The sequence below is a fragment of the Arachis stenosperma genome, chromosome 6, assembly GCF_014773155.1.
Source record: "Arachis stenosperma cultivar V10309 chromosome 6, arast.V10309.gnm1.PFL2, whole genome shotgun sequence".
Classification (NCBI taxonomy): Eukaryota; Viridiplantae; Streptophyta; class Magnoliopsida; order Fabales; family Fabaceae; genus Arachis; species Arachis stenosperma.
The window spans coordinates 142,495,953-142,568,041 of record NC_080382.1 but is presented as its reverse complement, the minus strand read 5'-3'; the positions used below and the strand labels follow the sequence as shown (position 1 = coordinate 142,568,041).

General features: G+C 30.3%; 7 protein-coding genes and 1 long non-coding RNA gene across 8 annotated transcripts in view; 2 read left to right on the top strand and 6 right to left on the bottom strand.

The window, feature by feature from the left end:
* LOC130935738 (NADH dehydrogenase [ubiquinone] iron-sulfur protein 7, mitochondrial) overlaps positions 1-1,702 on the bottom strand; it is a 2,908-nt gene extending 1,206 nt beyond the window's left edge. Inside the window, exon 1 of the mRNA XM_057865621.1 lies at positions 1,201-1,702. Coding sequence (XP_057721604.1) covers positions 1,201-1,607 — 407 coding nt within the window. The 5' untranslated portion in view covers positions 1,608-1,702. The remainder of the gene's footprint in view (positions 1-1,200) is intronic.
* A 15,125-nt stretch (positions 1,703-16,827) lies between these two features.
* Positions 16,828-18,030, bottom strand: LOC130934880 (F-box protein At5g07610-like). The gene has a single exon (XM_057864404.1). It carries the CDS (start codon positions 18,028-18,030, stop codon positions 16,828-16,830), a length of 1,203 nt encoding a protein of 400 aa, XP_057720387.1.
* Positions 18,031-23,307: 5,277 nt separating this feature from the next.
* LOC130936440 (uncharacterized) lies at positions 23,308-25,634 on the top strand. Its single transcript, XR_009068109.1, has 4 exons — positions 23,308-23,712; positions 23,914-24,032; positions 24,761-24,909; positions 25,359-25,634. It is a non-coding gene; the product is annotated as an uncharacterized LOC130936440 (long non-coding RNA).
* A 115-nt stretch (positions 25,635-25,749) lies between these two features.
* LOC130934879 (berberine bridge enzyme-like 17) lies at positions 25,750-36,760 on the bottom strand. Its single transcript, XM_057864403.1, has 2 exons — positions 35,163-36,760; positions 25,750-27,013 (listed from the first exon to the last, which is right to left on the bottom strand). The coding sequence occupies exons 1-2, from the start codon at positions 36,758-36,760 to the stop codon at positions 25,846-25,848; spliced, it is 2,766 nt and encodes a 921-aa protein (XP_057720386.1). The 3' UTR covers positions 25,750-25,845.
* A 3,989-nt stretch (positions 36,761-40,749) lies between these two features.
* LOC130934878 (F-box protein At5g07610-like) lies at positions 40,750-41,982 on the bottom strand. The gene has a single exon (XM_057864402.1). It carries the CDS (start codon positions 41,980-41,982, stop codon positions 40,750-40,752), a length of 1,233 nt encoding a protein of 410 aa, XP_057720385.1.
* A 2,902-nt stretch (positions 41,983-44,884) lies between these two features.
* LOC130935502 (uncharacterized) lies at positions 44,885-50,362 on the top strand. Its single transcript, XM_057865269.1, has 6 exons — positions 44,885-45,473; positions 46,979-47,302; positions 48,207-48,259; positions 48,797-48,963; positions 49,053-49,204; positions 49,480-50,362. Exons 1-6 carry the CDS (start codon positions 44,990-44,992, stop codon positions 49,863-49,865), a joined length of 1,566 nt encoding a protein of 521 aa, XP_057721252.1. The 5' UTR covers positions 44,885-44,989; the 3' UTR covers positions 49,866-50,362.
* Positions 50,363-51,010: 648 nt separating this feature from the next.
* On the bottom strand, positions 51,011-52,147 carry LOC130934876 (F-box protein At5g07610-like). The gene has a single exon (XM_057864401.1). The coding sequence runs from the start codon at positions 52,145-52,147 to the stop codon at positions 51,011-51,013; it is 1,137 nt and encodes a 378-aa protein (XP_057720384.1).
* Positions 52,148-56,944: 4,797 nt separating this feature from the next.
* On the bottom strand, positions 56,945-58,084 carry LOC130934875 (F-box/kelch-repeat protein At3g06240-like). Its single transcript, XM_057864400.1, has one exon. The coding sequence runs from the start codon at positions 58,082-58,084 to the stop codon at positions 56,945-56,947; it is 1,140 nt and encodes a 379-aa protein (XP_057720383.1).
* Positions 58,085-72,089: the final 14,005 nt, after the last annotated feature.

The following is a 72,089-nucleotide window of genomic DNA, read 5'->3' as shown; positions in this document are numbered from 1 at the left end:
ATATAGTGAAACAACATAAATTTACCATCATCAATACTAAGCATGTTATACTTATATGAGAAATCAGAGTTTCTTCAACTGCACAACATCCTCTAATTGCACGTGAAAGAAGTGAAACATTTTTCACATATATTCAGCTCATACAAGGAACGAGATATGAAAGTAACCTCCCACGTAATTCAAAATTATACGGTTGAAAAACAAGTCATTGGTATTAGTATGTAATAGATATTTCAAAAAATCAAGAGAAGCAAATAAACTTTCCTCAACCTGATTTGGAGGACAGGAAAATAATTCCAAAATGCAGAGTTATGTTAAGTAACCACACATGCCCAGCACAAACCTAAGATAAATCAAGACACGCCTCACAAAATTTGAAGAACATAAAATAATATGACCCAAATTTTAAAATCCCGAAAAGAGAAGGAAGAAAAGGAGTAGCAGCTTAGCACAAACTTCTCTCAAACCAAACCAATTGTTTTCTACAGGAGATACATACTTAGCATCAACAAGCTCTAAGTTTCAAGTTCAATAATGCTAGAAAATCCTAGACAAATCAACTCAAAGAAAATCCAAACACCACAACTGAACCCTTGATTGAAAAATTACATAAAAAAACAAAGTCGAATCCCGAAGCAAAAACAAAGAACACGAGTAGGGGCTGAAATGTTTGTTGAGGGGCTTAACCCCATAAAAACAACTTAATACAAACCAAAGGAATTTTTCTTCTAGAAGAAAATACCTAACCAGGCAACAACCCAGCTCAAATATTCAAATTCAATAATATCTGAAAACTAGTAAAAGGAGAAAAAAAAAACAATTTCAACTTCCCAGGACAAAAAACCCAATATATACCTAAAAATTCAACAAAAATCTAAACAACTGAAACCTAATTACCAAAAAATAAATCCTTAATATAAGATTTAGAGAACTAGGAATAATTATTTTATAAAAAAATACTAATATCGGAAAACTATTCTTCTACAAAGAGATACCTAACTACGCATCAACGAGCTCGAAAAAATTCAATTCCAATAATATCGGAAAAGAAAAAAAAATCAAATACATTCAAACAAACCACATGTTCCCAGCAGAGAAAAAAAGAACCCTAGACATGGAGAGAGAAAAATCGAAACACCAGAAATGAACCCTAATGACAAAAAAAAGGGGGAAAACACAGAGAAATGGAATTATTATTACTTGCGAAGAGCGGGTGCCATCTTATTGGTGAGAGTTCCAGCAACAATCATACAATCAGATTGGCGAGGACTTGGCCTGAAGATAATCCCAAACCTATCAAGATCGTATCTGGAGGCACCGGTGTGCATCATCTCAACGGCGCAGCACGCCAGTCCGAACGTCATCGGCCAGATCGATCCCCTCCGGGCCCAGTTCATGAGGTCATCCACCTTCGAGATCACGAACTCCGCCGTCTTCGAGATTCCTGGCGGGCTTGAGGTCGATGGCGGTGACGGGCGCGGGTAGGAGGCTGGGGTGGTGGTGTTGGTGGCGGCGTAGAGAGATGGGAGGGTGGTGTGCAGAGAGAGTGCGCGGTGTGGTGACAGGAGTTGAGGGAGGCGCGTGGCGGTTCGGTTCATGAGAGCCATTGTTGTGTTGTTTGTGGCGGTTTGGTTTAGGGAACGTTTTGGACACAAGCCCTTCTCTTTTAAAGCCTTCTCTTTCAGCTTTGTGTTCGTGTTCGTCTCGTGTTTATATTTTTTGCGTTGTTAACGAAAACTCTCCACGTCGGTTGTTCAATAAAATGAAAATGACAACTATTTAATTTAAGAATAAAAAACGATAAATTAAAGTACTGCTGTAAATGTAATTAACTAATTATGTATTTTATGAAATAAAAACTTATATTTACACCTAAATCCTAAATTATTTTCATGTGCTCCTTGTTCTTACACGACTACAAATATACATGGCATTAAATAAGCACATCTATACTTGCATTAAGCATGGAACCAGATGGATACGTTGATTGTAATATATTTATAAACAAATTTTATTTGTACCGTTATTATATATTTGTTTAGGTATTATTAAATTAATAAAAATATTTTTGTAAAATTCTTAAAATATTTTTACTTATCTTTCTTCTGAACCAAAACTCTAACCTAATTTTAACACAACACACTCTCTCACATACACTTACCAAAATTCTAGTCGCCCTTATCTCTTATCCAACACCAGAACAAAAGAACAACAACAAACAAAACAACAACAAAGCTTTGTCCCATTAAGTGGGGTCGGCTACATAAATCAAACGACGTTATTGTGCTCTATCATGTATCATGTCTACAGAGAGACCGTTTACATGTAGATCTCGTTTGACCACCTCATGGATGGTCTTCTTAGGTCTTCCTCTGCCTTTCACCATTTGTCTATCTTCCATCTCATCCACCCTCCTAACTGGATGTTCTATCGGTCTTCTTCTCACATGTCCAAACCACCTGAGACGCGATTCAACCATCTTTTCCACAATGGGTGCTACTCCAACTATCTCCCTTATATCTTCATTCCTTATTTTATCCAATCGCGTATGACTACTCATCCATCTCAACATCTTCATCTCTGCCACACTCAGCTTATGTTCGTGCTCCCCTTTAGCCGCCCAACATTCCGTACCATACAGCATAACCGGTCTTATAGCGGTGCGATAGAATTTACCTTTAAGTTTTAGAGGCATTTTTTTGTCGCATATAAAATCAGATGCACTCTACCATTTTGACCAACCTGCTTGGATCCTATGATTTACATCCTGTTCAATCTCTCCATTATCATGTATGATGCACCCAAGATACTTAAAACTTTTAACTTTTCGTAAGATGTTTTCTCCAATCTTCACCTCTATATTGGAGTTTTCCCTTCTCAAACTGAACTTACATTTCATATATTCCATCTTGCTACGACTTATGCGCAGACCATACACTTCTAAAGCTTCTCTCCATAACTCCAACTTCTTATTTAGGTCTTCCCTTGACTCTCCCATAAGGACGATATCATCGGCAAAACGCATGCACCATGGCACAGGCTCTTGGATGTGCTCTGTGAGTACTTCAAAGACTAATGTGGAAAGGTATGAACTTAAGGATGATCCCTGGTGCAATCCTATACCAATAGGAAATTCCTCTATCACACCACATTAAGTCTTCACACTAGTTGTGGCCCCATCATACATGTCTTTAATTACCCGAATATATGCGATCCTTACTCTCCTTTTTTTTAAAACCTTCCATAAGACAACAACAGAAAGGAAAAAATAAAAAAGAGAAAACGGAGAGGGAAGAGAAGAGGAAGGAAGGGAGGTGGCGCTGGTGGGCGTCACTGCCACCAACGCTATCGTCGTGTCGTCGCGAGGAAGGCCAGAATCGAGGGAAAGAGAGCCGCGCGAGGAGAATAAGGCACCACCGTCCCGTGGAGCCCGCGTTGCCGTCGTCATTGTCGCTGTCCATGGAGGTTCACGAACAGAGAGAAAACGCGCCGTTCTACCCAAAGCCACCGTGGGAAGGGTCGTCGTCGGCAAGCCCAGCCACCATCGCCGTCGTTCGTGCCGCCAGATCTGTCGCCGTCACTGGGAGAGAAACAGAGCGCACGTGGAGAGAGAAGGGATCTCAGGGAGGTTCCGCTGCGGTTGAAACTCCGCTGCTGCTGCCATGGCCGTTGCGCCTCTGCCGCCAAGAAACGCCTAGCCGCCGCTGTCAAAGCCAGCCTCGTCGTTGTTGTCGTAGTTGCAGATTTGGTGCTTTGAAGAGAGAGGAGTTCCCGGAGAGAGAGAAACGCCAAGGAGGAGGGACCATCTGTTGTTGCGCTGTTCCTGTTGCCGTTCGGATGTACCTAAACCAAGCCATTGTCCTTGCCGCAGGAGTTGTTGGTGCTGCAGGAGCTGAACGGTTCTTGTCATTATCCCAGTCCAACCTTTTTCCTTGATTCTGCTCTAGCTTTCATGTCCTATTATGCCACCATTTAGTCTGTGTTGTCCTTGTTTTAATTCGACTTTAGTTTTGCCTGTTTTAGATTCTCAAAACTATCGCCAGCTCCATCTTGTCGCTACTCCGGTCCAAATTCTGTGCTCATTCGTTTTATTTTACTTCAATTCTCCTCACCTTGACTTTGGCACTCCGGGTTTGGTATCTTCGGTCCTTTGAGACCATATTGTGAGTAGGCTTTACATTTATAATTGTTTGGCTTTACCTCTATAATTATTTTGATATACAGTACTTTGAACTTAGTTATACTTACAAAGATTATTATCAAAAGATTTTAAATTGGTTTTTCTAATTAATTTATTAGAACTAAATATTTCTCCTTGTTAAGCTCATTTTAATATGCACATGAGACTATATATTTTTATGAGACTGTATGTATGTTTGAAGAAGTTTTATATTATTTTAAAGCATTTGATTTTACTCGAACATGTATTTTTGAAGCATTGAAATTTTGTTGGTACTCACTTATCTTGGAATTGTGAAATATGTTTGAAATGCCTTAAAATTGAGAAAATATGATTGAATATGATTTGGATGAGAAAGTATTATCTGATTTGATTTGATTCGATACCTTATATATTTAAAGATCAAAGATTGGTTGTATTTAAAATTATATGTTTTGAATTGGTTTAGGAGACTCGTATTAGAAAACCGTAGTTAACGGTGGTTATGACGTTAACCTAGATGCATCTGGCTCAAACCTCAGCCAACAGGAGCATTGCTAGCCTAACGTGTAGGCCACACGTTGGATCGGTTATCTGTACGGACACAAGAGAGAAAATGGCTACCCATAGAGATGGAGTAGCCCAAGTGTAGACTTTTGATTTGATTTCTGTATGAGAACTCCCTTATTGGTTCACTTATTATTATTATTATCAACTATCATTTTTTAATTAAAAATTACTTTGATGATCATGTTTGTATAGTCTCAAGTTGATTATAGATATATTGTCTAGTCACTGAGTTCTAAAATTCACCCCATTTTTCTAAAATATTTTCCAGAAACAAATATTTGACTATGTGAGACTTTCTATTCAAGAATAACGGTTTGCAATGAGTACCTATTCTTTGTCGAATTCTTAGAAGTATATGCTTCATATGTCACAGGCAGGATCCAACCATTCTTAGTTATTTTAAAATTTTTGTAAAAATATATAACAATTTATTTTAGAACTAGTAAAATATTTGTAACTTGCTTATTCAACTTATATTTGAGTATGTTAGACTTGCTATAAGATTATGAGCGCCAGTCATGACTCGTTTTGGGTCGTGACAATTTTTTATTAGTTTTTAAATATATTTAATAAAATTTTAATAATAAAAATAAAAATACTAAAAAAATAAAAAATTTAAAAAACTATAATTTACATAATTTTAAAAAGACCTTTCTTTAAAAAATATATATTTTTACATAATAATCATAATTTTAAAAAGGCCTTTCTTTAAAAAAATATATATTTTTACATAATAAATAAATAAAAAATATTTTTATTTTATTGTAACCTAAACATAATTAATATATAAAAATATATTTTAACATGAGATATTTAAATATTAAATTATTTTTATTTTTCTAAAAAATCTTTTTAAAAAATAATTCAAAAATTTTTTTTAAAACTCACCCAAACAAATCACACATGTATATATATATATTGTTTAATTCATTTTTAATACATTTTTATATTTTATCATATACTTTTTATTTATATTAATAATTAATTTTAATAGTTAATTTTAATATACAGCTAATATGATTGATATTAATAATAACTAACAACTAATTATTGTATTATTTTGTTTCCAAATTTGCATAAATCGTGTAGAAGGAAGATTTTTTCTACACATGTAGAAGATACGTGTAAGGAGATAAGGCTGTTATGGTGACATAATCGTCTAATCATAGATTGCAGAATATGATATGTGACTTCATTGAAAGAGGACAAATCCTGAGTTTGTTGCAGAAGTGAAACGGGTGAGTAGTGGTGATTAGTAGGGTCATTTTGCTGTGTAAGTAAAAATAATTAAATTAGAATTATTATGATAATATAATAAGCCTGTAATTAGTGGTTGGGTTTTTTACTTTGTGTTCCAAGTTTCATATATGTTTGTACCTATTCCTGTCCAGTAATTTGAGCCGAGGTATAACTCCTTTTATTGAGGTATAACTCCTTCTTCTGTGTATATGGAGTTTTCTGTCCTAAGAGCACAGACGCCGAGCTATACTTCAACCATCGAGGAACACCGGAGGAGGTTGGGACCTGCAAAGAGACTCCAATACTCAAATCAGAAAGAGTTTTTAGCTTTCTTTGAAAGAGAAAATAAAAGGGAGAGTTCTCTATGTACTTATCCTACTATGTTTACTTGGTTCTTTATATAAGATTTGTATATGACTTGATTGTGGTATGTTCTCCTCATTCCGAGATATGAGGCATGGATACGGTCCGAGAATCTCGTAGAGAATCATTTGGTGGCTTCTTTAAAAAGATCTTTTTAGGGTTATCAGCAAGTAACCGTTCTCTTTTTAAATTTGCTGTACATGGCCGAGTTATAGCACACGCGACCAACTTATATAGATGGATCACAAATTGCTTTGTTTTGAATTTGCAAGTGGTCGAGTTATAGTTTACGTGGCTGACTTATAACGACAGATCAGACCTAATCTTTGAATTATAACTTGTATCCATCAACTTACAATGACTTAATCAGTACCAATATGAGTTAGTCCCGAAATAAAGGAGGTTGAAAATTTGTGTCATAGATCGAACATACAGGGATATAGGAAGTGCAATATAAGATTGGCCTGATAACTGGTGATTTAATACAAAAGATGGAACAAACAGTTTACGTACGTCCTCAATAACAAATTCAAGCGATGATTTTTAGCCAAAAAAACAACTAGTACTACAGTACTTTCTTCAACAAATTTGACTTTTACCAACAAATTCAAAGAGCAACAACTAAAATCTTTTCACATGAATTTTTCAACAACATAACAACAGCTTCAAGGTTCTCTACTCAGTCATTATTCTCAGCAATAAAAAATAAATTCAATCCGTCATATTTTCAGTAATAACATCAACTTTCAGCAACAAAAATGAAGCTGTGTAGATGAATTACAGTGATAAAATCCAATAACAAATATCAGAAAAATTTGTTGGAACTAACCACATCGAGGACCGACTGCTGTTGGCGAGGCTCCACGCAAGCAGACGACATTGACATCCTGCTTCGGGACGTGCGGCTTCTAGGGAATACGACCAAACGAAAGGCATGCGACTGAGTGCTTAAGGTGACAGACAAAGAGTAACGACGACGACAACAACCCCAGGACTTACTGTTTTTGTCGTCGACGACGATGTGCGCAGGGAATGATCAAGCTGACTGCAACACCGTGACGTGACAAACAACGGCGACCACCTTCTGCCATACGCCCGATCAAGACACCTTAAGTTCGACTACGACAATGGCACAGATGAAGAATTAGGGCTTATTCAGGGAGTGACGACACAAAGACAATGACGGATGGCCTGATTGGTGCGAGACAAAATGGAAGCAAACGTTCGCCAAATCCCGACGACGAGTGAACTTCAGTTCCAAAACAATTCCAGTCGTGGAAGAGGTCAGAGACCTAGATAGAGACAGTGGCACGTCGAGGCTTTACGACAAAAGTCGGTGATCACTTAATAGATTAGGACATTTTAGGAATGCTGTGGGAGAGAGGGTGTTGGAGAATGACACCGTTTGACAATTTCTAATCCACTACAATATGTGTTTTCTTTTTTTTTAGTAAACCAATAGTTGTGTTCTTTTTGTTTAATTTTTTCTTAAGATTTTTTAATAATTTCTACGTCCAGACCCAAAACAAGAAAAAAATTATACACTTAATTATCTTTTCTTCAATCTTAATGATGATTATACACACTTTAAGCCTACTTTTTAGTGGGGCATTGTTACAAAATTTGTTTCTTTCCAATAGATCAATGCACTACACGTCTTTTTTGTTATAAACCTATACGTGTCATCTATACATGTAGATATTGTTTTTTATCTAAATTAAATACACCATATACAAATATTATTAGGTGAAAATTCATCTATAATCGATTTTAATTGAAATTATTTTTTGATAGCTGACACGTATTATTATATGAGTTAAAAAAAATAATTTATTTTATACAAATAATTTAAAAAAAAATCAATTTAAATTGAACCAAACTCTTATTTTTATTCCCTTCTTCTTTGTTTCGTACTTAAAATTCGTTCTCTTCCAATCCCTTTTTTAGAATTAATATCAAACTTTCAATTAGCTATGTTTCTCTTATTTATATTTCTTAATCAAATTTATTATTTCAAATGTAATTTCTTAATTTATGTTTTTATTCACTCCTCTATGAATGATAAAAATTATTTAATAAATTCATGTCATCACACTATTTTGATGTTCAGGATGAAATTAATTAGATATTAGACAATAATTTTAAGAATTCTATTATTCACATCTTTATCTAGAGTCAATACAGAGATTGATTAAAAAATATATTTATTTAAAATAATATGAACACGTTTATTTAAATTTTAAAAATTTTAAAATAATAAGAATATGTTTATTTAAAATATTAAAATTTTAAATTTTATTTAAAATAATACAAATATGTTTATTTAAAATAAAAAATTAAAATAATAAGAGTACATTTATTTAATGAATTTTAAGTTAAAAATAATACAAGTGTATTTATTTTTTAATTAAGAATTAATGATTTCAAATTGTTATTTTTTTAATTGAATAAATATAATTAATCATATGAGTACAATAATACAAATATATATAAATTTATAAAATTAAATTTAATCATTAATTTAAATTAGATCTATTTAAATTTTAAATTATTAAATAATACAAATTTTATAATTTAAAATTCAAATTATTTAAATAAAATTAAATTGATTGGAAAATAAAAATATACCAATATAATTTAAATCATATTAAAACGTAAGCAAATTTGCTGAGTTTATAAACAAAATTTACCTAAATAAACAAATTCAGTCAATGTGATAGGTAAATTTTGTGTAAATTTTATGAAAATACTATAAAAAATTAAACCCTAAAAAATAACGTTATTTTAATAAATTTGATTAAGAAATATAAATAAGAGGAACATACCTAACAAAGTTTGATATTAGTTTTGAGAAAGGAATCGGAAGAGAACGAATTTTAAGTGCGAAACGAAGAAGACAATAAAAGTAATTGTTTGGTCCAATCTAAATTGTAGTTTTTTAAAGTTATTTTTATAAAATAAACTAATTTTTTTAAAAATTATATAGTAATACGTGTCAGCCATCCAAAAACAACTTCATTTAAAGTCAGACATAAAATTGTATTTAATATGTGATATATGAATATAAATATTATATTTTAAGATATTAAATTAGTATATTTTATATTTTTTATCGTATTTTTTAAAAGCAAAAACATAAAAATATTGAGTGAAGATACAACTTTTTTCTTTTATTATTATTATTATTATTAAATTTTTATAATTATATTTTATTTTAAATTTTATGTGAAAAATAAAGATAAATTAATTTTTTTATTATTTATTGTATCTTATATTAAATTTATTAAATTATGTCTTTATTTTTTATGTTATGTTCTTAGTATTTTATTTTGTTCAGTTATCAAAATTAAACATAATTTATTAGTACAATTTTTTCGAAATTTTTAAATAAGAATGAAAAGATTATACTATTTGAGCTATAAGCCTATAACAAATTTTTATAAACGATAAATTTGCTATCAACAGAAAAAAATTTTGATTTTCTTCCGAAAAAATGGCTAACTCTACCTAGAATGTTAACAAAATTATTTAAAAAAATAAAATGAATATGTATTAATAAATTTTATATCATAAAAATATTCAAATATTAAAAAATTACTTTAAATTTTCAAATTACCTTTATCACTACCGTAACTTCAATTATTCACATGATTTGATATTGTTCTTTCTCCCTTTTTTTTAATGCAATTTTACATTAAAATTGAAATTAGAGTTAAAAAAAAAAAATCAATTTCTCCGTTTTTTGCTAACTACAAAAGAAACAAAAAAAAGATTGAGTGTGTTTTTTAATGTTTTAAATCTGCGGGTTACAAAACTTAGAAGTGCTTGAAACTTCTAAATCTAAGGTTCATAAAAGTATTGAGGAGAGCAAACGAATAAAGAAGTTTTAATGCCATGCCTAAATATAGTGCACAAGAACAACTATACTAAGAGCATGATAGCTCTAGCGTTTAGTAAAGAGACAAAAATTAAAAGACTGATATTAAAAGATAGAGATTTAGAGATAGAGATTGAAATAAATTTTAGTATTTTATTTGGTGTAAAGTAGAAGATAGAAATTGAAACAAGAATGAAACTCTAATTTAATTTGTATAAAAGGTAAAATTGGAATTAATTAAAATAAGAGTATTTTAGGTATATAATGTTATTAAAGTTTCAGTCTCTGTCTCTAAAAATTTCAATCCTTTGTATCTCCACTTTTTGAAGGTATTGAAATAGTGACAAAAATTTTAGTACTAATATCTGAACTAACAAACATGATATTGAGTCTTAATCTCCAAATTTCTATCCCAATACCTTAAAAGTTAAAACAAACGCCACCTTATTTTACTCATTTTTATTCTACTGTTATGTGTATTGAGTGTGAGGAACAGAGTATGTGCAGCACACCAATGTGGAAATGGCTAATTTTTTTTTTATATTGATTAAATATATGTGTAATACATTGATATTGGAAAATTAGGTATTTTTTTATATGGTGTTTTATTCAAATCGGACGGTCCAATTTGTTTAAAGAAAAAAATAAACTAAAAAATTGGAGGGTCCGATTTGTTTGAAGAGAAAAATAAACTACAAATCAGATGATCCGATTTGTATTTTTTATTTTTTTTGTTTTTTTATTTTTTTAAATAAAAATCGGACGGTCCAATTTTAACATTAAATTTTTTTGTTTATTTTCAAAAACACAAATCGGACCATCTGATTTGTGATTGTTGATTTAAAAAATGAAATAAATCGGAGGGACCGATTTGTTCACACCATAGCAATAGTAAAACTCATCTCTTCTCCCATCATTATGAGATACACTCCTCTCTCCTCCACACAAAAAATAATAAGCGTGTGGGAATCAATGTTATTTTTTTCTTTCCATTCTCTAATTTAGACCTTTTTTTTTTTCATTTGAATGCTAATCATTTGAATAATGATTATGTTCCTTCTAGTTTCTTAGAAAAGGTAGACAGATAGGATGGTGAGAAACGAGGGTGTAAATAGTGATGGTGACAGAGAAATGGTTCCTCTCATTTTTTTAATAAAAAATGTAAAATATGTTATCATTAATTTTTTTTTCATTTTTTTGGGGTTATACTTATAAAATATATGATGAGAGATCACACTTTATATTTTTAAGTGAAAAAAAATTTAAAAAATCTAATTTTATAGTAATAATAATGATGATAAAGGTAGTTTAAAAATTTAAAATAGTTTTGTAGTGTTTATAAAATTTTGTCATACAAAATTCATTTTATGTGAATTATAAAATTAATTTTGTTTTTTATAAATAACTAGTGTCCGTACCTTGTACGGAATAATACATAAAATTATATTAAAAATTTTATTAAAAAAATTAAATAATATATATAATAATTATTATTATAAATATTTTATAAAGTTATAATTAAAATCAAACTCTCAAAATTTTTAATATTAAAATATTAAAAATAATTAGTATTTGTCTTAATCAATTTGAGTTTGTTAAGTGATCATCTCTCTCGTCCGCTTAAACAACTATTAGGAGTTAGAATCTCGCCTTGTGTATATAGCAATCCATTGGCTAGCGATAAACCCTTAATAAATAGAGTATCAATACGTGGTTAGACTTAGCTGGAGTTTTTGAATACGCAGGTACCCGACCCGTCCATACCCAGATGAAAAGGGTAATAACTTGACCCGAGTCGAGGCAGATTTTGCTCAAGACAGGGTATGGACAGGTTTAGAGTGTACTCGCTCCGAATATATACTTATAAACACTTTTTAGGAATTAGAATTTGCCTCACATTACACATGATTCATAGCTTCGGTCTATACTTTATAGCCATGCAAGATAAACTAAATCATCATCACCTAAAATCTTCTTCTTCTCGACTTCTTCACAAAAAAACCACATAACTCCTGTCATGTTGTTGCTGAGTCCATGGTTGCTTACCTATTCACAACTCCCATCTTTCTTCACAGCCAGAGACGAACCCACGTTTAATATAGAGGGGGCATTTGCCCCCACAAATTAAAAAAAAAAAGTAATACTTATATACATATATACCACTTATTATATTATATTTGTCTCAAAATAAAATATAAATAGTTCTTTTGTATTTTATGTTAAAAAATATTTTGTTAAACTTAACACATAATAATAATTATATTGTTAAATTTGATTTAGTATGAAAAATAAATAAATACACTAAAAAATTAGTGATAATTAATTATATTATATTAGTTAATTAATTAATAATTAAATTAAAACTTAGTTTTCTAATTAAATACAACTTAAATTATTAGTGATTTTTTAAAAGTTGTTTAAGATAAAAAAATATATTATCTATATATTAATATACTATAATTATTTTGGTTAAAAAATTTATTTATATTATAAAAATTATAATAAGTAGATTTGACAAATAAGTAAATAATTGTTTAAAAAATATATATAAAAAATAATATTTAATCATGTTAAAAATAAAAAAGTCTTTATAAATATTTTTTTGTTATTTTAAATATTATACTATGTGTATGAAATTATATTTTTATTATTTTAAATATTATAATAATGATTGTGTGTATATTTCTAGTTCTTATCAATATGTATTAGATAGTTCTAATTTTAAATTTTGAATATATCTAAACCAATTTAGATTGATCAAGTGATCAACTTAGTCGTCTGCTTAAATAAGTATTGAGGGTTCGAATTCTGTCTCGTATGTATAGCAACTCGTTGCCGGCCAATTGTAGATTCTTAAATGGAATTCAAATTCATGACGGATTAGTCCTTAACTTGTTGAATATCGTGGGAAGCAAAAAAATATCTATACCTAAATTTTGTTATATTTTTGTCCCCATTACTAAATTTTTCTGGGTCCGTCATTGTTCACAGCTTATGTCATCATCGCTGCTCATCCCGTTACCGACGTTGTTAAGCCCGTCGCCACCATTCTCCCGCCGAGTTTCTTATAAATTTTCCTCTCTCTCTCTCTCTCTCTCTCTCTCTCTCTCTCATTATGAGTCTGTTAAGTTCTTCTCTTCTTCTTCTACAAACTCATCACTTAGTCACCTTCGCTATGCCCGGATATTGCCGTTGCAGTTTTATCTGAGTCTGTCACTGAATAAAATAGAATTTTTATTCAAGTTAAAAATAGACATGCATGAGATCATTTTTTAATGTAATTTCTAAATTTTCTCATCCAAATTTGATCTATGTGATTTAGTATTTTAGTATGGGATCATCGTAATTTTGTTGTGACACTAATGTGATAAAAGTTTCGGTAATTTCATAACTAATATATGAGATAGACCAGATTATTAAAGTAATAAGAGAAATAACATTCAGATTTACACGTAAAATTTATAAGAGGTTATCTCAGAAAAAAATATATTTATAACCCAAGTAGAAGATTGTTAGGAAATTATTATTTCTTAATATATTTATGAATAATACATATATTAATTATAATCGTAAATTAAGTAATTTCACATTAAATAACTTATATAATAGTGATCTCATTTATTGTCATAAATGTTAAATTAAATAAGTTATTATTACTTTTGATTTGGATAAATGAGATTAAAATCATAGATACTATTTTATTTGAGTTTTAGGGTTTAATGAGTGTCACACTCAAATATAAATAATGACTTTAGAATTTTGGTCTCCAACACATCAAACTCGCCTTCATAGTTCTTTTCTCACAGTAAAATTGTGATTCAGCCCTATAAAAAATACAGAAGATTTTGGTTGACGAAGATCAAAGAACCACAAGAGCCAAGCTCTCTGATCTCAATCATACTCTCGAATGAAGAGACGTTTCCGTGCTCTTAGTTATATTTTTTTAATGATTTAACATGAATGATCTTGAGGTTGATAAATCCTAAAATTTTCAACTAAAATAAAAATAAAAATTTTATTCAATCAAATGATAATAAATAATTTTATTGAATTAAATTATATTAATGTGATTATTGGATGATAAAGAATGCATGAAAAATAAATAAATAATATTTTAAGAGTATAGAAATATTAAATTGTCATTTCAATTTACTTTTTTAATCAACGATAATAAATATCTTAAATTAATTAAATTTTTATAAAATTTATACATCTAAAACTATTTCATTTTTTCAAAAATCTTTTGAAAATAAAATGGTTCAATGAGAGGTTAACTATTGAGAATTGAATATAATATTTTTAAATTCGTATTTTCAATAAAAAGATGTACTTAGTTCTATTCATCCTAAATAATTCTATATTCACTATTACTTATCCATCTAAATAATTCTAATATTGATAGAATATTATTTTTAGATGCAAAAATTTAAAATATATTCATTCTATTTTAAAAATTAATATTCATATTTAACTTTGAATTCCAACTAATATGACAAAAAATATTATATTTTTTAGTTAAAAAATTAAAGTAAAATATCTATAAATATAATTTTGTGCTTTAGCTTTAGATTTTTCAAAAAAAGTTGGTAAGTTAATGGAATCAAATCATATTTCTATAACATATATAAGAATGTATATTACACATAAATAAAAAAAAATTGGATATAGTAAGAACAAATACATAAATTAAAATAAAATTTAGAAAAATAAGAACCAATAAAATATTGAAGGAAAGAAATATAAATAGAAGAGAAATAAAATTATTAGATGGAAGAGAAATAATATAATAAATTTTATATGTATATAAAAGAAGAATAAAAATAAGATATACAGTACTTTATTTAATTTAGCAAGATTTATGAGAATAAATTATTTATTTCAGACTTTATAAATGTATAAATTAATTAACTAATATAACAAATTATAATTAATGTAGTAAAAGTAATTAAGTAATATATATTATAATAAATCATATTAATATTTAAATATCTAATCAAATCAATTAGCTGATATAATTAAGTCATGGTAATAAATTGTATTGAATGAGTTTAAATAATTAAATCTGGAAACACTCTTCGGAGCATGCCACGTCAGCTTCATCATTAAGTGCAGACGTCCGATTTTTATATAATAGAATAGATTTTATTAGCATTCTAAACATTTATAAATAGAATTGGTAGTTTTTTTTTCTTCTTGAGCTTTTACCAATTACATATGTGTGAATCATAATTTTTTTAAATAAAGAATGTATAAAATTTGGAATTATTATATGGAGATTTGTTAAGCATTACTAAATTGGTCAAATTTAAAAATATTATTTCTAAATTTTATGACATTTTGTTTTCAATTATCCATTGAATGTATGCTAAGTAATTATTTTTTTTACATGTATTTTAAGTTTATTATTATAAGATATTTAAGGATTATACCAAAGAAAATTGGTTGATTAGTTGTTCTTATAATTGGTGGATATGATAACTGGATATGTAAGTGCAATATTAATTTTATTTAAATATTCAAAAATATTAAATATTTCTAATTGGTACATATATCATTATCAAATAAAATTAATTTACTTAGTATCATTGTCTTGTTGTATGTTAATGTATCTTCCAAATAAAAAATAAAAATATATATTGGTCTACTTAAATGTTAAAATGATTTGTTTGAATTTAAATAACATATTATTTGATTATTCAAAATATTAATGTGAGTTTGTATGATATTTGTCGCTGCATAAATTTGTTTATCAGGTTTAATGGGCATAACTATACCGATTTTTACTAAGAATTTAGGCTTAGTTTAAACACATTTTGGTTATTTTGACCAATTCACTTCAATCTTATGATTTACACTTTTCTCAATTATTTCTCTATTTCCTTAAACCATGCACTTAAGATATTTAAATTTCCTTATTTCTCATATATTATGTCATTTTTCGTAAGGGTGGCAACAGGCGAGTAGGGGGGATTTTTACTCTATCCGACTCCGTTCTACCGTACAACAAGTCGCATAGAATTCGTCCCACTTCTACTTGTGAGTAGTAAACTGTTGAATCCTAACCCGCTCTTACGGGTATCCGCCCCACCTCTACCCGCCTCTATAATTATTAAAATCTAATAAATAAAATTAAATTTCAAAATTTATATAACTATCATCCTATACATAACATAAATTAAAGTAAAAATTTAAATATAATATAATATTATTAATTATTTACTAATTATTTTACATATATTATACATATTATATATTAAAATTATATATATATTATATATATAATGGGGCAGGTAGGAGCGGATATTATCTAAACTCGACCCCGGCCCTCCATACTTGTACAACTTATCTTTACAAATATAATTTTGAATCTAAATCTTCTCTTACTATAGTCCTGCATCAACAAAATATTCATCTATCTCACTATTTTTAGTCTTCGCACTAGCTAATTGGAACTTTATCATGCATGTTGTGAAGAATGGAAAATATTTGTTGACAAACAATTTCCTTTACTTAAAAAAAATGAAGAACAATGGAAATAAATAATAAAATTAAAATTTATTAAATATCAAATATTGCACATCATCAAATCAAAGAAAGCAAAAGCTAAAAAGATCTATGTCTAAACACAAGCTAAGCTCTCAATGAACCCAAAGGCTCTGTACCAACCCTTGAATCCAGGGGAACAATGATGGAGGAAATTTTCTTTGATTCTTGTAAAGTCCAACACATCTTCACAGGTATTATCCTTTAACCGCAGAGCAATAACTTTGTTCGGTATCTGCAACAACAAAGCCATTTCATCTTCATCATCTTCAATGAGATGGAGTATACTGCATGCGTACCCTAAATTGAAGTAGTTTCTAAGAATTATTATCTGATAAACAGTTCGAAGATTTATACATCGTCGAAGATCAACGCTATGCATCAGAACCCACCGTGATGAATAATCATCTTCCTTCAACCGGCAGATGCTTATACGGTACTTAGAGTCAAATCCAACCAAATTCATGTAACCACACGCAGGTGCAAGAACGCATCGATATCCGTAACCAGCAGCGTCATCTCGATGATGTTGTTGCGGCAGGGGAGGCATGTCATCCTTCACAAGCTCTTCGTTCAGATCAAAACGTAGTGTCGTTTTACTTTCCCTGTCAATCCAGTAAACTGAATCCTTGAAATAAACACCACGTGCAAAATGCATGTTGACGGGAGCCGAGAAGGAAGAGCCGCAGTGCTTCCAGAAGGCACCGGATTCCGAAGAGTAAATCATGGTTCGGTAACCGTCTTCTTTTGAATACTCGCGATGATAAATGCAGATCAACTTATAACCAAGAAATCGCAGGGGATCAAAAGCCAGAGAATAGTAATACGCGAAACGTGATTCATCGAACGATGGAAAGGGAGAAGACAAGGGTTTTTTGTGTCCGGTGGTGGGGTTATAGATGAACGTGTCGTCCTTCGATTGGATAAGCATCAAGCCATTGCAAGATTGTGATATATGTGAACGACGCAGATCGAGGATTTTGGGGCAGAACGAAGCTGTTTTCTGATCCAAGTAGAAGAAGTTTAATTCCCGATGTGGAGAGTTGATGGGGGGATTTAAGAACAAACAGGAGGTTCTTCGTTTTATGGTGGTGTGGCAGTGGCGGAAGTAAGGGGCGGAGATGAGAGAGCGCCACCGCTTTGAGACACGTTTGAAGGTTTTGACATCTTTCAGAGGAAGACGAACAAGGATTTGAGTTAGTAAATAATCGTTTCCTTCAATTGCTTCAATTGTGGAACGGATTAACTTTGTCTTGCGTTGTTCTCCACTTTGGTTCATATTTGAAATTTGAAGGTTTCTTGTTTTAAAGGAAAAGTATCATAGACAATCGAGAATATTAAATAATAGAGCAAATTATACTATTAAATCAGAGGGGAGGAGAAATTATATGATTCAACCAAAGCAAAAAACGTAACATGGATCAATCAGAAGCGTGTTTTTATGTAATTTCAATCAAACTAATTCAAATTAGAAACCAACAGTAATTTGAAGTTGATCAATTTAAAATATACAGCCAAAATTCGTACGTAATTCAAACCTACTTAATTCAAATTATGTATGAAGGGCAATTCGAATTGAATTATAAAAAATGCAATTCGAATTACATTAAAAAAATAAAATTATCTGGTATATTAAATCAACTCAATATTAATAAGGTTTTTTATTTTTATTATAAAATATAAAAAAATTAATTCTAAAAAAAGTCATGTTATTTTTTAGGATTTAATTTTTTTATTGTGTTTTCATAAAGTTTGCACAAAATTCACTTATCACATTAACTAAATTGATTTATTTACGTAAAATTTGTTTATGGACTCAGCAATATTGTTTACGTTTTAATACGATTTGAATTGTATTAGTATATATTTATTTTTAATCAAATTAATTTTATTTAAATAATTAAATTTTTAAATTATAAAATTTGTATTAGTTTATAATTTAAATTTTAAATAGATATAATTTAAATTAATAATTTATAAAATTGTATGTATTCGTATTATTATACTCATATGATTAATTATATTTATTCGATTTTAAAAAAAATAATAGTTGTTTAAATTACAAACTAATACAAATTTTATAATTTAAAAATCTAATTATTTAAATAAAATTAAATTAATTAAAAATAAAAATATACTAATACAATTCAAATCGTATTAAAACTTAAACAAGTTTGTTGAGTCTATAAACAAATTTTACGTAAATAAATAAGTTTAGTCAATGTGATAGGTGAATTTTGTGCAAACCTTATGAAAACACAATAAAAAAATTAAATCCTAAAGAATAACATGATTTTTTTTAGAATTATTTTTTTATATTTTATAACAGAAACAAAAAATTTGATTAACATTGAGCTGGTCCTACGAATTTTGGCTGTATATTTCGAATTAGTTTGATTCGAATTACTTAAAAACACACTTTTTAGAATTAATTAATTTCTTTCCGGTTTAATAGTGTGATTTGCCTTTAGACAATATGAATAATTGATATGTTAGAATGTTCAATTCAACAGGTATGCTAATAATTATTCTAATGTTTGGGTTTAAGAAATATTTTGGGTGGAGTATTTTTTTATTTTGTTGGGTCAACTCTAGAATCCACTATTCATAAAAGTTATTGTCCACCTAACAAAATCTTATTTCAAATTAAAATTTTAGGAATCATATCATAATTTAGCTTAAAACAAAATTAATTATAACTATTAAAACTTTTTATTAAATTTAAAATTTAAATTCAAAAATAAAATAATTAATTATTTGTAATTTTTATTTAATATTTTTAATTATTATATTATTATTAGATTTTTTTTAATTAAGATAGGAACTTTATTGATATGAAAAATTTGGGTCCAAATATAGGTCTCATGTATAAGTAATTTTTTATTATTATATTATCTATGCTAATAAAAAATATAATAATATTTAATTTGAATTAATATAATTATTTATTTGATTAAATAAAATTAATAATTAAATAAATTTTTGATAAAAACTATAGCATTTTTCACTTCATAATCTCATAAAGTCAAAAGATTGATATTTAGCAATATTCATTGACGAATAGATAATATATAATATAAAATGCACAGTTAAATTAAATGAAGGTCTAAATTATACAATTTTATCAAAATAAAAAATATTAACATATTTTTATTAGATTCAAATGAGCTCTATTCGAATTAGACAAATCAACACTAATTTAAATTTGGCCAATTCAAATTATGTATACATGTAGTTTTAAAGTAGTTCGAATGACGGTGATTCGAATTATGCATACAAAGGATGTCGCTAGTAATTTGAATGAGTCTAATAAATTGAAATTGAATTTAGACTATTAAATTTAATGTGAAATCAACTTATATAAATAGTCACAAAAAAAACCTATATAAATATTAATTTTTATTATAAAAAAGAGTATTTAATTTATCAATTTTTATATGTTATTTTTAAGTTAATAAATAAATAAATATTAATTTTTATTATAATAGTAAAAAATTATAGCATACTAAAATAGGATACTAGAAAAAATATTATATAATATAAAAAAATATACTAGAAAAAGTATCAAAAATTATGATAACAAATTTAAAAAGATAATATTATAATTTAATATTATATTTTTTAATAATTATCTATCTAAAAGTTATTTTAACTAATATTATTTAAATAATATTTATTTTATTAAAATTAATTTTAACTCTTATTAATAAATTGAATTAAAAATAACATATAAAAATGTACTGATATTTATTAAATTTTAATAACATATAAATATTTAACAACTTTTTAAATACTTTTTTAATAACATATTTGTTAAATATTCTGTTTATAAAGTATTTAAATATTATTTTTATAAAGTAATTAAAGTATATAAAAATATACTCCTATTATAAAAAGAGTATTTAAAAGGTTTAATTACTCTGTTGGTTCCTATAGTTTCACAAAATTTTTAATTAGGTCCGTTTACTTTTTTTTTTCTTTTAATTGGGTCTTTGTACCAATTTTTTTTCAATTAGATCCCTCTTGATAGTAATTGGCTTAATTATACAGGGACCAACTAAAAAAAATTGGTACAGGACTCAAATAAAATAAAAAAAGTGTAAGGACCCAATTAAAAAAACAATTTGGTGCATGACTCAATTAAAAGAAAAAAAAAAGTATAGAGACTTAATTAAAAATTTCGCAAAATCATAGGAACCAACAGAGTAATTAAATCTATTTAAAAAGTTGTTAAATTTTTATATGTTATTAAAATTTAATAATATGAGCACATTTTTATATGTTATTTTTAATTCAATTTACTAATAGGAGTTAAAATTAATTTATGTTTGACAATTTTAAACTCAACTTAATTTTAATAAAATAAATATTGTTTGGATAATATTAGTTAAAATCACTTTTAGATAAATAATTACTAAAAAAACATGATATTAAATTATAATATTATCTTTTTAAATTTTTTATAATAATTTTTTATACTTTTTCTAGTACTTTTTTATATTATATAATATTTTTTTAAGTATCCTATTTTAGTATGCTATAATTTTTTATTATTATAATAAAAATTAATATTTATTTATTTATTAACTTAAAAATAACATATAAAAGTTGATAAGTTAAATACTTTTTTTATATAGGTTGATTTCACATTAAATTTAATAGTCTAAATTTAATTTATAGATAAAACTCAATATGCTGTTAAATCAAAACAGACTCATTCCAATGACCAGGGATGTTCCTTACATGCATAATTCGAATCATTCTGATTCGAACTACCTAAGATTAGAATTACCAGTGTCACTACTAATTTAAATTGGACCAATTCGAATTAGGACTAAATCCCCATTTTGGTTCCTGAGATTACTTATTTTGGTCACCGAAATTTAAAATTACATATACTGTTCCTCCAGATTTAAGTTTGGGTCCCTCGACTCTTTTCGGTGATGATTAGACAAATGGAGTGCTGAGATGACACCTTCCTGTCATGTTGGACGCTGTCACGGCTAGCTGACATGGCGAGAGTTGTATTTGTATCCAATTGAGTCCCTGAAATCCTAATTATCTTATTATTTATCTGAGTTATAATGACAAAGTTTTAATAAGGGGGACTAAATTGGATACAAATACAACCCTCGGCACATTAACTAGCCGTTACAGCGTCAAACGTGATAGGAAGGGTGTCATCTCAGCACTCAATTTGCCTAATCATCACCGAAAAGAGTCGCGTGACCATATTGGTGCCCAAACTTAAAACTTGAATCTGGGGACTAGGTAATTTTGAATTTCGAATACCAAAATGAGTAATCGTGTCTCAGGACCAAAATGTGGATTTAGTCTTCAAATTATTATTAATTTATCTAATTCGAACGACATTTTGAAAAATTCAGGTAATATTTTTTAATTTGGTAAAATTGTATAATTTGGGCCTCCAATTAGTTTAATTATGCATTTTGTCCTAATATCAAGTATAGGTGTTTAGACAAATTGTATAATTTAATATAATTTGAACTGAATTAAAATTGTACTTATTAAAATTTATTTAGATTTTATTTTTAACAAACTATATAGATTGAATCAGATTTTGTATCTATTTTTTAAAATGAACCAATTTAATTCAAACCACACAATATAGTCTAATATTATTATTTTATTATTATATTTCAAATTTTATTTATAATATATTTAATTTGTTATATATTTTTATCTTATTCATATAGTACTATTATTTAATGAACATCTTATGAATTCAAAATGAGATTTATTTATTATTTATTTTAATAACCAACTTATAACTTTATTTTTATTATTATGTTATTGTTAATTTTTTAGAATTCTATTAAAACTTATTATATTATTGTTGGTTATTTATATTTTAAAGTTGACACTTGTTATATATATAATATTGCAAATCCTACTCAATCTAAATTAAAATTTTTTATTTGAAATTGGACCAAATTGTCTAAAAAATATTATCTAATATAAACTGTACTGCAAGTAAAATTAATATTTGAATTAGATAAATTTTTAACACAAAATCAATTTAAACCGCACCACAAACACTTAGTTAGTACGAAATAATTATATTTTTTCTAAGAATCCAATAAAAACAAATATATATTCCATCTTTCAAACTTTTTATTAATCCTTATAATACAATTTGATTATCAAACTTCTAACTTATTATTATTTTTATAATAAACTATAAATGATTTAAAAAACTTATTTATTTGTTTATTTGAATTATTTAGTTAACTTTGTTTAATTCATTCATTATAATCTTAAAATTCAAATTCATTATCATAGTTGATGAATTTTTTATTAGAATTAAGTATTTTTTTGTTTCCAAAATCTAAGATAAAAATTAAAATCGTTTCCAACATTTTTTTTTATTAAAATTATTCCCAACATTATAAAACATTATAAAATCGTCATTTTCTATTTCAATTATATTTTTTTTATCACATTACCCTTTATTATTAATAAAAATAATATTAAATAAATAAATAAAACCCCACCCTACCTACTCCCCAGCATCTCTTCCCCCCTCCTCTTCACAGATATATTTGAGCACCATAAGGGCATCGGAAACCCTCAGAATGCCGCCAAACTCTAAATCAAGATCGTATATACATGTGCATTTGGCCTCGATCACTTCCATCCCTAAACTAAAGGTCCATTTGTGACCTGAATCGAGACTTGCGTGCATGGCATAGAAAATGAACAACGCGAGCTCGAAAGTGTTCCGCAGAAGCGCGGCGGAGATGATGGTGGAAGAATCAGTCAGCGAAAACGACGCCACCTCCGTTTCTTGAAGAGTTCTGTGCGATTATGGGCAACAGGGCAAGGCATCATTGACGTCTTTGGCAGAGGCGACGACTCGGAGAAGGAGCTGGTGGTGATCGAGCTGGCTGGCATCCTGAGAAATTTCATTGTGGCTTTCACTGAGCGAATCTCTGGAGAGGTACTTGGAAGTGAATCTCATTGTGAACAAATTAATTATTATTTTTTCTGTCTTTTCTTCTATTGTTGCTGTTGGTAATGTTGGTGGATTGTGAGAAGGATTGAAAAAATAAAACCATAGCATATTAAGAATGTTATCTTGTTAATTAATGTAGTCTAGTTATTGTTAATTTAATTCGTTGTCTTTGATTTTCATGAATAGCAAGTCGTGCAATTGAGTTGAAGAATCATTCTTTACTACATGGAAAAGTGATAAGGGTCATGTGATCTCGTTGCGATCCTGATGCGAGAAAAAGCGGCAGAGGGAATGTTTTTGTCAAGGTATATGTCAATTTATCTGCAGCTTTGATACACCATACTTAATCATATGCCAGGATCAATATCATTTCTAAAGTGAATTCTTTTGTTTTTCTTGTACTGCGGAAGAACTTAGCTGAATCCATAGATAATGCGGGATTACATGAACATTGCTGTCTGTGTTAGAAGCTTTATCGTGCAGAATCGCATATGAACATTGCTTGTTATTATTAGTGTTGAATTCTGATTTTGTTCTTTATTCAATTTGTGATGAATTGACTTTGTGGCTTTGTGAGAAGGTGTCCTGCAGTTTTGGGTTCTGATTTTATGGTTTTTAATTTGGGGGGTTTTTGCTTCTGAATGTGTATTGTTTCTAACTTTTAGGGTTATAGGTTCTGTTTTGGGTTCTCATTTGCCAAAAATAGATTAAGCCAGGGGATTTATGTTTGGTACTTCAATTGCATTGGGGATATTGGTGCAAAATTGATATATTTGTCTCAATTCATTTTTAATTTTACAATTTAGGTTCATGATTCTCACTTTATTATTTGAAGCAACACCGTTTTCCCCTTTTGCACTTGAAATTAAGCTGATTGGCATGATTTTGTGAATTTAGCATTCAACTTTAATGAGAATAATAAAAAACCAACTTGTTATGGAATTGTTGGTATGTAGATCCATAACGTCTTCACTGCATGCTGACAAATTATTAGTACTTATCATAATATGTTATTCTGCTTCTATGCTTTTAGGGTTCATCAAATTTCTGGGACCTTACTACATGCTGCTTATAACAAAAAGAAGGCAAAATTGGTGCAATCTGTGGTCACACAGTATATGCTGTCTCAAAGACTCAGATGATTCCGCTGCCTGATATCATCAATTCTAAACTTGAAAACAGGTCTTTACAATTCCACATGCTATCAAACTAAGTCTCTCTTTTTTTCTACTTTTTTTTCTAATTTTACTTTCGTCTTTAGTTATCCTGCTGATTATATCCCTCTAACCAATGTTTACATTATTTTTATTCTCCTCTGTTCATATTTCTTTTAATTTGAACAAAAACCTCATGTAAAAATTTCTTGATACATTCTTCATATTTGATCCAAATATATATAAAATAACTTATATAAAATAACTTATAAAACAGTGGCACAGATTTGTTGAGGAGAAATTATTTGATTGGAAATTTGTCAATGATGAAATAGAACATGATTGTGTTGTGCTAGGTGTTTTTATTTTTCCCTTGTGCCATCATTGAATTTAAACGCAGCATTTTTGCCTCGTTTTCTGTTATTCTGGAATGTCACATTTTGATTAATTATATGATTTTTCTCATTGGTATTTTAGATACAAGAAGCTGCTGTGCACAGTCGACCTTACAAAGGATTTTTTTTCAGCTACTCAAATCACATTATGCGTAGTCTTCAAAGAAACATGTGTGATAATGAGACACGCCATGTCCTTTATGAGACCATGTTTGTGTGAAATGAATTCTTGACACGAGGAATTAGGAATCTCTTCTAGAATACTCTTTCTTTTTATTTATTTTAATTTTAGATTTAATTTGTAATCCTCTCTATATTCATTGATATATGGAAATTAGTAGTTTAGACATGTTTCATTTTTTTGCTCTATTGTTGAATGATTGTTCAATTGAATAGTTGGATCCATTGTTTTATGTACTAATAAAAGTGTTACACAATCCTTCTCCTTTTCTTAATAAGAGTGCAGAACAATGTAAATAAATCAATAAATCATAAAATTAAAATCTATTAAATAAAAAGTGTTACACAAGATGAAATCAAAAGTAAAGCAAAAGCTAAAAGATCTATGTTTAAAGACAAGCTAAGCTCTCAACGTACTCAAAGGCTCTGTACCATCCCATAACTCCTGGAAAAGAATAATAACGACGGAAATTTTCTTGTATTTTGAAGTCAAAGTCAATCACATCATAACGGGTATGATCCTTTAATCGCAGAGCAATAACTTTTCCATCTACCTGCACAAACAAAGCCATCTCATCATCTTCACCATCTTTAATGAGATGGATTATGCTGTAGTTTCCAGCAGGATCTGTATTCAAAACACGTTTAAGATTTGTACGTCGAAGATCAACGCTGTGCATAAGAACCCATGACTTTGATGAAGAATAATCATCTTCCTTCAACCGGAACACGCGCATACAGAATTCAAAGTCAGCTCCAACTAAATTCATGTAACCGCATGCAGGTGCAAGAATGTATCCATATCCATCATAAGCTCGTTTTAAGGGAAGTTTCACGTCACTAGAGCCACCAACATTAATATTTTGAGGCGCCGGAGGCAAAGGAGGCATGTCATCCTTCACGTACTCTGTTTTCAGATCAAAACGCAGCGTCGTTTTGCTTTTGTTACCGATCCAGTAAACTGAGTCCTTGAAATAAACACCATGTGCAAAATCCATGTCTAAGGGAGCCGAGAAGGAAGAACCGCAGTGCTCCCAGGTACCGGATTCCGAGGAATAAATCATGGTTTGGTAGCCATCTTTCTTTGAAGATTTGCCAGGGAAAATGCAGATCAGCTTATAACCGAGAAATCGCAAGGGATCAAAAGCCAGAGAGTACTCCGGGGAAGCTGATTCATCAAACGATGGAAAGGGCGAGAGCAAGGGTTTCTTGTCTCCAGTGGTGGGATTATAGATAAACGTGTCATTGAATCGGCGGAGAAGCATCAAGCCGTTGCAAGATTGTAACATAGATGAGCAATTATCGGGAACTTTGGGACAGAATATGCGCCGGCGGCGGCACGGTCTACGAATCTTCTTATTGAAGTAGAAAAATGTTAATTCACGATGTTGAGGATTGACGACGTCGGGATCAAGGATCAAACCGGAGAATCTTGTTCCTTGGAAGGTGGCGCGGCGGCGAGAGAAGTAAGGGTCAGAGATGAGAGAGAGCCACCGCTTGGAGACACCTTTGAAGGTTATGACATCTCTGAGGGGGAGACGAACAAGGATTTCAGTGAGTAAGCCATCGATTCCTTCAATTACTTCCATTGAAGAAGAAATTAACTCTTTCTGGTTCATGGTTGTTCTTGACTCAGCTTTCAGTGTTAGATGAGTGTGTTACTGTTTATATATATCTCAATCCCAAATAAGATATGCAGCTAAGCAAGATAAGTAGATAACTTTCTAATTTTTATCTAGTGAATTTAAAAGATAGTTATATATATTTTTTAATATCTTAGAGATTTTAAGATATTCAAGTTCCAACAATCTCATTACTCATTAGTTAGTTAATTTTAAAAATTAAAAATCTAAAGTTGAATCATATAATTCCGTTGTTAACTTGGTTTTTTTTTTGTGACTACTGTTTTTTTGGTACCTTCGAGCTCTTTGGCAAGATCCAACCCCACGAGCCGCCGTTCACGGAGGATCCGCCGCGGCTCAAGGCCCCCAATTTCTATTACACTCAGGAAGACATCTTGTACGAAGAGACGCAGACGAAGGACGGTGTTTCTTGGTGGGTTCACCGGCCATAAGTGATCTTCGGATTCTCACCTTACAGCTTGATGAACATGGTGGGAGCCCCGTGCGTGTACGCGGCGATTTGCAAGCACGAGAGGGTTCCGTTGAGATTCCCTGGAACCAAATCGGCGTGGGAGGATTACACGACGGTGTCGGATGCGGATTTGATCGCGGAGCAGCATATATGGGCGGCGGTGGATGCGTACGCGAGGAACGAGGCATTCAATTGCAGCAACCCCTAACAGCACTCCGCCAACACTTCCTTTGCCGTGAGTTGGTCCTGGGTAGGTGAGTTTCATCTTCCTTCGGCCCTGTTATTTCTTTTTCAATTTCATTGCATTTTATCTTGAATTGTTGAAAGTTGAGGTTGTTGCTGAAATAATGATTCAGCTAATTTTGTTTTGCTGGAAATCATATTTGGAGAATTGGAGTTTAAGTTTTTGTTGCTGAAAGTTATTATACGTGAATTTGTTGTTAAGAATTTTCAATATGCTGAATTTGTTGGTAGAAGTAGAATTTGTTGCCGTAAGTAGAATTTGATGCTGAACATATCACGGTAAATTTTTTTGTTGCTGGAAGTAGAATTTGTTGCTGTAAGTCTTTCGTTTTTTCTTTTGTTAGAATCTTAAAAATCATGTTGCATGTGGTTTTTTAGAATTGTCGAAGCTGAATACTAGGGATTTGGAATGGTGTTTCTTCATTGTGCACGGTATTCAGCTTACAGATTTTCATTGTGCAAATTTACAACTTTAATCATATTATAGATTTTCATTGCATATGAATCTAGCATGCTAAAAGGATTTTCGTAACAACTCTGCATAATAAGTTAGCTTACAGATTCAGATTGAAGCTGAATTTATAGCTGCTGCTGCAAACTGAGGAATTGGATAGACATCTTAGCAATTTCTGAGATGCTTGTTTTTGCTTTTTTGTTCACTTTTTAGCTGTGGGAAAATTCAAAATTGACTCTTCAACCCAAGACACTGGTAATTAGGGGAGATGTCAATAAGCTGCAAGGTTTGATTGGCTTCTTGCTTTGCATTCACTCAACTAACTGTAACCATACCTTATCTGCTGCATCCACTGCTTTGATAGCAACGTAGGGTTCCAACAATATTCAATTTGGCCTAACTTTCATTAGTTTATAAGTCCTTTAGATTAATAATTCTCAGTTTCTCACATTAAAAGTTTTAAAAAGAAAATTCAGTCCAATTAGTGCTCTAAAGAAATTCTACCATTGAAAAGACCAACTGAAATTCTTCCTATGTTAGGCTGTACACAATCCCCCAGAACAGTGCCTTTATATTGTATAATAATGCCTTTATCATTCACTTAAATGATGGAAAACACAAGCCAAACTGATATATAGTTTGATAGAGACACCTAAACCACAACACTGCTCATCACCGGTGGCTTCGCTGGTGCGATTTCTAAGACCACTGTTGCACCCCTCGAACGGGTCAAGATTCTCTGGCAGGTCCTTCTTCTTTGCTCATGTTATTTATGATTGAGGATATGAACATCATAGCCTTTATATGTGCTGTGTTGATAAAGAATTGGGGAGTATTTTGTTGAGAAATCATGAAACAGAACTAAGAATAAAATTGAGAATGAACTATGAATTAAAACCCTGACGTGAGAAGCTTTGTTGAATAAATGCAATAAGTGATTCTATTAATGGTTTTGAACTATGGTAAGTATGTGTGACTTAGAAGTTAGACTTTACTACTAAGAGCACAATGGCAGGGGAGAGAAGTAAAGTTTGTAAAGAAAAAATGTTTGTCATGGTGCTATGGCTTAACTATGTAACTGCACTTGTCTAGTGTCTCAGTTTGATTTTGCCACTCCATTGGTAATGGTGGCTCTTGCTGGATACTTAAAGTTCTTGATTTTTCATCCCTGTATGTAACTTACATTGCATCAAGTTCCTTTGAGAGTCTAATAGTTCCTTTTAATTTGTCAAGGAGAGTTTTCTATTCTTATGCTTGCTCATTGTTTTGTAAATGGGTTTATGTATGTTCCTCTTTAACAATTTTTTTTTTTAATTATAATTTTGCATCTGTTTTTTAAATCTGCAGACAAGGACAGCAGGATTTCATAATCTGCGTGTGTATCAATCATTGAAAAGGTTATCAAAGCATGAAGGATTTCTAGGACTATACAAGTAAGACTCAGATTGCCACAATATGAATTATTTATGTTGCTCATTCTCATTGTATGTCTTGTTTTTGCTTTTATAACAACTAGTATATGAGATCTGATATTTTGTTATTGAATTTTACTTGGTTATTTTTTCTTCAATGCTCTGTTTTCTTAGCTTAAAGGACAAATTCCATATTGTTCTTCTATTTGATTACATATTTCATATAACATGATGCAGCTCTCTTCTTGTGAATCGCTTGTCCGGGGAAATTCCAAAGCATGTAGGAAATATTACTACTCTCACATACCTGTATGTTTTGAGCTTTAAGTCTATTCATTCATATAGTGTGCTTTTTTCAATATTCACTGAAATGGTAGTTTTGAAACATTAATTAGGATGGTGGAAGCAAACAATTTTTCTGGAGTTGTTCCACCTGAACTTGGGAAGCTGATCAACTTGCAGACCTTGTAAGACCTTTGTTCCATTCATACTTTTTAATGATATATGATTTTTTTTTATTTTAATTATTTCTTAAAATCTGTTTCTGAAATATTACCATTGAAGGGTACTGTCATCAAATCAGTTGACCGGAACTTACCATCGGCACTTTAAACTTTTTCCACCATACTCAACAGAAAATGGAAGACACTGCTCCTATTTCTGAAGATCTCCTCCTATCAAAGATCTTCCAAGTACTTCTCCTCCTCCTTGTCCTAATAATAGTAAGCCTAATAGAAATAGCCAAATCCTAACATGTGTTAATTTTTAAATAAAAGGTGTTGAGGTAGATAAAGCATCTGAAGTAACATGGTTAGAGGAGACTCAACTGCCGGAGAACTTGATGGTTAAGAGAGGGCAGTACATAGGCCCTACTATAAGAAGACTTTGACCGCGGAGATAAATATAACTAGTTTGTAAAAAGTTAATTTTTTTTTTTTTTGCACTGTTAGAGCTTGTAATCATTTGCACTGTTATTTGAACTCGAGATTTATTTTGTATTTGAATATTAGTTTTTTAATGTATAAAATAATTATAGCAAAAATTATATGTCACTAATTATTGTTTGATTTGTCTAAATTTTTAAAAATATTATTTGTACACTAAAATTAGTTATTAATGTATTTGTGTATAAATATATGTGTGATTTAATTTGTTTTTAATATGTATTTATATTCCAACATATTTTTTATACTTTGATGATTAATTTTGATATACACTTAACATAATTGTTAAATTTTCTACTGTCATACACAATCCTTCTCCTTTTTTTAATAAAAATGCAGCACAATGTAAATAAATAATAAAATTAAAATCTATTAAATATCAAGTGTTACAACATGAAATCAAAGTAAAGCAAAAGCTAAAAGATCTATGTTTAAAGACAAGCTAAGCTCTCAACGTACTCGAAGGCTCTGTACCATCCCATAACTCCTGGAAAAGAATAATAATGGCGGGGATTTTTTTTATTTTGAAGTCAAAGTCAAACACATCATAACGGGTATGATCTTTTAATCGCAGAGCAATAACTTTTCCATCTATCTGCACAAACAAAGCCATCTCATCATCTTCACCATCTTTAATGAAATGGAGTATGCTGTAGTTTCCAGCAAGACTTGTATTCAAAGTACGTTTAAGATTTGTACGTCGAAGATCGATGCTGTGCATAAGAACCTACGACCTTGACGAAGAATAATCATCTTCCTTCAACCGGAACACGCACATACAGAATTTAAAGTCAACTCTAACAAAATTTATGTAACCGCATGTAGGTGCAAGAATGTATCCATATCCATTATAAGCTAGTTTTAAGAGAAGTTTCACGACATCCAAGTAACTAGAGCCACCAACATTAAGATCTTGAGGCGCCGGGGGCAAAGGAGGCATGTCATCCACTCTGTTTTCAGATCAAAACGCAGCGTCGTTTTGCTTTTGTTACCGTTCCAGTAAATTGAGTCTTTGAAATAAACACCATGTGCAAGATCCATGTCTAAGGGAGCCGAGAAGGAAGAACCGCAGTGCTTCCAGGCACCGGATTCCGAGGAGTAAATCATGGTTTGGTCGTCGTCTTTCTTTGAAGACTTGTCACCAAAAATGCAGATCAGCTTATAACCGAGAAATCGCAAGGGATCAAAAGTCAGAGAGTACACCGGCCAAGGTGATTTATCAAACGATGGAAAGGGCGAGAGCAAGGGTTTCTTGTCTCCTGTTGTGGGATTATAGATAAACATGTCACTGAATTGGCGGAGAAACATCAAGCCGTTGCAAGATTGTAACATATATGAAAAATTATCGGAGACTTTGGGACAGAATATTGTTGGGAATAATACACCATTTTTCCTTGAAAAAATACTTTTCACAGAAAAATAAAATAAACACAATCACAACACAATTTAACGTGGAAATTTCAATTACTGGAGAAAAAACCACGACCGTTGCCAAATGACAACCAGAAAATATCACTATGTGAAAATTGTTACAACACATAGACTTCTTTCTCTCTAACACCGGCACCCTAGTACACCCACACTCTCTCAAAACAAATATTTAACTACACCTCACAACACTCTCTAATCAAAGAGTATAGAGGAAAAGAAAAGTCAGATACAAGCTTTAAGTGTTTTCGACTGGTGCAAAAATATAGAGAACTTAGCCTCATATTTATAGCATAGGCCACCCACTCCATTTGCTATCCTAAGCAATGTGGGACTAATTCAACCAAATCCTAACAAATATGCGCCGGGGGCGGCACGGTCTACGAATTTTCTTATTGAAATAGAAGAATGTTAATTCACGATGTTGAGGATTGACGACGTCGGGATCTAGGATCAAACCGGAAAATCTTGTTCCTTGGACGGTGGCGCGGCAGCGAGAGAAGTAAGGGTTAGAAATGAGAGAGAGCTACTGCTTGGAGACACGTTTGAAGGTTATGACATCTCCGAGGGGGAGACGAACAAGAATTTCAATAAGTAAGGCGTCACTTCCTTCAATTACTTCCATTGAAGAAGAGATTAACTCTGTTGTGGCTCGTTCTTCACTTAGCTTTCAGTGTTCGACGATTGTGTTACTGTTTAAGTAGATAATTTTTTAATTTTTATATAATAAATTTAAAAGAGAGTTATATATATATTTTTAATATCTTAGAAATTTTAAGATATTCAAGTTCAAAATTTGAAAAGGTTGAACAATCTCATTACTCATTAGTTATTTAATTTTAAAAATTAAAAATCTAAAGTTGAATCATATAATTCCGTTGTTAACTTGGTTCTCTCTTTTTGGTGACTACTGTTTTTTTTGGTGACTTGTTAATTTGGTTCTGAATCCTTTTATTTCTAACTCACTAATGGCTTTGTCGAAGGTTTTTTTCTGTTAAAAAAATGTTGCAAGTTAATAAAAACATTTAGAGCCCGTTTGGAAGTAGCAGAAGCTACTTTTTTTTATTTTTGAATTATAAAAAGTCACAATCTATGTGTTTGGCACTATTTTAAAAAAAGCTTTTAACTTTTCGAAAAGTTAATTTGCAGTTTTTTGAAGAAGTAGAAATATATGACTTCTTGCTTTTCGAGAAGTCATTCTACCATTTACTTTAAAAAAATTAATTTTAAAACAAAAAAAATCTACTTTCCTTCTTGACTCTGAAAAATACTGACCCTTCATCACCATTTTCACACAAGGTCTGCTAGAAGCACTGGCCTTCCACCATCATTCTCATGCAATGTTCAAAGTCTCACCATTTTTATGTAATAAAACATCTGATGAAAGTATTGATCTTCCACCACATTTTTAGACAATATTACATCTCAACAACTTACTGCATATATTCCTTCTAAATATTTTTTTATCATTTTATCACTATTTTTTATTATTAAATTTGTATTCAAGTGTGGTATGAAATTTCAGTTTTAATTTTATTTTTTTTTATATGTAATTTTATAGCTTATTATTATTTTCATAGTTAATTATAACAAGTTCTTGATCTCAATAAAGGAGAAGAGAGTTCTAACAATAGTAAAAATAAAAAATAAAAAACAGCAATAAAATATACATTGACACACATTTTATATTTATTTTTTATTTTCACCTACCATATCATACACAATATTAGTGATTAGGTTATGTAAAATCAACATTCAATATTGGAAAATATTTGTTATCATGGTTATTTTAATATTCATTCTTTTTTATAAAAAAAATTTATTTTTTGCGTTATTTATCCAAACGCTACAACTTTAAAATAAGTACTTTATAACTAAAAAACCAAACACAAAATAACTTATTTATAAGCTACTTTTAATAAAAGTCCTTATGTTTTAAGCTCCTTTTCCAAAAGAACTTATTTAAGTTATTTACCCAAACTGGGCCTTAATCATAAGAAGCCACTTACATAAAGACGCATAAAATATTTTTTTAAAAATATTTTTAAATAATTAAAATTTAATACATATAATTTATTAAATTATGTTATTTTTATTAAAATTAGATGAGATAAATTAATTTGGTGTGATTTTACTAGGTCTAGGCCAGGTAAGGGTCTCAAAAATAAACCCGGTTATTATTTCGGGTCGGGTTCAGGCCATGGCATCCGAAATCAGCCCGATGGCCCGGTCATCATACACAATTAATATTTTGTATATTAGTGACGGATGATGGCTATTCTTATGTGGAATTTAAGTATTGTAAATCTTAATATTTTGTGTTATTAGTTATTATAAGACTATAAGTTAATATTTTATGTTTAAAATGCATAAGATTTTAGACTAATTATTGCATAATATTGTGTTATTTGTATTGATTTAAATATTTAGTGTTATTAGACAATATTAATATTGATTATGGTTATGCTTTAGTTTTAGAGAAGAGTTGGTTCTTATTATATTTTTTTAAGTAAATTTTATCATGTCAAATAATGGTTGGACTCTTGAAAATTTGGATATTTTCACATGCTAACTTATAAGAAGGTATCAAGATAATGTAATGTTAATGGCCCGGTTTTTACCCGGTATAATCGTGGTCTGAAAGTATATAGGTTTCATCGGATCTAGGGTTAGATTCGGGTCTAATAAATAGGCCCAGTATATATTTCGGGCCGGATCTGGATCACATCAAACTCGATTTCACCCCGCCCATGCACACTCCTAATTTTAACCCTTTTTTTTTTTGTCTCTGTGCTGTTATAGAGTTAGAATTTTAGGTTTTCAAAATTAAAAAATATATATAATAAGAATATTTTAGTAATTTTTTATAATAATATTATTGTAGTCATTTTTTATAAAATAAATATTAATTTAGATCGATTTAAAGTTTAATTTACCGATTTTTTAACAAAATTAATTTGTTTGATTTAATTTTAACAAAAATAATATAATTTAATCGATTATATATATTAAATTTTAATTAATAAAAAAACATCTTTAAAAAAAGACGTTTTAAGCGTCTTAATTGGAGTAGCCTCCAAATATCAATCCAAGTAAAATATTAATCTAATTGGAATTAAAATTTATGAGGTGGTATACTCTGTTCATATCTAAAAAAGTTCTCAGGGTCAACTCTGGTTTTAACCTGCATCAATGTATCAAAATTCTGTCTAAAAAACTTGGCTCCATAAATTCGAGCGGCATCAACGTTGGTTGTTCCATTGCTTGAATTGGCTCCAATATCTCTATCCCTGTAGTTAAAGAAAGCCTCCCTTGGCGATTTGGAAACAAAAGGAGTCATAAACTCATACATAGACCTTGATACATTCAAGTTACGATTAGTGACATATTCTCCATCTTGTAACCAAATTATGTAGTACAAAATCTTGAACAAAGTCCCTGCTCTATGAGGAAACGGAGTAGCTGAGGTTGGAATCTCCCACATTCTTCCACCATATGGGTTCCATTGCATAATAATTATCTCACTCTCAATGAACTTCTTCCATATAGATTGCAATCCCTCTTTCGAAATAACGTTCTTCACATAATCTGACTTGCTCTTGAAATAATACTGAGCAGGGTATTTTGCTTCGAATAGCAACGTTTCTGCTGGAGTTCCGATTGGTTGTTCTGCATAGAAAAGTGTGCTGTTTACCCAAGGCAATTCAAAGCAATCACTTTTGGTTAATCCCAGTTCAGGAAAACTTTTTTTCATCAATCTCAAAAGTCTATCGATTCGTCCCAAGAACTCGCCGATGAAGGTAACTTGAACCGTCTTGTGATGCACCTCGTGTTGGAGTCTGATGAAAAGATCCCTGTGGAGCTTCGGTGCAACTTGTTGCCATTTGTAAACAATGTCTATGACGCCTTGTTCCAAGGTCCTATTCACCTTGAACACCGTCACCAATGGAGGAACCGCCACCAGCTTGATCGTCCATGAGAGAATCACACCGAAACTGGCACCTCCACCTCCTCTTATGGCCCAGAACAGATCCTCCCCCATTAATTTTCTGTCAAGGATATCACCATTTACGTCGACGATTTTTGCGTCAATGATGTTGTCCACGGAGAGACCATATTTTCTCATGAGGTTGCCGTAGCCACCGCCGCTGAAGTGGCCGCCGGTGCCTAGAGAAGGACAGACTCCGGCAGCAACGGCATGAACGTGGCTGTTCTGTGCGACTCTGTAATAAAGCTGGCCAAGTGTTGCACCAGCCTCAACCAAAGCGGTGCCGTTTTGGATGTTGACGTCAATGGATTTAAGATTATACATGTCGAGAAGAAGGAAGGGAACATCTGATACGAAGGAGAATCCTTCGAAGTCATGGCCGCCGCTTCGGATTCTGAGCTGAAAGTTGCTGGCTTTGGAGCATATAACCGCTGCCTGAACGTGAGATTCATGGAAAGCGGTTATAATGGCGACGGGTTTGGGTGTGTTTGGTCTGTTGAACCTCTTGTTGTGGATGTGGAGGTTGAGGATGTCGGAGAAGGATGAGTTGTCGCTAGTGTAGAGTGCTCCGGTGACGCTAATTGGAGCTGATGGATTTGTCCATGTGTTGTTTGAGAGGCAAGCGAGAAAGTAAGCATCTAAATTTGCATGTGAAAGGAAAGATTGAAGAAGAAGAACAATAGTGAGTGCTAGCTGAGTTGAAAGGAGAAGAAACAACAACGACGATGACGATGTTGCCATTGTTGTTATGAAATGAAAGTGGTGTTTGTTACTTGCCATGTTGTTAGCGTTGCATTCGGCATATATAATGTTAGAGAAAATGAAAAAAATGTGTACTAAAATTAGTTATTAAAACCGTTTAATAATGTATTTGTGTATAAATATATGGGTATGATTTAATTTATTTTTAATATATATTTGTATTCTAACGTATATTTTATATTAATAGTTGATTTTAGTGATTAATTTTAGAATACACGTAATATAGTAAAAGAAAATAAACAAATCATAATCTAACAAGAGTCTAATCAACAATAGACCAACACATATATTTAAATAATACAATTAAATATTCTTTAAAAATGGTTCATTATTTAATTTAAAAAAAACTAAAAAAATAAATAATTTTTTATAAAAAATAAATAATTTTCTATAAAAATAAGTATTTAAATTAATTAAATAATATTATTTAAATTAAAATATTAAATAAAGATTAAAAATTAAAAAACAAGTAATATTTTTTATTTTTAAAATATATTTTATATTAACTAATAATTATTAATTAATAATTATTTAAAATTAGTTGACTAAAATTTAAAAATTATTTATCTAAATTTTTTTAAATTAAAAAATTATTTATATATTATTAAAATTAATTACTAAAATTAATTATTAATATATTTATTTATAAATATATATAATTTAATTAATTTTAATTTATATTTATATTTTAATATATATTTTATATTAATAATTAATTTTAATAATTAATTTTATTATATATATATCATTAAATAAATTAGTGTAGACTTTTTCCTTTTGTTTCTTTCCTTTGGACTTACCTGTCGTGTTGTCGTAGACTCGTAGTCCATTGTTCAGATTTTTTGGTGGTCAATTAGTCATAAAAGGCTAAAACTTTTACATATGAATAATTTAGATGTGAAATATTAAAATATTTGTTCATTTTAGTGTTTTATATGGTTATGGTGATAGTACAAAATGTCAATGATGTTTTGTAATAAAAAAAAAATTTAATTATGAAAGAACAAAATATTACTGATATTTTGTAATAAACAATATTATTTTAATTACTAAAACACAAAATGTCATTGATATTTTATTAAAAAAATATTATTTTAATTGAAAAAATATAAAACATCAGTGACATTTTGTAGATGGCCATAATAGTATTTAACACACAATTTGATTCATCATAAAGAATTTCACTCATATTAATACAATATTAAAAAGAAAAAGTTCGTCATAAAACATGAAACTTTATCTAGAGTTTATTTTATATGACATTATTTTTAGATAAATAATATATATTATTATTTGGTTTAAAAAATTAATTTATTTTATATAAAATAATTTAATTAAAAAACTAATTGATATATCTATGATGTTAAAATTTTTATTATATTTTATTTTAAAAATAAATTGATAAATTTAAATTGAAAAATTATAGTTAATTTGGACCAGTTCAATATTAATAAAATTTTTTATTTTTATTATAAAATATAAAAAAATATGTTATTTTTTAGGATTTAATTTTTTTATTGTGTTTTTATAAAGTTTGTACAAAATTCACCTATCACATTGATTAAACTTATTTATTTACGTAAAGTTTGTCTATAAACTCAGCAAATTTGTTTAAGTTTTAATATGATTTGAATTGTATTAGTATATTTTTATTTTTAATTAATTTAATTTTATTTAAATAATTAAAATTTTAAATTATAAAATTTGTATTAATTTGTAATTTTTAAAATTTAAATAGATATAATTTAAATTAATAATTTATAAAATTGTATGTATTAGTATTATTGTACTCATATGATTAATTATATTTATTCAACTTTTAAAAAAAATAACCGTTGTTAATTTTTAACTAACAAATAAATACATTTATATTATTTTAAATTAAAATTTTTTAAATAAATGTACTCTTATTATTTTAATTTTTTAATTTAAATAAACATATTAGTATTATTTTAAATAAAATTTAAAATTAATATAAGTAGATTTATTTAAAATTTTAAATTTTAATATTTTAAATAAACATACTCTTATTATTTTAAAAATTTTTTAATTTAAATAAACATACTCATATTATTTTAAATAAGTATATTATTTTAATTTGAAAATAATATGGATGTATTTAAATAAAAAAATTAACAAGCGTTATTTTTTTTAAATCGAATAAATATAATTAATTATATGCGTACAATAATACGAATACATACAATTTTATAAATAATTAATTTAAATTATATCTATTTAAATTTTAAATTATAAATTAATACAAATTTTATAATTTAAATTTTTAATTATTTAAATAAAATTAAATTGATTAAAAAATAAAATATACTAATACAATTCAAATCGTATAACGTAAACAAGTTTGTGCAAACTTTAGGTAACTAAATAAATTTAGTCAACGTGATCAATAAATTTTGTGCAAACTTTATAAAAATACAATAAAAAAAATTAAATCCTAAAAAATAACATAATTTTTTGTCTGATAATTAAATTTTTTTATATTTTATAATAGAAAAAAAACATGATTAACATTTAGCTGGTCCAATATATTAGATAATTTTATTTTTTTATGTTTTTAATTATACTTTTGATTATAAAAATTAAATAGTAAACAATTAACTACAATTTTTCAATTTAAATTAGTCAAATTATTTTTAAAATAAAATACGGTAAAAATTTAACATCATAACTATATCAATTGTTTTTTAATTAAATTATTTATATAAAATAAACCAATTTTTTTAAATTAAATAATAATACATGTCATTCATCTAAAAATAATTTTATATAAAGTTGACTACAAATAAATTGTTGCCGTCATAAAAATATCTAGTCGCGATTAAGAATTTTCCCTTAATGCATTATGTCTTTGACTCGTACAATGGGAATTCTTAACAATTGAATAGTAGTTTAATTAATTTTTTTATTTTATGCTTTTATTTTTTCTTTTATTTAACTAAACTTTTTTGTAATTAATCTTTAAATTATTGAACCAACTTACTTAAATTTAATTATTAAAATAATTTAGTTATATAATATTACGTATTTTAAATATGACAAATTTATAGTGTTATTCAATTAAATGTATATATTCAAATAATATTTCAAATGATAAATTTAAAAATTAATTTTTTATGATATGATCATCTATAAATTATATTTTTTAACAATTTAATAATATCCAAACAAATTCTATAAATAAAAGAAGCTTATAATTAACTTGGATAAGATAAAACTAGAAATAGAATGAAAATTAATATACCAAATATATTTCAACTGGTTGGGTTTGAAAAGTTAACACTATATATCCAGAATGAGTACTAAAAATATTTTTTCAAATAAAATAATCAAATGTCAATGAATTTAAGTTGGTCGAGTGATTACTATATTACTTCACTCATTTATTAAATAAATGTTGAATGTCTAAATATTACTTGTACATATAACAATTTATTAACTAATAATAAATTCTTAAATAAAATTTAAATTTATAATAAATTAATTTTTTACTAATATTAAGCTGAACAATACTGTAAGACAAAAACATACTCAAATACTTATATCATTTTTAATAAAAATTAGTTATGATTAACATTATTCTAAGTCTAAAAATGTTATTTACACACTAAAATAATTATTAAAATCAGTCATCAATATATTTATGTATAAATACAAGTTAAATTTAATTTATTTTTAACGTGTATTTATATTTTAACATATATTTTAAATTGATAACTAATTTTAATTTGAACATAATATAATCGTTCCAAATTTTATTATTTAATTTCATAAAAAAATTTGAATGTATAATATTACTCAAACTTTATATTGCCAGTGCACAATCCTTCTCTTTTTTTTTTTTTTGAAAAAAATGCGGCATAATGTAAATAAATCATAAAATTAAAATTGATTAAATATCAGCCATTCACGTGATGAAATCAAAGTAAAGCAAAGACTAAAATCTATGTCTAAACACAAGCTAAGCTCTCAACGTATTCAAAGGCTCTGTACCACCCCATAACTCCTGGAAAACTACAATAATGGCGGGGATTTCTTTTTATTTTTATGTCAAACACATCATAATATGTATGATCCTTTAACCGCAGAGTAATAACTTTGTCCGGTCTCTGCAATAACAAAGCCATCTCATTTTCCCCATCTTCAATGAGATGAATTATACTGTATTCATACCCTTCAAAAGAGTAGTTTTCAATAAGATTTACATGAAAAACAGTTTCAAGATTTGTGCGTCGAAGATCAACGCTATACATAAGAACCCACGACCTTGACGAAGAAGAAGAAGAAGAATCTTCCTTCAACTGGAACACGCTTATACAGAATTCATAGTCAAATATAACCAAATTCATGTAACCGCACGCAGGTGCAAGAATGTATCCATATCTATTATTATCAAATCCTGAGTAAATTCTCATGAAATTCAAGTAACTAGGATCAGCGACATTATGATCAGGAGGTTGCGGTGGTAAAGGAGGCATGTCATCCTTCACGCACTCTTTGTTCAGATCAAAACGCAAAGTCGTTTTGGTGTTGATGCTGATCCAGTAAACTGAGTTCTTGAAATAAACACCATGTGTAAAATCCATGTCGTAGGGAGCCGAGAAGGAAGAACCGCAGTGCTTCCAAGCACCAGATTCCGAGGAGTAAATCATGGTTTGGTAGAAGTCTTCCTTTGAAGACTTAAAAATGCAGATAAGCTTATAACCAAAAAATCGCAAGGGATCAAAAGCCAAAGAGTAAAACGCGAAAGATGATTCATCAAAGGATGGAAAGGGCGGCGGCAAGAGTTTCTTGGCTCCGGTGGTGGGGTTATACATAAACACGTCTTTCCCTGGATGGAAGAGCATTATCAAGCCGTTACAAGATTGTAATATCCGTGAAGAATTATCGGGAATTTTGGGACGAAATCTGCGAATTTTTTTATCCAAGTAGAAGAATGTTAATTCAGGGTCTACAGGATTGATGCCGGGATTTAGGAACACACCGGAGACTGTTGTTCTTTGGACGGTGGTGCGGATGCGAGAGAAGTAAGGGGCGGAGATGAGTGAGAGCCACCGCTTGGAGACACGTTTAAAAGTTATGACATCTCTGAGAGGCACACGAACAAGAATTTCAGTGAGTAAGTAATTGTTTCCTTCAATTGCTTCCGCTAAAGAAGAAATTAATTCTTTGTCGTCGCTCATATTGTTCTTCAGTTAGCTTTGAATCTTCCGCGCGTGTTACTGCTCATATATATATATCTCACAATTAGGATAATTATCTAAGATAACTTTTAAATTTTTATACAATTAATGAATTTAAATGTTAGTTTTTTTTTATTTCAAATTCAGAATTTAAAAAGATACCAAAATCTCGTTAGTTTATTAATTTCAACATTAAAAATCCTAGATTTATTATTTAACCATATATATCGCTTCGTTCTTAATGCTACTAGGTTCTGATTCGGTTTCTCCCTAATGGCTTTGTCAAAGAGTTTTTTTTTTTTTTTCTCTTTTAAAAGGATTACAATTTTTTAAAAATATTTATTCTAAATTTAGAAAAACTTTTTGAAAAAGGATTACAATTTTTTAAAAACTTCATACATTAATTAATATCTAAATTTAATTATTACATTAACGTTTATTATAATATTTTTTAATTTTAAAAACTATTTTACCAAACGCATTTATTGTTGTTTATACTTATTAATTTTTTTTTACTTAATTTACTGAATATAAATACTATAACTTTTAAAAAATTATCCTTTGAAAGCTAATTTTTAAAGTAAATAATCATGTTTGGCCATCAAAATTTAAACATTGCAAAAATTAAACATAAAAAAATAAAATTAATATTATACTTATAAAAAATAAGTATCTTTTGACAAAAATAAACTATTTTACTCAAATTTAATTTAATTAAAATAAAATAATTTATAAAAATATAAGTTTTATCAAATTAAATCTTAGTCGTATTATATTATTGAATATCATATATATATCATCTATAAATATAGTTTAAATTTATATTCAGTAATAAATATATATAAAATTAAATTTAACTTAAATTTTTTTAATTAAAAATTTTTAGAAAATAATAAAATATTTATGAAATGAATAATAACAACAATGTAATAAAAATGTATTTTAAATAGAAAAAAAAATGAAATAAAATGACTATAAGTAAAGTTTATAATTAGGTGCACTACAAGAAAAACGTTGATTATCATTGGATTAATCAATTAAATTCGCTGCTAAATAGATTACTATGGTCTTGTAGTTAACTATATAAACGACGCCGAAAATTCTTTATTATCGAATTTTTTTTGTCTGACGCTAATTGTCGACAAATTTTTCGTCGGTGTTTTCAATGGATTGTCGAATCTCGCCATTTGACCATTTCGCTTGAAATGATGCCAAAATTTACTGTCGGATTCATCCGCCAGTAGATTTTTTATGTTTTTTTTGACATAATTTAACCACAACTAACAGTCAAATCAAATTAAAACTCTTGTTAACAAAATTATTATCGAAAATCAACAAATTATTTTATTAAAAATAAATAGTATGAATACAATAAAGGCACAAAATCCTAACCCCTACAAATCTTGATAATTGTTGTCGTCATCAACTTCGTGCTCCCCTTATTGAGGCAGCAGGGTAGGTGCTGCCGCCAGTGCCCCACTAGCAGCCTCGCCGTTGGAACCAGCAGATGTGCACTAAAGACAACGGCGGCAGCGTTGCCTCCAATGCGCATCAGCTGGCTATACTCCTCCATCTCCTGTCTCAACTGATCGAGTTGCTCCAGTTTTTCTGTCAGGTTCGAGCTGATGACATCACATGCAAGAATCTCTCGATACCTCTGCTCAGGCTGCTCCTGCTTTTGCTGAAGCTCCTGTGTTAGTTTCTGCACCTCCTCCCTTAGGTCGACTACTTCCTGGGGATCAACAGGGCTGGTGGTAGAAGTAGAGGCAAAGGAAGATACCAACGCATAGGAGCGGAGGCCACTGACAAAGAACGAGATCAACCCGAAGCCGCGATTCTTGTGGATTCAGAGGCGGTCTCGCGCCAAATCCTATTGGGATCCACAACTGAGGTCTCGAAGTCAGATTCGTCGGCTCCATTAGGTGGCTGAGATTGTTGGGTTGCGGCTTTCAATTTCTGATGATACTCCTCCTGCGTCACACATGTTAGTTGTGATTAGGATAATAGTTAAGTAATTGAATTTTAAACGAAATAAAGTTGAAATTTATGATTACTTTAAACTTACATAACGGATCGTCGATCGCTCGTCAGCAAATCTCTCCTTATTTGTCTTCAAAGTATAGGTATAATTGAAGGTCTCTGTTAGTATCACCTCACGATTCAAGTACTTAGACTAAAAATTAATATATCAACTAAATAATAAAATAAACGAACAAATTAAATAATAACATATAAATATATATGAAGCAGAAATCTTAATTCTAATTTCAAATAATTTTAATTTTTCAATTTTACTGAAAATCTTATAAAAATTTTGACAGTCTCCCCTGAAATTCGAATTTATCCACACTTGAAGGGTTCCATCTAAACCAAATATCTATTATTACTTTCATAGTCAAGTATTTTCTAAACAATTTCAGCAGAAATTAGTAAACAATTCTTTATTGGGTTTAGATGGGATAAAAGTCTAAAAAATAGGTCCGACCAATATTTAAAGTCGAGTCCAGTTCAAGATAAATTCAATTTCTTTCGGTTCATATACACTTCTGATTACTGTTATGATTAACCTGCCTTTTTTTTATATAAATAAGATAATAATAAAAAATTTTATTTTAGTCAAGATAATAAATAATAAAATATTTTATTTTATAAATTATATACAATGAAAGTTTAAAAAACTAATTTGGACACCAAAATATGTCCATATCTTATTTATATCATAGAAGATATATAGATAGATTAATAAGTCTTATGCATAATTTAATAATTAATACATATTTTACAATTAAAAAAAAAAAAGAAAAAATAAAGTGGGTCCGAATTCAAAAATTCGGCCGTTAACAAAATGCATATTCCCTCTCGTTTTTCAGCTCGCCCCTCCACTCGCTTGCTCACTCACTCCCACACGCTCTCTCCATTTCACACTAACATAACAAAGCTAGGGTTCCCCTTTTCCTCTGAAATTGAAAATCAACCCTTCAAAAATTCCTCTTTCTCTTTCGCTACCATGAAACCCCTCCCTCTTAATCTTCACCACACCATGCTAACGGAATCCATGACCCGTTTTCTAACCCAATACCGAAACGGCGTCGTTCAGTTCAACGACTTCACCTCAATCTTCTCCCGAACCCTTCACTCCCTCCCAAACCCACCCCTTCACCTTCTCTGGTTCTACTCCGCCCTCGAATTCCACAACCTTCGCTTACAACCTTCTAGAACACCAACAGCATCACTTTTAGAACCTTCTAGAGCTTCTCCTCCTCTGCTCCCTTCCGTTACTAACCTCAAGGACCTCTTTCAGTTGCTGGTTTCTTGCTCCTCTACCTGCGGCTCCACCAAAAGAATCGCTGCACTCGCACCTTTGCTGTCTCAATTGTACCGTTTGCTGGTTCGCGAGAAGGGATTGGTAAAGAGCGAGGAGGGTCAGGGTTTGATCGAAGGGATCGTTGGTTATTGCAGCCTTGCTTGCAGTGACGCGCTTCGTGGCCATGGTAATTCATTTTTTTACTCTCTGTGAAGTTTAATTCAATGCTGTTCAACTTTGTCTCTTGCCCTGGACACCGATTATTATGCTTAAAAATTATCGGGATTATTACGTTTTTATTTGTTTGTTACTATTTGTTAGAAATTGTTTTGTAGTGACTTTGAAGTAATTAGGTTATAGCCGGTCAATTACAGTTACGTGTTGTTAAGCCATCATACTTCATAACACATTGATTTGTTTAGCGTTATATAGGAGGTTTAGGTGGGTGGCTTTTGTGGTCATTATTAAAGGACTCAATAATGGTAACTCTTTTGATTATTATTATTATTATTATTATTATTATTGTTATTATTATTATTTTTAAAAGACTAAAATAACTTTTAAGTTTTTATTTTGCTACTGGCATTGTATATTAATGAGAAATTTTTTGGTGTCTATGATTTTTGTATCTAAATTGTCTAAAAGTAGAAATAGAAGAAGATGGGGCTCACTCTTTTATTTTTGAATTTTATGTTTAAAATTTACACACCATAAAAAGCACCTTAATTAATTTTGCTACTTTCATTGTATAACTCAAAATGTGCTTACCTAAGCATGTGTACATTATTATATTATTTATGACTAAGTATCAAAATCAATTTTTAATTAGTTAATATTAATTAATTTTATTTATTATTATAAAATTATTCTTTTTAATTTTGTTTTAGAACTTAGTAAGATTAGAATTTAAAATTTAAGATTTAAAATTTAAAATAAAAAATAATTTAAAAAATTGATGTTATTAATTAAAAAAGCCAATTTTCTAGTTGAATTCGTTGTTTATATGATATGATATTTTTTTATACTATTTTTATATAAAGTTGATATTTAAAAATTATTAGATAATTTAATAAATTTGACTAAATTATTATATAATCATTCTTATTTATAAACTTAATATGAAGATATAAAAACAACAATCACTGACCGACTGTAATTTCATAACAAGAAAAGTAAAACCTAAAATTGTTTATTTTTTCATAAGTACTTCAAAGTCAACCGCTAGATACAAATACAATATGTGCTATCTTATGATTGGCAGTTTGATGCAGAATAATTTATGCCACTAACATACAAAAGTTGATTTAGATATTTATAATTAGATAATTGAACTGTGATACACTCATCACTTCTTCGTTCACGAATCAAAAAGCCACAGATAAAAAAGAAAGAAATACAGAATATTACGATTTTTTAAAAATCTTTTTAATGATGATTTATTTTGAAACGTCGTCGATAACAGATTGTGATTAATTAACAATAGGAACTACTTTCTTCTGATTCTGATAAGAGTTTATTTATCTTATTCTTCTAACTGTATCGCTTTTTATTTGGATAAATATGTAAAAAATATTTCATTATTTATTGGGGATCAAAATTAAATGAACATTTTTTTTTCAGCCATGATTTGTTTCTTACCACTATTATTTTATATTTGGGATTTATTTTTATTCTTTTATTTTTATCTAATAGGTGGTGATGAAGATGAAGTGGTGGTTTTGGACTCGGATTTTGTGGATTTAATTAGGGTTTGGATGGTCGATGATGAGGAAAGTGGGAGTGATGATTGTGTGAGGGCGTTCTTCCCTTTGGTGAGTGAGGGGTTTCTGAAAGAGATGATGATGATGAAGAATGGTTGCGAGGTTGGGTTCTTGTCTGGAGTTGTCATGTGCCAAGCTCTGTTGTTGAAACTGTGCTTGGAGTTTGAACCATGTTCTGAGAGATTGGAGATGGAGAAGAAGCTTCAGGGTTGTGCTGTTCAGACCATAACAGGGTTTAGGAATTTCTGCCTTTTAGGTAAGAACTTAAAGAGTCTCGTTCCGCAAGTGGCATTTATTTATTTAATTCAAGTTGGAAATGAGTTTAACTGTTTCTTTATTTGTATTTTTATCAAAAAATAAATTAAAGATAGTCATGCATTCATGCTATTTATTTATTTTTAACCAATTAAAAATAATGATACAAAATAACTGATCACCAAAAAAAAAAAAAGAAAGGAAATTTAAAAATATGTATTGTTTTATTTTTTAACCAATTAAAACAAAATGTATTAATTGCTCCTTAGCCAATAACTTAATCACACTCATTTCCTTTCTTCAATATTTTTATTTGTTTCATGAACTAGTGCCTAATGGTTACTTGTGAGCAAAGACTCCTATACCATACTTTCATGTTCATTATTTACTAAGTTGTCTGGAGTGTGGGTTCTTTCAGCATTTTAGGCGGTTGAACCTGGATGTATGCAGTTCTGTTTTAGTTCGATCTTTTTCTTTTCTTTACTTATTCTCCACAACAACCCCCCCCCCCCCCCCCCCCCCCCCCCCAAAAAAAAAAAAACCACCAGAATACTCACATTTGTTCTTCCTGGTTTTGATGCCGTTCTAATTTATAGACGTCTCCTTCTATGGGCCAACTGCCAAGGTTCCAAAATGATCAGATCATACATGCCATTTCTTAGATAAATCACTATACTACCCATAGTTCTTTACTTTTCAGCTTGATGCTCGTTGAATCCTTGTACTTTCTGGGGTGATCTCATTACAATTTTCGTGTTTGTACTACCTGATTGCTCATTGGTGCATATCAGATATTCTTTTCAGGATGATTCAGCTTGATGCTCGTTGAATCCTTGTACTTTCTGGGGTGATCTCATTACAATTTTCGTGTTTGTACTACCTGATTGCTCATTGGTGCATATCAGATATTCTTTTCAGGATGATGTTGGAGCCAGTTTTGCCAGTGATCTCCCTATTGGTCAGTACTACATCTTCTTTGCTTTAATTTTCCTTAATTATATTTTGAAACTAAGGGCTTTTTAGGCAAACCCTTTTCTCGAAAACTATCTGGTGTAAACAATAGTACATATATATGACTTATGGTTGGCAAGTCTGATGTCAACATTTATTCAGAGAGTTTCTTATTTGTGATTATCAGTAAGATGTCTTAGAAAAAGGCTTAACCATCGTAAGTTCTTCATTTTCCGTTCAAGTACTTATATATGATTTATGTTTAATGGAGGCAAGTCTTATGTCTCCAATTATTCATGAATTCCCTATTTGTGATTTTCAGTAAGTTTTCTTAGAAAAGGCTTAACAGGTTAGCTGCATTAATTATTCGATTGCCATTCAAGGGCATTGAGCCCAATGCTGGTAATATCTTCTATTGGTAATATCAACTCCTTTGTTTTATTGAATGACTCATTCCCATTCCCCTCATCAAGTATATGTTGTATTACTTGTTTCTAATATTTATTGTTAAAGTCAAAGACTAATTGCTTGTTTTACTATATAGGGTTTGGAAAATTCAGTTCTTCTAAAAGATGTCCTGTTCAATTCTGTGATGATGATAGAGTATTCATTCATCAATCCTCAAGCAGGAGTTTCACTACATGCCAAGAACTTGAAAGATGTTGCTATAACCTGGTTGTTTGTTGCTGACTTAGCTATACATTCTGCTAGGTATGGGAAAAGTCCTTTGTGCTTGTTATGGATGAAGAGGTTCCTAGAATGTTTTTCCTGGTTTAGTCTCATAATCTGGTTGGTCACAGGGAAAAGGGCGATCATGGCAAGGCTATGTCTTATGTAAATGGCTTCTCCAAATCCTGCATACCCGTTCAGTTGATCAACTGGGTTATTAATCAATTTGGCATAACTAGAAAGATCAGCAGACCAAATGTTTCCACCCCCATAGCCCTTATAAGTGAGTTCCTCTTGAAACCTCTTGCAGGATTTTGTTCCACTTCCTTTTGTACCTAGAGACTGTTACATTTACAGAAGCTTATATATGTTCGTGGCTGCACTCAATTTCAGATTGTATCAGTAACAATGCTGGTTGAATGCAGATACAGATAGTTGCTAACTGACACAAGCTGCTTATTTTGTATATTTATACATTTTATTTTATGTATGCATTGCTTGAGAAATTTTACTTTCTATTTCCTCACATTAACTAATGACTAGTGATTATGTATTCAGAGTGGCTTCTAGATGTTCAGGATCAAGGATTGGCGGTATTTGGGGGTGCCAATCATCGTGCTAAAGCTAACTTTTTTACTTCAAGATCTGAGTGTATGCTCCCAGTGATAAAACATTTCTTTAACAACCTGGATAGGAATCTCCCTGCAAATTCCATTAATGGAGTGATAGAGCCTGAAAAACCAGATGGTGATATAGAGATGGTTGATAGTTTGGATGTATGTTTTGCTGACGATGATAATATAATGAGCACACCCAACACTGATGGAACAAGGAAACGCAAAGAATGGATTGAGGATGAAACTAAAATGCAGTTAAAGTTTATGAGATGCTACCAGTTTCAAGAGAATTCAGTGAGAGAAAACTCATTTGTTTTCAGGCAATAATGATGCTTTGGGATAGTGGAACTGTGGAAGCATTACTTGGGTTTCATGGAGTTTCCAAAGTAATGGAGCAATGTGATAATGTTGAAAAGAAATACTCGTGATATGAGGACGCTGCTGCTAACAAATTTGACTATTTTTTTTTTGTCCCACTTTTGGTGCTAGTAAAATTGGAGACACCAACTTTAGGGTATATTATGGAAATTCATCATACCCTGGTTAGCATTATTTGGAGAAAAAAGGGCAAAATGGTCTTTTAAGTTCAAACTCAGAGAGGCCATAATAGATAGTATTATTAACTGGTAAGACTTGTTTGGACTTATTATGTATTATGTAATTAGGAGGAAGTATTTTAAGAGTGAATAGGAGAAGGTTTTCGCCCTTTTCACGATGTTAATGATTAGTGATAATGAAAACTCTTGATTAAGTAACAAGCTAAATCAAAACATCTATACCTTGTTGAGGGCAAAATTGTCTTTCCCTTTGTTATTGTTATTACTTGGTAGACTTTTGAGATCACTCGGTTGATTAAAAAATGTTAAATTTAAAATATTAATATTTTGCATTATTATTATTGCCACTTATACCCAAGTCGTATACTTCTAAAACATATCTTCACAAATATAGTTTCAGATTTATTTTTTTTTTCTTTATTTCTATATCTACTATGGTATAAATTCTTAGATATGATTAAGAAATACTTCCAAAACCAATATAAGAAAGACAAAAAGAGAAAATTCAGGTGCAGTGATAACTAAAAGCTTGCTTGAAAATTACCTTTAGACTTTTAGTAGCTATCATATCAATCTGACTGTTTATATATTTGGTTTATGTCACGAAGATTCCACAAAATTTTATAATAACCATAGAGAGCTGTTGTCTTTTGATGAAAATAAAAAAATTGCAGCACAATATAAATAAATCATAAAATTAAAAGTTACTAAATATCAAGTATTTCATATCATGAAATAAAAAATTTATGTTTAAAATTTGAATCTTCTAAATTTTAAATTTTTATTTGAGAGAATAAAATATGATGTTTTATCTTTGAATGCTTTTTCTTAATCTTATATTTCAAATAAATGATAAAAGATCACACTTTACTCTTCTAAAATAAAATTTAAAATTTAGAACATCAAAATTAAAGTCTAAACAGAAGCTAAGGTCTCAATGTACTCAAAGGCTCTGTGCCACTCCACGGCGATTGGGAAAGAATAATGCAAATCTGTTGATCTCACTTTTGGTAAGTCAAACACATGGTGATAGGTATTATCTTTTAACCGCAGAGCACTAACTTTGTCCTGTGTCTGCACTAACAAAGCCATCTCATCTTCATCATCTTCAATGAGATAGATTATACTGCATGGGCGCCGTATACTTCCATTTTTACTAATAACTAAAGGTGTAAATTGAAGTTCAACGTTGTGCATGAGTACCCACCTTGATGAATAATCTTCCTTCAATCGGAAGACGCTTACACACAATTCAGAGTCACCAAATCCAACCAAATTCATGTAACCGCATGCAGGCGCAAGAACGTATTTATAATAATGATGAGGCTCCGCCGGCAACGGAGGCATGTCATCTTTCACGCACTCTTCCTTCAAATCAAAACGCAATGTCATTTTACTTCTGCTGCCAATCCAATAAACTGAGTCCTTGAAATAGATTCCATGTGCAAAATCCATCCTCTCGAAGGGAGTCGAGAAAGAAGATCCGCACAGATTCCAGACACCGGATTCCGAGGAGTAAATCATGATTTGGTAGCGGACTTCCTTTGAAAATTCGACACCGAAAATGTAGATCAGTTTATAACCAAAAAATCGCAAGGGATCAAAAGCCAGAGCGTAATACACGAAAAGTGATCCAAGAAGCCATGGAAAGGGCCAGGGCAAGGTTTTTTTGTCTGCAGTGGTAGGGTTATAGATAAACATCTCTTTCGATTTGTGGACAAGCATCAAGCCATTGCAAGATTGTAATATCTGCCAAGAAAGTAGATCGGGAATTTCGGGGAAGCAGGAAGATGAAGATGAGGTGTCGAAGGAGAAGAATTTAAATCCGTAATTTACAGGATTAGTGATGTGATATAGGAACAAACCGGAGACTCTTCTTTTTACGGTGGCATGGCAGCATCGGAAGTAGGGGGAGGAGATGAGAGAGCGCCACCGCTTGGAGACAAGTTTGAAGGTTATGGCATCTTTGTGAGGCAGGCGAACAAGAATTTGGGTGAGTAAGTCATCGTTTCCTTCGATCGCTTGTGCTGAAGAAGAGATTAACCCTCCCATGGTGATTCTTCACTACTTTTGCTTTCAATTTTCCACGAGTATGTTTATATATATATATATATCTCAGTAGATTCTAGCTAAGATATTCATGGTTCATCCGACCATTAATTTCAAATTCAAAATTTAAAAAATACACTTTGGATTTTTAAAATTCTCCCCAATTTTAAAGGGATTTTTTATTCCAAACATTTACAAATTTTTAAAACATACATTCATATCGGATTTTTTAATAAATAAATTAAATATTTTATTCATAGATATAAGTAATTTGTAGTATTTTTATTGATTTATATTGCATTAATTTATAGTATTTTTAAACATATATACACAAACTTATTTCAATTATACGGTAAACGAGATAAATAATGTAATATAAATCAATAAAAATACTATAAATTACCTATATCATAAAATAAAAAAAATCCGAATCATATCTCATCATAGGATTTTTCGTTTATATAAATAAAATAAAGTAATTATTTACTTATTTGGATTGTATTAACTTGATTGAATTATATTAAAAAAATAAATTCAAATTGATATGATACAAATTACTATCTTTTAGAATAAATGGACAAAAGTACTAATACAAAATTTTAGGATAACAAAAATACACGATAGAATTGAAATTTTAATATACACATCAAAGATGACTAACAATGGATAAAACTAATCTGCCATTAGATGAGTTATGTTTCCGTTAAATTTTAGTGTATACATAACCAATAAAATAGTAGAGTTAATACTTAAAATAGTCCCTCAAATTTGATCCCGACTTAATTTAACCTTCAAGCACCAATGCGAAACCTTTCCACTTCTGTCACGGTGTGCGTTTTTCATCCAGCCACCATGCGAACGAATTCTGCTAGAACTACTTGAGCATTGGCAACTACTTGAGCATTGGCTACTGCTCCCCAATATCCTTCAATTCCCAACTCTTGGAACAACTTCTACGATTTAGGGGAATTAGGGCTGCGCTAGGTTTTATTTCATACATTGTGAGGAGTTAATTTGAACCCTTGAAATATTTGGCCATGTCATCTAACCTTACAGTGCCAAGTGTCATTTAAAATTGCCAGATTAGCTTTTCGGTGACGAAAAACCACGAAAGAGTCAAATTGAGGCACGGGTCAAAATTTTAGGGTACAATTAGAGTCAATTAAAACATTGAAGGCTATATTGAGATGGGGTCAAATTTCAGGGACTATTTTGAGTATTAACTCGATGTGACACTCTTTATCATTGTTTAGGATATCTGACGTAGAAAATAATAAATTCTCTTATTTTAAAATTAACAAAAAATTATTAAAAAATTTTGTGTCGTAACTGAAATTTTAGTTTCAGTGTCAGTCTCAATAATTTAAAATAAACACTACTTAAATGTATTAAAAAATAATCACTAAATTATTTATATAACATATATATTAAAATATAAATATATTTTAAAAATAAGTCAAATAATATATTATATATAAATATATAATAACTAATTTAGTGACTAATTTTTAGGATAGATATAATTAACTGATAAGACTTATTTGGACTTAAGTCACTATGTATTATGTAATTAGGTGTAACTTCTGTAACTTCACTATTAAAACTAACTCTACATGAAGAGATGTTTGGATTTATATTAATCGGCAGATGGCAAAAAGACAAAGAAAAAAAAAGAAGAATATAAAAGTACACATAGATTTTTATATGGTAGATAGATGTATATTTTATTTTTTTAATAAGTCATCTGTATATACCAATATTAAATTTTATTGTCATTTCTATCCTTCTGTCATTTAAGTAATTTTTTTAGTGATAATACCAGGTGGCTCTGTGTATTGTGTGACATGGCCATAAATGATAAATTATTGAATTCGTTAAATTTAAATAAAAAAAGATTTACAAGTAATTTGAAATCTTCGTTATCTTATTTTTTTCTCTAAAATTTACTTCGAATAGATCCCTAGTAGAGGGTGAATAAAAAATCTTTCCTTCTCTTTCTTTTTAATCTTCGTTCTGTGAGATAAAAAAAAATTCCCACCCAAAACCTTCTTCGCATCTATCGTAATAAGAATTTGTAAACTGTACGATCAAAATATCACAATCTCAACAAAAGAAGAACATACTCAATGCTTGTGCGAGTGGTTATGGTGGCTCCTCTTCTGCTCGACTACAACAATGACAAGTGTCTGCATAGACTTGACGCAGTGATGATTGAGTCTGCAACAGAGTGGAACCCTGAGAGATTATTTTTTTGTTGTCGGTTATGGAAGGTATGTAACTTTTTGTTCTGTTTATGAGGATAAATGCTATGCATCTTATGTGAAAAGGGGAGGAAGCATTGCGTTTGATCGCATTTGCTGTTGGACCTTTCTCGTTTGCCTACTACCCTACGTGTGGATTTTTACCCTTCTCACCTATCAAATTTGCCTTTAGAATAGAACGAAAATCACGAATCACAACAAACTCGAACGCGAAGACTTTAGTAATTTACTCTCATTATTCACTCTTTATTAGAGTTTTACTATTCAAAGTAACTTTTGAGAAAAAAAAAATAAAGAGATGTATAATTTGTAAAACTTGTTTTTTTTTTAATTTAACATATTCAATAATTTTACCTTTATTTTTTATTGTGTCATCAAAAGGGTTATATCACTCAATAAAGTGTCACCTAATCGTCACTATCGCTAAAAAATTATCCAGACCAATGATAACGTACGCAACTTGATATTGATATATACATATATGATTCATTAAAAAAAATTAAAGTATATATTTATCCAACATATAAAAATTTATGTGTACTTTTGTCCATACATTTTTTCAAAAAGAAAAAAGAAAAAAGAGGAGACTGGAGGTTAACTCAATTTAACTCTGACTTAAACTTCATTTTATAAAATAATATCATTAAAATGAGTCTAACTAGCTAATCAGTTAGAAAATAGCCAACATCGATTTCTATTAATAATTTAAAAAACTGAAAATCCATTTATAATCTTCTAAAGATTATCCTTTTATTTTTTTTTAATTCCTTAATTTTATCTATTACTGCAAACCACCCACCTCCATTATCAGTCATCAGTGATTACCGTCAGCTATCATAGTTGGCCATTGCCGATCACACCATTGTCGTCACTGGTGACCACCTCCAATTTCCTAAATGGGGATGGAGAGTGGAAAGAGAATCTCCGGCCCCATAAATATCTATTGTTATTCTCAGCCTAATTAGCTAATTAAAAAAAAAATCAACATCTCTTTTAGTAATTTTAAAAACTCAATACCCATCCATTTATAGGATTATCCTTTATCCTTTTATTCTTTTTCCTTTTTTTTTTCTCTCCTAATACCTTAATTTCATCTACCACCACAAACCATCTATCTTTATCCACCGGTAACCACCCACCACAGTCGATTGCCGGCAACCATTATTGTTGTCGCCGGCAACTACCTTCCACTATATCAGACACCTTAAATTCTAAATTCTAATTAAATATTAAGTTCTAAACGCTAATCTCTAAACTCAAAATTCTGAACATTAAATTCTAAATCATAAATTTTAAATTATAAACACTGAATCTAAATTTTTTTATTTGAGTTTTGAATGATTTTATTATTTTTAATTTTATTTTTTTATTATGAATTATTAACTATTTTGTTGACTAAAAATGATTAATTACCAATAGTTTTCCTAATAATATATTAAATGCATATTAATTTACATTGTGCAGGATTTTGTTCCACTTCCTTTTGTACCTAGAGGCTGTTACATTTACAGAAGCATATATTTGTATGTGGCTGCATTCAATTTCAGATTGTATCAGTAACAATGCTGGTTGAATGCAGATACAGATAGTTGCTAACTGATACAAGCTGCTTATTTTGTATATTTATACATTTTATTTTATGTATGCATTGCTTGAGAAAATTTTACTTTCTATTTCCTCAAATTAACTAATGACTAGTGATTTTGTATTCAGAGTGGCTTGTTTGGACTTATTATGTATTATGTAATTAGGAGGAAGTAGTTTAAGAGTGAGCAGGAGAAGGCTTTCGCCCTTTTCATGATGATTAATGATTAGTGATAATGAAAACTCTTGATTATGTAACAAGCTAAATCAAAACATCCATACTTTGTTGAGGACAAAATTGTCTTTTCCTTTGTTATTGTTATTTACCTGGTAGACTTTTGAGATCACTCACTTTGCATTTTGTTAAGTATTATTATTATTGCCACTTATACCCAAATCGTATACTTCTAAAACATATCTTCACAAATATAGTTTTAGATTTAAATTTTTTCTTTATTTCTATATCTATTATGGTATAAATTCTTATATATGATTAAGAAATACCTCCAAAACCAATATAAGAAAGATAAAAGATGGAAATTTAGGTGTAGTCAATTTTTGATAACTAAAAAATATTAAATAAAAATTTAGTTAAATTATTCAAATTATTTAACGATTCTTAGTTATTAATTTTACGTGAAGTTGACTATGTCTAAAATTTTACCAAAATAAAAGCTTGCTTGAAAATTATACCTTTAGACCTTTAGTATCTATCGTATCAATCTGAGTGTTCATATATTTGGTTTATGTCACGAAAGATTCCACAAAATTTTATAATAACTGTAGAGTTGTTGTCTTTTGATGAAAATAAAAAAATTGCAGTACGATATAAATATATCATAAAATTACAAGTTATTAAATATCAAGTATTCCATATCATGAAATCAAAGATCTATGTCTAAATTTAGATTAAAGTATGATTACCAGAAAATAAATTATGAGAAATGTCTAAAATCTAAACACAAGCTAAGCTCTCAATGTACTCAAAGGCTCTGTACCACCCCATAACTCTCCGTGGGAAAGAATAATGCAAATATGTTGATCTTACTTTTGGTAAGTCAAACATATGGTGATAGGTATTATCTTTTAACCGCAGAGCACTAACTTTGTCCTGTGTCTGCACCAACAAAGCCATTTCATCTTCATCATCTTCAATAAGATAGATTATACTGTATGCGCGCCGTATACTTCCGTTTTCACGAATAACTAAAGGTGTAAATTGAAGTTCAACATTGTGCATGAGTACCCACCTTGATGAGTAATCTTCCTTGAATCGGAAGACGCTTACACACAACTCAGAGTCACCAAATCCAACCAAATTCATATAACCGCATGCAGAAGCAAGACAGTATTCATAATAATGATGAGGCTCTGCCGGCAAGGGAGGCATGTCATCCTTCACGCACTCTTCCTTCAGATCAAAACGCAGCATCATTTTACTTCTGTTGCCAATCCAATAAACTGAATCTTTGAAATAGGTTCCATGTTCAAAATCCATCATCTCCAAGGGAGTCCAGAAGGAAAATCCGCACAGATTCCAGACTCCGGATTCCGAAGAATAAATCATGATTTGGTAGCAGTCTTCCTTTGAATATCCGCCATGGAGAATGTAGATCAACTTATAACCAAAAAATCGCAAGGGATCAAAAGCCAAAGAGTAATGCGCGAAACGTGTTTCATGAAACGATGGAAAGGGTGAGGGCAAGATTTTTCTGTCTCCAGTGGTAGGATTATAGATAAACATGTCTTTCGATTTGCGAACAAGCATCAAGCCATTACAAGATTGTAATATCTGCCAAGAATGTATATCGGAGATTTCGGGGAGGCAGGAAGATGAAGATGAGGTGTCGAAGGAGAAGAATTTGAATCCGTAATTTATAGGATTGGTGAAGTGATATAGGAACAAACCGGAGACTCTTCTTTTTACGGTGGCATGGCAGCGGCGGAAGTCGAGGGCGGAGATGAGATAGCGCCACTGCTTGGAGACAAGTTTAAAGGTTATGAGATCTCTATGAGGCAGGCGAATAAGAATTTGAGTGAGTAAGTCATGGTTTCCTACAATCTCTTGCGCTGAAGAAGAGATTAACCTTCTCATGTTCACTACTTTGCTTTCAATTTTCCACGAGTATGTTTATATATCTGAATAGATTCTAGCTAAGATATTTAACCAAAAAAATGTTTAAAAGATAATATTATCTTGGATGTTAATAAAGATAAAAGCTAGCGAATAAAAAAAGATAATATTAATAAATAACTATAAGAATACATATTAGTTATATTATCATTTTTTGATATTATCTTTTTTGATAACTATATTGAATGACATGTTTATATATTTTGATAATCTATAACAATATCTATAACAATATATAATTCAAATACGGAAGATTTAGTATCCAATATTTTTTTCTATTTTACCCTTATTTTTATAATCTAAATTACATATTCAATCATGTACTGCATTAAAATGATGTATTGCTTAACTCTTAACTATAAAAGAAATTAAAAAAATACTGCTTACTCTCAGTTTTAAGATTATAAAATAGATCACATTTGTAAAATGATTTAAACAAAATAATTTTTTTAATAACAATATATAATGCGAATACGGAGAGTTTAGTATCTAATATTTTTTTATATTTTATCCCTATTTTTATAATCTAAATTACATATTCAGTCACGTATTCCATTGGAATGATGTAACTGCTTAGCTCTTAATTGTGAAAGAAATTAAAAAAAAATTACTCACTCTCGGTCTTAAAATTATAAAATGGATCACACTTCCAAATTAATTTAAATAAAGTAATTTTTTTAAATAAATATACAAATGTACAAATAATAATTTTTTTCTTCAAATTATTATCATACTATTTTAATGTACTCTTGTACCTATACAATATATAATAATAATTGGTATCTAAATTTAAGTTCCAATATTACTTCTAAATAGAGGTTTATTATTAAAAAAATTCTTTTGTCAATTACGTTAAATAAAAAAATTTATACCCATTTTTTCATCTTAACCTCATTAAAATACTCCTATTGGATGTAAATTATTGTTACAGATTTTTTTATTAGGATATATTTTTAAGAAATAAAAGTAAAATAATTCAATAAGATTAATTTTAAAAAAATGTACACTGAATAATTTTTCTCTTCAAATTTAATATATTCTAAATACCTATGCAATATATAATATGGATTAGTATCCAAATTTAAATTTTAATATTATTCTTAATGAAAGATTTTTATTATTAAAAAAATTTTGTACATCCGGTAGTTAAATTGGATAAAAAAATTTTCACACATTTTTTTATTGCAACAATTTTTTATTGTATGTAAATTATTCATGCAATTTTTTTTATTATAGATATATTTTTAAAATAATAAAAGTAAAATAGTTTAACAGTACAGTATTTTTTAAAAAAATTTACACACAATAATTTTGTATCAATATATCATAATTTATTTTGCATATAATATTCATTTATCTAAGTTTATGGAGTGCCTTTAAAAAATTATATTTAAATAATTTTTTTATATTTTAACTATTTTATATTTTGGAATTCAAAATTTTGTATTTTTATTCAAAGTTTATTTTAATATTTTATTTTAATTCTGTTAATCAAAAGTATGAATATTAATTTTTTTATTTTTTATTTTTAGGATAAATAAAAAGATGGTATTTTTTTATAAATTAAATGATTGAAAAACTTACTTATTATAGAGTAAGTTAAGTCTATTTCTTAACTATAGGAGTACATATATAATTCACTTTTGAATGTAATCAAAATACATATAAATTTATTTAATTTTTTAAAATTTAAATTAATTATTAAAATTACGATATAATTGATGTACTCTTATAGAAAAAATGAAAATGACTTCATAAGTATTTTTTTTGTTGGGAGGAAACATAACTCAATAAGTATAAAGTCTAATTTAAACGACTATAGATAAGTAAAATAAGTAATAAAAAATGAATATAAAATTTAATTTTTTGTTATTTGGTATAAAGATAAATATAATAAAATAAATCATTATTCTCATACATCATGGCATAAAATTTGACATTATCTTTTTTTAGAGCTATTTACTTTATTCAGTTTTTATCTTTATTTTTGTGTTATATTTTAATTTTGTTAAACAAAAAGTATTAATATCATTTAACTTTTATCATAAATATAAATATATAACTTTGTGTTATTAGATAAAAAAAAATATTCATACCAGAAAAAGTTAAATTTACTCCTTTGTTATATTTATAGGAGTGTAAATGATTCACACAAGTGTTACAAGATTTATTATTATTATTATTATTTTTAAAGTAATATTCACTTTTTAAGTGTAATAATTACTAACTAAATGAGATTGAAAAGAAGGTAGAAGAAAAATAAAAAATAGAGGAAAGAAGAGAGAACAAGCCAATATAAAAGTGGTGGTGAGCCAATGATAAATATGTAGATAGATAATGGTAAGAAAAAAGAATAATAAAAACAAAAATTAAAAATTCTAAAAAAATAACAAGACTAAAGATAATTTAAAAAATTGAATATAAAATTATTAGAAATAAAAAATTTTTTAGTCATTAAAATTATACGAAAAAATAGTGATTTAAATATAAATTTTTATATCTACTTTAGATTAAATAAAATTAAGAAATAAATAAATTTATAAATTTTTATCTTCATTAATACACATAATAACAACTTAATAATTTTAGTATTATACTTAAATTAATTTAAATTTAATTATTCTATATATTAAAAAAATTAAATAATGTATAGATTTTTTTTTATTTAATTATTCTATACAAAATTTTTGAATGCTTGATATCTTAAATTTTTTCTTAAAATGATAAAGTATGATTTAACAATAAAAAATGATAAATAAATATCTATATAATAGTTATACATTTAGAAATCTAATTCAAACAAAAAAATAATTCTTTTAGCAAATTTTTAACAACTCAAAAGTTAACACAATAAATAGTTATAGATCAAAATAATGAACAAAAATGAGAGCTGCCACAATGGTATGATGGTGTAATTGATTTCAGTTGGAGTTAATAGAAGAAGAAAACAAGAAAAAAATAAAATAAGACAACATAATAGTAATAGTGAGACAATAATAGTTATACATGTAAAATGAATGATAAGAAAAAATAATAATGTACAATATGATGAGATGATATAATCAAAATAAAAATTAATAATTTTAAAATAATAATAAGATTAAAAATAATTAAAGATGTTTAATATAAGATTAAAATTTTTTTATCTATTCGAATTATACAAAAAGATAAAGAGTGTTTTGAATATAAATTTTTAAATTTGCTTCAAATCAAATAAAATTGATAAAATAAATAAATTTAATATATAAATAACTAATTTGTAAACCATGTTATTAAATTTTTATCTTAATTTTATTATACATAATAATAATATAACTTTTTACCTTTTTCAATTTAAATTTAATTATTTTATTTTTTTTGCATATCTTAAATAATGTAAAATATTTTTTTATAATTAATTTTTATTTATTGATATTAAATTTATAATTTTAAAAATAAAAATATAAAAATATTTTCAGTACCTGTTGAGCTATTAGTTTATTTAAAAAAAATTACCTTATTTAAACTATTTTGCAAGTGGATCCATTTTATAATCTTAAGACTAAGAGCGAGCAATTTTTTTAAATTTCTTTTACAGTTAAGACTTTAGAGCGAAACAGTTACATAATTCTAATGCTGTACGTAACTGAATATGTAATTTAGATTATAAAAATAGGAGTAAAATAAAAAAAATATTGGATACCAAATCCTCCATATTCGCATTATATATTGTTATAGATATTATAGATAGGTAATTTATAGTATTTTCACCAATTTACATTACATTGCTTATTTTATTTATTGTGTAAACGAAATATATAAGGTTGTGTATATATTGTTTACATTGTAAACAAAATAAGATACGTTTGTTGTTGCACTTATCACGTAGTCTCAGACTCGACAATTACAAATACTACAGGAAAGATGTTACTATGACCGTATTGTGTTACTGCAATCAGCAACAGACTATCATATTTGCCATATAAATACATGTCATTAATGGAGACGAAGAACTTGTAATGCTTGAAAGTCTTTACACAAGGAGAAAAAATTCAAAATACCTTATCAAATTGGCTGTAGTCGCATACCACCAAGTGCCCATCATAGTACAGTACCACCCTGAAATCTATAGTTGCGAGAAAACAAATCTGCAATGTTTATTTGCAGCAACATCGGCACCTTGTTATATAACTCCTCCTAATCACAGTATATTTGTGCAATTGCCTTTTGTTGCACTATCTAAACTTTTTTGTATGAGGGTTTGAAGTGATAGTTTTGCCTAACTGTATCTTGTAGAATAGGGATATAAAGTAACTGATGGGTTGGATTGTATGAAGAGCACGATGACACTACAAATGGTTGCAGATCTTTTTATAGCTACTCAAAATTTGTCATACTTTATCTCGTTTATAGCGCAAACATCGTAACTGCTCCAATATCTCGTTTACGGTGTAAACAAAATAAATTTGTGTATATCTCGTTTATATTGTAAACGAGATACGTGTTGATCGTTCTCTCCAATGTATCACATATGCAAACGTGATGCGTGCAACAATAAACATGTCTTATCTCGTTTACAATATAAACGAGATATACACAAATTTATTTTGATTACACTATAAACGAGATAAATAATACAATATAAATCAATAAAAATGCTACAAATTACTTATATTCGTAAAATATTTAATTTATTTATTTTAAAAAAATTCTAATCATATCCTTCATAGGATTTCTCGTTTATATAAATAAAATAAATTAATTATTTACTTATTTGGATTATATCAACTTGAATTGAATTACATTAAAAAAATCAAATTGATATGATAAAAATTATTATCTTTTAGAGTAGATGGAAAAAAATACACATACAAAAATTTTAGGATCACAAAAATACACAACAGAATCAAAATTCTAATATACACATAAAAAAAAAACTGACGATGAATAAAATTAATCTATTATTAAATGAACTTTGTTTTCGTTAAATTTAATGTATACATGGCCAATAAAACGGTGATGTGACACTTTTTATTATTGTTTAGGATACTTGATGTAGAAAATAATAAATTCGCTTATTTTAAAATTAACAAAAATAAAATAAAATTTTGTATTGTAGCTGAAATTTTAGTTTCAATTTTAGTCTCAGTGTCTTAAAATAAATACTATCTAAATGTATTATAAAATAATCACACAATTATTTGTATAACATATATATTAAAATATAAAATATATTTTAAAAATAAGTTAAATAATATATATTTACATATAAATACTTAATAATTTAGTGACTAATTTTTAGAATAGATATAATTAACTGGTAAGACTTATTTGGACTTAAGTTACTATGTATTATGTAATTAGGTGTAACTTCACTACTAAAAGCTAACTCTACATGAAGAGATGTCTGGATTTATATTAATGAGCTGATGCATGGCAAAAAGATAAAGCAAAAAAAAAAAAAAAGACAAAAGTACACATAGATTTTTATATGATGGATAAATATATACTCTAATTTTTTAATAAGTTATCTTATACACTAATATCAAGTTCTGTTATCATTTTTATCTTTTTATCGCCTAAGTAACTTTTTTGGCAATAGTGGCTACCAGTAGCTCTGTGTATTGTGTGACGTGGCCTTTTTTATGACACAGTAAAAAATAAATGATAAATTATTGAATTGGTTAAATTTAAATAAAAAAATTACAAGTGATTTAAAATCATCTTCCTTTTTACTCCAAAATTTACTTCGAACAGAGCTCTAACAGAGAGTGAATAAAAAATCTTTCATTCTCTTCCTTCTATGAGATTAAAAAAAAAATTTCTCCTGAAACTTTTTCTGCGTCTCCTATAATAGGGATTTGTAAACCCTAAGGTATCAAAATGTCACAATCTCAACGAAAAAAGAACATGCTTGTGTGAGTGATTGTGGTGGCTCCTGTTCTGAACTGAAAAATAGAAAAAAGAAAAAAAATTCAATTACAACAACAACAAATGTCTATATGAACTTGACGCAGTAGTGCTTGAGTTTGCGACTGAGTGAAACTCTGGGAGATTGTTTTTTTGTTGTCTGTTATGGAAGGTATGTAATTTTTTATTCTATTTATGATGATAAATACTATGCATCTTATGTGAAAAGGGGAGGAAGCATTATCTTTGATCGCGTTTGCTGCTAAACTCTCCTCGTTCGCCTTCTACCCTGTGTGTAAATTTTTACCCTTCTCACCCTATCAAGTTTGTTTTAGAACGAATACCACGAATCTCAACAAACTTAAATGTGAAGATTTCAGCAATTCACTCTCATTGTTTACTTTTTATTCAAATTTTGTTATTCAAAATAACTTTTGAAAAAGAAGAGAATAAAAAAATGTATAATTTATAAAGTTTTTTTTTCTAATTTAACATATTTAATAATTTAACCTTTATTTTTTATTGTGTCATCAAAAGAGTTATGTTATACAATAAAATGTTACCTAGCAGTCACTATTACCAAAAAAAAAATTATTTAAGACACAGAAAAATAAAAATTATAATATAGTTTGATATTAATATATACAGATGACTCATTAAAAAATTAGAATATATATTTATTTATTATATAAAAATTTATGTGTATTTTTGTCTATTCTTCCAAAAAAAATAAGACTAAAAATCTCCGACTTAAACTGTATTTTATATATATAATAATATCATTAATATGAGTCTAACTAGGTAATCAGTTAAAAAATAGTCAACATCGATCTCTATTAATAATTTAAAAAAACTGAAAACCCATTTATAATCTTTTAAAGATTATCTTTTTATCTTTTTCTTTTTTTTATTCCTTAATTTTATATATTACTGCAAACCACCCACCTTCATTCTCAGTCATCGATGATCACCGTCAGCTATCATAGTTGGCCGTCGTCGACCACCGCTGTCGCACCGGTGACCACTTCCAATTTCCTAAATGGGATGGGGAGCGAAAAAAAAAATCCACGCCCCCATATCTATATATATATATATATATATATATATATATATATATATATATATATATATATATATATATATATATATATATATAATTTAAAAAACAATACCCATCCGTTTAGAATTTTTTTTAAGGATTATCCTTTATCCTTTTATCCTTTTTTTTCTTTTCTTTTTCCCTTCTAATACCTTAATTTCATCTACTACCACAAACCACCTATCCACCGGCAAACACCACAGTCGACTGCCGCCAACCATCATTGTCGTCACCGGCAACCATCTCCAGCCATATCGGACATCCTAAATTCTAAATTATAATTAAATATTAATTTTTAAATTCTAAATACTAAATTCTAAATATTACATTAAATTCCAAATTATAAACACTGAATCTTAATTTTTTTATTTGAGTTTTGATTGTTTTTATTATTTTTAATTTTAGTTTCTTTATAATTAATTGTTAGCTACTTTGTTGACTACAAATTATTGATTACTAATAGTAGTTTTTTTAATAATATATTCTAAAAATGCATACTAATTTACATTATAGTGTTTTTTTAAATAAATATATTTTAGAAAAAGTTTAAACACTAAAATGAATTAACAATATTATTTATACATTAAAATTAACTATCAAAATAAATTATTATTATATTATGTATTTGCATATAAATATATATGTATTTAAATATTTATTTAAAATATATTTTGTTTTTTAATAAATATTTTATATTTGTGATTGATGTTAATAATTGATTTTATATTTTAGTGTATAACTAACGTGATCGAAAATGGACAATAGATGTAGGATAGATGTTATATGGACGAGGTAATGTTATGATAATGAAATGAAATATTTTGTTAAAGTGCTCAACTGTCTCCTTAGCTTAAGTGAGGTGGCATAGGTGCAATCTTAAGAGGGTTTATTGTTTTGACGAATTTGGTAATACTTTTATTTTTACAAATAATTTATCAAATATAATTTTTAAATATAATTTTTTAAAAATGATATCATCTAAACTTTCTGTTCATACCCTGGCCCAACGTTAAGGGCCCAGGTCCAATTAAAAGGCCTAATCCAATAGATTAAGCCTAGTTAAGCACCGACCTTCACATAAGAAGTCGGTGTTCAGCACGACTTGCTCTAAAGAAGTCGGACGTGAGATTAGCTGGCAGATAAGCGCTCATTCAAAAGAGTAACCGCCCCTAAAATCTCTCTAACCGCTTCACAAAGCCATATCTTAACCTCCCTAAGATAATGGGACGGTTATTATCCTAAAGATACGGCACTACTTCAACGGTGGTTATTGGCTCACCACTATAAGTACACTGACACTCCTCAGGTATTTCTAAGCCCAATACTCTCTAGACCTGCTCACACCCTTGCTAACTTAGGCATCGGAGTGTCTTTGCAGGTACCACCCCCCATTCACTTGTGAACACACATCGGAAGGAGGCTCCAGCGTGCAAACCAGCTCGGAGACTACCATCCTTAGGCGATTGGGCTAATTAGCGCCATCCATTCAATCCATCTCCGGTTACCCACCGTAACATTGGCGCCGTTGCCGGGGACCCGAGAGATCATCCATTGATGGCGGATAGATCCCACGAAGAAGTCCATGCAGAAACAGATTCCGAAGAAGAGAATCTGGACGCAGGTAATAACAATGCGGACTTGATCCTCCACCAAGAAATTAACGATCAGCAAAAAGAGGGCACCTCTGGTGTAAAAAATCCGAAGGCAAACCCCTCAGACGAGCGAGAATCAGAAAAAGGCGGACCATCCCACATAACTGAGCTAATGGGGTTAGTCCACAGCCGTCTGGAGCAATTAGAACAAGAGCGGGAGAAACAAAGGGAAACAGAGAAGTACCTAAAAGAGGAGATGGAACGGCGGAAAGAGTTAGAAAGGAAACTCTCAAAGCTGGAATCCTCCCTCAAGAGTCACAACTCCCGCGACGACCAAGAAGAGTCACTCTTAGGTGAAGAAGATCCTTTTAGCGAGGACATAATGAGGGCAAAAGTTCCGAGAAACTTCAAAAGCCCTGATATGGACCTCTACGATGGAACTACGGATCCAAAGCATCACCTAAGCAACTTCAAAAGTCGGATGTACCTAGCTGATGCTTCCGACGCTACTCGGTGCAAGGCTTTTCCGACCACCTTATCAAAAGCTGCGATGAAGTGGTTCGACAGCCTTCCCCCAAGATCGATCACAAGCTTTGAAGACCTCTCAAGGAAGTTTTTGATGAGGTTCTCAATTCAAAAAGACAAGGTAAAACATGCACCGAGCCTCCTGGGAGTAAAGCAGGAGGTCGGAGAATCTTTACGAGCCTATATGGAAAGATTCAACAAAGCATGTTTGGAGATCCAGGACCTGCCCACAGAGGCAGTCATAATGGGGCTAGTCAACGGACTCAGAGAAGGTCCCTTCTCACAGTCCATATCTAAAAGACACCCCGTTTCCCTAAGTGATGTACAAGAGAGGGCTGAAAAGTACATCAACATGGAGGAAAACGCCAAACTGAGAGATCTGAGCGGACGACCTGGGCTCCCTCCCTCAACAAAAGAGAGGGAAAGGGAAACCAAGAAAAGAGAAGAGCTCAGTCTCGAAAGGCCAAGGAAATATCACTCTTATACTCCTCTGAAAGTTTCTATAGTGGATGTATATAGAGAGATTTGTAATACTGAAAGACTGCCACCCCTAGACCCATTAAAAATAAAAAAGGGGGAAGCCGCAGCGACTACTGCGAGTACCATAAAATATATGGTCACTCCACTAACGACTGTTACGACCTTAAGAATGTGATAGAAAAGCTGGCTAGAGAAGGTCGTCTTGATAGATATCTCATAGAGAGGTCGGACGGTCACGGAAAGAGAAAGCGAGATGATATGGACAGAAGAGACCCACCACCGCAAACCCCAGAAAGACATATCCATATGATCTCAGGGGGATTTGCGGGAGGAGGACTCACCAAATCCTCTCGCAAAAGACATCTCAAGAGAGTCTACCAGGTCGGGGAAAAGTCATCCGACCTCCCCACCATTTCATTCACAAAAGAAGATGGGCAAGGAATAATCCCTGGACACGATGATCCAGTGGTAATAACTATGATCCTAGCAAATGCCCATCTCCACAGAACCCTAGTAGACCAAGGAAGCTCGGCGGACATTCTCTTCAAGCCTGCTTTCGACAAGCTAGGGTTAGATGAGAAAGAACTAAGAGCCTACCCCGACACCCTATATGGATTAGCGGACACGCCAATAAAACCACTAGGATTTTTACCCCTTCACACTACTTTTGGAAAAGGGGAAAAATCAAAAACTCTGAACATAGACTTCATAGTCATCGATGTGGGGTCAGCTTATAATGCTCTAATCGGCAGAGCTACCCTCAATCGACTCGGAACAGTGGTATCTACTCCTCACCTCTGCATGAAATTCCCGACCTCAGCAGGAATAGCAACGGTAAAGGGAGATCAAAAACTAGCAAGGAAATGCTACAACGAAAGCCTAAACCTAAGGGGAAAGGGCAAAGAAGTCAACACAATAGAACTCGGCGGTGCAAAGGCCAGAGAAGAGCTGCGACCACAACCGGGAGGAAAAACCGAGGAAGTACAGGTTGGTGAAGAGGAAGGAAAAAACACTCATATAGGAGCCAACCTAGGGAAAACTCTAAAACAAGGGTTGACTAAGTTCCTAAGAGATAATTCCGACCTCTTCGCCTGGAAGGCCTCCGACATGCCTGGGATTGACCCCGAGCTCATGTCCCACAAGCTCTCGGTTTATCCAGGATCCCGACCTGTACAACAAAGAAGACGCAAGCTCGGCCCAGAACGAGCCCTAATAATAGAAGAGCATGTACAGGCGCTCCTGGAAGCCGGCTTTATTAGAGAGGTCAAGTACCCAACATGGCTAGCCAATGTAGTGCTAGTCAAAAAACAGAATGGTAAATGGAGAATGTGTGTCGACTATACCGACCTAAATAAGGCGTGTCCTAAGGACCCTTATCCCCTGCCAAGTATTGATACCCTAGTAGACTCCAGCTCGGGGTACCAATACTTGTCATTCATGGACGCCTACTCGGGATATAATCAAATCCCGATGTACGAGCCCGACCGGGAGAAAACATCATTCATCACGCCCCGAGCTAACTATTGCTACGTGGTCATGCCATTCGGATTAAAGAATGCAGGAGCCACATATCAAAGGCTGATGAATAAAGTGTTTTCCTCTCACCTGGGGACTTTAATGGAAGTATACGTCGATGACATGCTAGTAAAAACCAAGGAAGAAGCCGACCTCTTATCCGATCTCTCACAAGTCTTCGACACCATAAGGCTGTATGGGATGAGACTAAATCCGGCAAAATGCGCCTTCGCGGTAGAAGCAGGAAATTTTCTAGGATTTATGCTAACACAAAGAGGGATTGAGGCCAATCCCGATAAATGTAGAGCCATCCTAGAAATGAAAAGTCCGACCTGTTTGAGAGAAGTCCAACAGCTCAATGGCCGACTTGCAGCCCTCTCCAGATTCTTGGCAGGATCGGCGCTAAAATCCCTTCCATTATTCTCCTTATTAAGAAAGGGATGCCAATTCGAATGGACTCCGGAATGTGAGGAGGCGTTCCAAGAGTTCAAAAAGTTTCTAAGCCAACCTCCTATCTTAACCCGACCAGTACCAGGGAAAGACCTCGTCTTGTACTTATCCGTAGCAAATAGAGCTGTCTCGTCAGCCCTGATAAAAGAAGACGAGGTCGGACAGCACCCGGTCTATTTCAGCAGTAAAGTCCTACAAGGCCCTGAACTAAGGTACCACAAACTTGAAAAGTTTGCCTACTCCTTAGTAATAGCCTCACGAAGGCTACGACCTTACTTTCAGGCTCACACAATAAGAGTCCGCACAAACCAACCCATGAAGCAAATCCTCCAAAAGACGGATGTTGCAGGGAGGATGGTTCAATGGGCAATAGAGCTCTCCGAGTTCGATCTAAAATATGAAACTCGGACAGCAATTAAAGCTCAATGTCTCGCCGACTTCGTAGCAGAATACGCAGGAGACCAAGAGGAAAAGCCGACTACATGGGAACTCTATGTAGACGGATCCTCTAACAAAACGGGAAGCGGAGAATATCAGGCATAATATTGGTAGATGAAAGAGGAACCCAGATTGAGGTTTCTCTAAAATTTGAATTCCCAGCCTCAAATAATCAGGCAGAATATGAAGCCTTGATTGCTGGGCTAAAATTAGCAGCAGAAGTCGGTGCTGCAAAAGTGATGATATACAGCGACTCCCAGGTGGTGACCTCCCAAATAAGCGGAGAATATCAGGCAAAGGACCCTAATATGAAGAAGTATTTAGAAAAAACTTTGGAGCACCTTGGGCGCTTTGCAGAAACCGAGATAAAACACATAACTCGGGATCTGAACAGCAGAGCAGATGCCCTATCCAAGTTAGCAAGCACCAAACCAGGAGGGAACAATAGAAGCCTGATCCAAGAAACCCTCCAGGAACCCTCGGTAATAAAAGATAAGCAAGAGGTGCTTGAAGTAGTCGGTCTGAACCTCGGATGGATGAATCCCTTAGTCGAATATCTGAAATTCGATATCCTCCCTAAGGAGGAAAAGGAAGCCAAAAGAATCCGAAGGGAAGCACAGCATTACACTTTGGTGAGAAATGTCCTTTACCGAAGAGGGATATCGACACCATTGTTGAAATGCGTACCGACCTCAAGAACCACCGAGGTGTTGGAGGAAGTACATAGTGGGATCTGCGGCAATCATCTCGGAGCAAGGTCACTAGCCAGAAAAGTAATCCGAGCTGGATTCTACTGGCCGACCTTGCAAAAAGATGCCACAGAATTTGTGAAAAAATGTCAACCGTGTCAGATGCATGCAAATTTCCACGTGGCTCCACCAGAAGAGCTCATTAGTATCACTTCTCCATGGCCTTTTGCAAAATGGGGAATGGATTTGTTAGGTCCTTTTCCCCAAGCGCCAGGATAAGTCAAATACTTGATCGTGGGAATAGATTACTTCACAAAGTGGATAGAAGCAGAACCATTAGCTACTATCACCGCTCAAAGAAGTCGGAGATTCCTCTACAAAAATATCATCACAAGATACGGGATACCTAACTCCATCACTACGGATAATGGAACCCAATTCACCGATGCTACCTTCAGAAGCTTAGTAGCCAGTATGAAAATCAAACATCAGTTTACCTCGGTGGAGCACCCACAAGCCAATGGGCAAGCCGAGGCAGCTAACAAAGTCATACTGGCAGGACTAAAGAAGAGATTGCAAGAAGCAAAAGGAGCTTGGGCTGAAGAGCTCCCTCAAGTGTTATAGGCCTACAGGACAACACCCCAATCCGCCACGGGAGAAACACCTTTCCGACTAGTCTATGGTGTAGAAGCCATGATTCCAATAGAAATCAATGAGCAAAGCCCAAGGGTAATTCTCCATGACGAGGTCGGAAATGTACGGGGACACAAAGAGGAGCTCGACTTGCTCCCCGAAGTCCGAGAAGATGCCCAGATAAGAGAAGCTGCGTTGAAGCAAAGGATGACTACAAGGTACAACAAAAAAGTCATTCGAAGAACATTTGCTCCAGATGATTTGGTCTTAATCAGAAACGACATCGGAGTCAACAAATCGGGAGAAGGAAAGCTCGCCGCAAATTGGAAGGGACCATACAAAGTCAATGAAGTTTTAGGAAAAGGTTATTATAAAGTAACCGACCTGAACGGCACTGAGCTACCAAGGTCGTGGCATGCTTGTAATATGAAAATGTACTACAGTTAAAAGCGAACTCTACTCCCTGATGTACTCTTTTCCCAACTTCATAATTTTTTCCCAAAAAAGGGTTTTTTCTGGAGAAGGGTTTTTAACGAGGCATCATAGTAGAGACTAAGGGAAAAATAGGCTATCAAGACCCTTAGTAGCAAAAGAAGGTACCTCCCCAATTAATAAAGATCTTTTTCATTCATAATATCTCTTATAATATCCTTCTT

Coding starts and splice junctions, on each gene's coding strand:
- LOC130934876 (XM_057864401.1), bottom strand. CDS start 52,147: ATGGGAGGGTTAATCTCTTCTTCAGCACAAGCGATCGAAGGAAACGAT.
- LOC130934880 (XM_057864404.1), bottom strand. CDS start 18,030: ATGAACCAAAGTGGAGAACAACGCAAGACAAAGTTAATCCGTTCCACA.
- LOC130934879 (XM_057864403.1), bottom strand. CDS start 36,760: ATGGCAACATCGTCATCGTCGTTGTTGTTTCTTCTCCTTTCAACTCAG. Junction 27,014..35,162: donor AGATATGAACAGAGTATACC/ACCTCATAAATT, acceptor CGATGGCTTACT/CACTGAAATCCTTGTTCGTC.
- LOC130935502 (XM_057865269.1), top strand. CDS start 44,990: ATGAAACCCCTCCCTCTTAATCTTCACCACACCATGCTAACGGAATCC. Junction 45,474..46,978: donor TGACGCGCTTCGTGGCCATG/GTAATTCATTTT, acceptor TTTATCTAATAG/GTGGTGATGAAGATGAAGTG. Junction 48,260..48,796: donor TGCCAGTGATCTCCCTATTG/GTCAGTACTACA, acceptor TTTACTATATAG/GGTTTGGAAAATTCAGTTCT.
- LOC130934875 (XM_057864400.1), bottom strand. CDS start 58,084: ATGAGAAGGTTAATCTCTTCTTCAGCGCAAGAGATTGTAGGAAACCAT.
- LOC130934878 (XM_057864402.1), bottom strand. CDS start 41,982: ATGAGCGACGACAAAGAATTAATTTCTTCTTTAGCGGAAGCAATTGAA.